This window comes from Chiloscyllium punctatum, chromosome 15 (assembly GCF_047496795.1).
Source record: "Chiloscyllium punctatum isolate Juve2018m chromosome 15, sChiPun1.3, whole genome shotgun sequence".
NCBI classification, from domain to species: domain Eukaryota; kingdom Metazoa; phylum Chordata; class Chondrichthyes; order Orectolobiformes; family Hemiscylliidae; genus Chiloscyllium; species Chiloscyllium punctatum.
This window is the reverse complement of record NC_092753.1, coordinates 55,302,197-55,374,285: the sequence shown is the minus strand read 5'-3', so window position 1 is coordinate 55,374,285 and position 72,089 is coordinate 55,302,197. Positions and strand designations below refer to the sequence as shown.

At 41.2% G+C, this 72,089-nt stretch overlaps 1 protein-coding gene across 1 annotated transcript; it reads left to right on the top strand.

The window, feature by feature from the left end:
* Positions 1-22,284: 22,284 nt before the first annotated feature.
* On the top strand, positions 22,285-64,821 carry dipk2b (divergent protein kinase domain 2B). Its single transcript, XM_072585173.1, has 5 exons — positions 22,285-22,601; positions 37,014-37,278; positions 40,696-40,869; positions 44,578-44,866; positions 62,892-64,821. Exons 1-5 carry the CDS (start codon positions 22,285-22,287, stop codon positions 63,236-63,238), a joined length of 1,392 nt encoding a protein of 463 aa, XP_072441274.1. The 3' UTR covers positions 63,239-64,821.
* Positions 64,822-72,089: the final 7,268 nt, after the last annotated feature.

The following is a 72,089-nucleotide window of genomic DNA, read 5'->3' as shown; positions in this document are numbered from 1 at the left end:
AATGTTAACACTGATTTCTCTCCACAGATGCTGCCAGATCTGCTGAGCTCTTCCAGCAACCTCTGTTTTTGTTTCTGATTTACAGCATCTGCAGTTTTTTTCAGTTTCAACTGTTGTTTTACCTGATGGTTTGGCACTCCAAAATGGTGGACAGCTGTATGAGATAGACTGGCACCAGACTGTAGCTACAGTGTCATCAGCAACTTTTTGGGCCAATGTAAATCAGATTTCCTCCCACCGATTCGGCAAATGCTGAATAGCATTAACAAGGACAATGATGGCAAAACTGAAAGGTTCAGTACACAAAAGGAGAAAGTGAGGACTGCAGATGCTGGAGATCAGAGCTGAAAATGTGTTGCTGGAAAAGCGCAGCAGGTCAGGAAGATGAGGCGCTCTTCCTCCAGCCGTCGTGTTGGAGGATCTTCCACCTAGGAACCCTCCAACCACAAGGGATGAACTCAGATTTCTCCAGTTTCCTCATTTCCCCTCCCCCCACCTTGTCTCAGTCAAATCCCTTGAACTCAGCACCGCTTTTCTAACCTGCAATCTTCTTCCTGACCTCTCCGCCCCCACCCCCACCCCCACTCTGGCCTATCACCCTCACCTTTACCTCCTTCCACCTATCGCATTTCCAACGCCCCTCCCCCAAGTCCCTCCTCTCTACATTTTATCTTAGCCTGCTGGACACACTTTCCTCATTCCTGAAGAAGGGCTCATGCCCGAAACGTCGATTCTCCTGCTCCTTGGATGCTGTCTGACCTGCTGCGCTTTTCCAGCAACACATTTTCAGCACAGGTTCAGTACACATACAAGTTTGGGCTGTTTCTCCGAGTTCAAACAATGAGTAGAAAGTGACACAAATATTAGGTACATTTATTAGGCACCATCAGGATGACTTAAAAAGACCCACTCTTTATAGAATAACGTTGGTTGTTTAACAATATTTCTGATTTGTAGATGGGGCAGTACAGTAACACAGTAATGATTAAACAAAAGTGATTGGAAAAGCAGAGTTTATTTTGTAGGTTACAAACAACTTTGCAGTTCTTTTAGGAACGAGGTCAGGAAGATGTTTTTGGTACATAAACAGCTTATTTTATTTCACTGGCTAGTTTGAGCTTTACTGATGATTATTTTGCATTTGAAGCAGTGATTATATGAATCAGAGGGTTAACATATGCATGCTCATTTACTTCTTCACATCGTCAGTCAACTGGTGCAAACTGCATTTGAAAGTGAGATGCAATTTCTGGTTTAAACTCATCTATATAATTGTTCATAATACATGCTGACCAAGTTAAAAGGATGGAGACCTGTAAAGGGAAGAAATCTTCAAAGCGTTTTTGACGTTCGATGATGAAGCCCCAAATTGCATGGTCTGATTTACTGGGAGAGATTTCTGCAAGAGGAAAAGGAGGAAAAGACAAAGTAAGACATTATTGATGTGAAGTGTCAGACTGAATTTCACAAACTAGACAAAGTTCTAATTCCCATATTCACCTGGATCATATAGATGGGTGGATGGCTTCACAGCTTCCTTACATGATTTAAACTCATTTACAAAATGGGATATTTGACATTCAAGAATTTTTTTCCCAATATTTTCCCATTAACGACATTTTGCTTAGGTTTTAGTTTTTTATGCAATACTCTCTGGCCATCTAGGTTATTTTTCCAAGCATTTCACATCACAGCTAACAGAATTAGCAGGATTACTTCCTATTATATTTGGCAAAATCTTCATCACTGCCATTACTTATGATATCATGTAGCTAAACTATCTGGAATGCCTTTCATAGATTTGCTGCCAGGAATCTTTCTTTTTGGTGTTAGTCTAAAGCAATCAAATGAAGGAGGATGCTAACATGAGTACTTCAGTAGAAGAATGCCTCAATTTAGTTAAACAGCTAAGGTTTATTATACTGTAGTACTTTCTATCTAGTTACACTACTCCAGGTTCTGTCCTGCAATAAAAAAATTCACACTTGGAACAGTGCAATATGAACTCATTAAAACAAATACATAATTCTGCAGTTGTTACAATTATAACACAATCCCTGATCTATCAGAAAATTGCCTGCAAATGATCACACACGTCACCGTGGGTGATGATGTTGCAATCTCAATGAAACACTATATAATTATTAGGCATGCTACTTATCATTTACACGCTAGTTCAAGAGGTATAGGAAACTGGTTGCTGTAACATCACTTAAAGGCAGCCAGCAATTCTTAAAGGAAGGTGTACTCTGACGGGAGGCATAAAAGCATTGTACCCAGATGTATAAGCTGATTAGGAGAACCCCAGGGAAATTCCTGACTGGAATACTGTTTTAAATGCAGCTAAGTGTTGGGAGAACAACAGGACACAAATCTCCAAATTGCAGAAGTGTAGAATTTAAACATCGCTAAAAAGAGACACAAATTCAAAGCTTTTTTTGTCTTGCACTCATCAGGTTGAGGATGTAAAAAAGAACAGACTTGATAAAAAGAACACCAATTTATGCAGCATGAGAACAGGATGCTGATAGGTCACACCATTATGGCAAAGAGATGCAGCAGGAACAGTAAACTGTTAATTTTCCTTCTCAAACCAGTCAGGTAGATTCTGATTGGTCAGGGTGTTGCCATGGGAAGGCAGTAGACACTGGCAGTCTCTGCAACCGCTTTCTTTCTAAATAAGAAAGATAAAATGTCTGCACAAGTTTGTTTTGCCAATATAAAGGCCTATACGAAACAGGGTCTTTTATTGTTTTAATATTGTCACAAATCTGACAAGAGACATCTGCTGGAAATCAAACCCCACTACTCCATGAGCTTTAATAAAAGTAAAAATGTCTCCGTTAATCACCAAAGTAGTCAATTTGTTTTTTAAATTTATTTGTAATCTAGAACAAAAGAGATTTTCACCAGGTTTCTCAAATAAACTTAAAATAACAGATTTATTAAAGGCAAAATGTATTCTTATAATGGGGTATCAACTAAGCTATTATGTAGGTTTAAAATATATCCCCTCTTATCCCAAACACAGACAGGAAATGACACAGCTCTGCAGGGCTATTATGGGTGGGTAAAAAAAGCAAATAAAGAACAATGCTCCTGTAGGTCAAGGGCTTGACTGTAGACAATAAAATGGGATGACTTCTCACAGTTGGTTTCTCGTCAGTGAGATCTGATTGCTGTCAGCCACAGAGTGAAGGACAATCTTCAGACCAGATTTCAGAACCACCTGGGAGACAGCTAGAAACCCAAGTGTATTGAATAAAGGAGCATGTTTGATTGTTCCATTTCAATAACAAATTTGAGCTCCAAATGGAGTTTATAACAGCAGAAAAATACATTTTTTGATGCAGTTACAGATTCGCATATTAGAAATGCAATGACTTACATATCAGATGTACGCAAGGAACGGGAGGTTAATGGTTATTCCACCAAAGACATGTCTCTCATGGTAACCATGATCTTGGCAAGGGCTGAACCTAGTTTAGATCCCAAAGCAACACCATCTGTTTGGGACATACACAGTGTCAATGAAACTGAACTCCACTCCGCAAGTAGCTAAATTCATGAGTTCAATATTTGATTTGATTTATTGTTGTCACATGTACCTAAGTACAGTGAAATTTTTTTGTTTTGCAAGCAGTACAGGCAGATCATAGCAAAGAAGGACATATCGATCATATGGTGCTTAGACAGATCAAGGCATACAAGGTTATGACTGTATATGAGGTGCACAAAAGCAAGGTCAACATTAGGTTTGAAGTTAGAGAGGTGCATTCAGCAGTTGAATAACGGCAGGGAAGAAGCTGTTCTTGAACCTGTTGGGGCTTGTTCAAGCTTCTGTACCTTCTGCCTGATGAAAGAGGTTAGAAAAGAGTAATACTGGGGTGGGAGGGATCTTTGATGATATTGGCAGCCTTTCTGTGGAAACAAATGAAAATGGATTCCATGATGGGAGGTTGGCTTTTATGATGATCTGGGCTGTGCACACAACCTTCTGTAGTTTCTTATGGTCCTGGGCTGAGCACTTGCCATACCAGGCCATTGTGCATCCAGATAGAATGCTTTCAATGGTGCATCTGTAGAAGTTGATGAGGATGCTTATGTACATGCTGAATTTCCTGAGCTGCCTGAGGAAGAAGAGGCGTTGTTGATGCTTTTTTGACTGTTGCACCTAAACACAGGTTCAGACACCAATGGCTCATCTAGGTAACTGTGATATAGTGCAAATGTCAATGGCTCCTTCTTCACATAAAGATCAATAATACATCGAATAAGCTCCCAGGTAAGATAGTGAAGGTAATAAAAACATAGAATCATTTCTGAAAAAAGTCATGAGGGGGCTGTAGGGGGTTGGAAAATAATCAGTTGTTACCAGACTCTGGTATTTTTATTTTATTTTGTCCAGAAACTGAATTAGACTAGCCATATAAATACTGTGACAATAAGAGCAGATCTGAGATTGGAAATTCTGCAGTGAGTAACTCATCCTCAAACTTCCCTAAACCTGCCCACCATGTACCTAGCACCAGGGAGCTGTGTGATTGAATGCACTCCATTTTCTTGGTTAAATGCAAATCCATTGGACTCAAGAAGCTTGACAACATCCAGGACACACTAGACCATCTGTTTAGCACCCAACCCATGATACTAACTGTTCATTCTCTCCACCACGAATGCTTAGTAGCAGCACTGTCCTTGTCTGTGACTCATTGTGTACAATCTATTGCAGCAACCCATCAAAGCTCCTTTGACAGAACCTTCTAAACCCACTACCATCTAGGCAACACAAAGGCAGAGGATGCATTGGAACACCATCAGCTGAATGTTCCCCTCCAAGCTACACTCTACTTGGAGTTGGAAATATATCACCATTCTTTCACTGTTGTTGGATTAAAATCCTGGAACTCACTTCCTGATAGCTCTATGGCTATATCTATACCCCAGGAACTGCAGTGGTTCAAAACTGACTTTCACTACCACCAGCTCAAAGGCAATTAAAGATGGACAATAAATGATGCCCAAGTGCTGCAGAAAAATTAAATAAATAAGTTAACAAAATTTATATTGCTGGACTTAAAGAATCTAACAAGAAAGAAAACTTACACTTAATCAAAGTCTCTAGATGTCCCAATGCACTTCTCAGCCAATGAAGTGGAGTCACAACTATAAATAAAAGTAATGAGGGAGTCAATTTCCACAACGCAAGCTAGAACAGATAATAAAGAGATAATTTTCACTGGGTGGCCTATCAGCCTGAAAGATTAAGTCTGTTTCTCTCTCTATAGATGTTGTCAGACCTGCTGAGTATTTCTTGCAGTTCAGATTTTATTTCAGATTTCCAGCAACTGCAATATTTTGCCCTTGTAAGAGGTTTCCGTACTTTGCTAGAATTCTGCCATTAGTTTATAGTATTCCATTAATTATCAACTATACACTTTGCCAAATACTGAGAGCAGCAGCCAAACTTCTCTGATGAATTTTAAGAAATCATCACTTTTTCACCGCAGAGAGAGGGGAATGGAAAATAGGAGTGACTCTATGGAAGTCTTAAGAACTTGCTCAACAATCTAAGGTCCGTATAACTGACAAAAACATCGGGTGGCATTTATTTCAATGCTCTCCCCTGATGAATTGAGAGGTGGAGAAGGTGTGGTTAGGTCAGTGCCTGTGGAGCAGAGACCCCAGCAATCATGCCCAGGGTTGGAAAGCCCCTTAAAGACACCATCCAATCACTATTAGCTTTTAACAAATGGCAACCTGGGAACTCATCACAGCGTCCAACTAAGTGCGAGTGGAATTGAAAATAAATAATCATTTCAATTTTTTTTGACATCTTCAGGCAAAATTTGGTAACTTTTGAGGAATAGAAATTGTATTATTGTTAAAGATTTTCTGTTTCAAATGATTTTCCAATGTCATCCAGAACCCATAGCTGAGAGAGCAGCTGGACAGCCAGTCTGTTTCCAGGTCTCAATCAAGTTCATCTGGAATCTAGTGTCTGGCGGATATGTGCTGGGACCACCTTCACATCAATTATCCACGGCCACCTATGTGTGGAACCACATGAGATGGGTGAAATACTAAAGCTATATTTCATATCAGTATTTACTGTGGAGAAGGAAATGGAAGTTAAGGGAACTTGGAAAAATAACTAGTGATGTCTTGAAAAGTGTCCATATTATAGAAGAGAAGGTACTGGAAGTCTTCAAATGCATAAAGGTAGATTAATCTCCGGGACCTGATCAGGTATATCCCATGATGTTGTGGGAAGCTAGTGTTGTGACATGGAGATGAAGCCCTCTGTTAATTAAACCTAACACCCAGAAAAGCTTACCTTGTTTCATAATCTGTTACAATATGAGTGACAGAGAACTCCAAAATTCCACTATTTAAAGAAAATAACATCAATTTATTTTTCACTCTAAAAGTGAATATTAAACAATAACTATTCATAACTTTAAGCCACTCTTTCTCTTAACTACTTACTAGCTGCCTTCAACTCTATAACAATATACTGTTCCAATAAAACACTTATTAAATTTGTATCAACTTAATTTCACTGTCTTCTTCTATGTCTTTCTTCTTCTGGCTAAGGATCTTTCTGAGTCATCTTCTTTCTTTTTACTGCCAGCATGTTTCCTATGAACAAGGTACCTTTGATAGAGAGCATTCCCTACTTTCTTTGAGAGCAAAATGTTACATGAGCAATTAGCTCTCCATGAGTTTCTCTATGGCAGTTGCTCCCTGACCAATTTTCAAAATGACAGCATTGTAATTCTCCCCCACCCAAAATCGGATCATCTCATTGGTTCGATATTGGCAAAACAATAAATTCAAACTCAATTAGGTTTTAGAATTCTGGGGCAGAGTTTAAACCAATTGGGTAAATTCAAATTGTAGTCAAAACAGCAACCAAAACTCAGGTAGGTATCCACTTCACAGCCAAATGTTACATATTTTCATTTTTTCAGTTCACTGTTGGGTTGCTATCTACTCATATACATAGGTGCTTGTAATCACTCAGTGCAGAACAGCATTCACTCTCTCTTAAAGGTACATTCCTTTAACTTCATAACACCTCTCCCTTTAAAAAAAAATGAACCATCATAATGAAAAGATGGCTTCTTTTTTTTCTAATTCTTAAATCCATTACTATGAAATACATAGGTCATTAATGTAAGTTATACTCTTCATATTAGTTTCTGCACACATATTATTTTTATAGAAAATCGGTCAAATCTTATCTACTCTTTTCCCTTTAAATCCGCTATAATGCACCTTCTGTCATATTTTTACGTCCTGCAACAGGTACAATTTGTAAATTAAGTCTGTAACATAAGACTCCAAGGAAATAGTCTCATATTTTTGTGTTTAAATTGTTCCAAGAATGGAAGATGATTTGTGGTCCATGTACACAAGTCTCCAACACATTGTTTGTCACATTAACATGTTGTAAGGTCAGTATCAAACTCAATAATTCTTTTCAATGGTAGCGTATTTTCTCTGGTGGGTGTTGAGTTTCTTTGAAAAGTAGCCAATTGGCTGTGCAATTCCATCACCATCTTCCTATAGCAGTGCAGCTCCATCTCTTATAGCGCTAGCATTGATTGCAACTTTGAAGTGCTTCAACAAATTTGGTGTAGCTAAAACTGGTGTGGTGGTTAATACACTTGTAAATTCCTAAATGCATCCTGGGATTGTTCTGTCCACAGAAATTTTGTGTTCTTCTTTAGTAAATCTGTCAGTGGTGCCACCAAGCTGCTGACGTTTGGAACAAACTTCCAGTAGAATCCGTTTAGTCCCAAAACATCAAAGCATCTCTTTCTTCAAGGATGGTCATGGCCTTCGTCTTCGCATTCCTTGGGGTCAACGTTCCATGACTGATGTTCTGTCCTAAGAACGTCACCTCTGCCTTCGCGAATAATGTATTTGTAAAGTTTATTACCAGTGTTGCTTCTCATATTATTCAAAGAGCTCTGCTAACTGTACCATGTGATTTTTCCATGACTTATTAAAGATCACTACATCATCCAGATAAACCACAGTTTGTTAACCCAGCCACAACTCTGACCATGAGTCTTTGAGTCATGAGAATGTGGCTCTTGCGTTCTTCATTTCAAAGGACATCACTTTGAATTGATAATTGCAGTTACAAATGCAGAAACTTCTTTCACTTCCTCTGATTAAGGTACCTGCCAATGACCATGCAGTAAGTCCAAATTTCTTCCAATAGTCTTCCAACCTTGGTTCTGGGTATGAGTCCAATTTTGTTTTGGCATTGACCTTCTGATAGCCCACACAGAATCGTTGAGTCCTTTCAGGTTTGGGAACTAACACGATCGGTGAACTCCACTCATGCTGATCCAGTTTGATGATATCTTCGTTGAGCTTCGCGTCCACTTCCTTCTGGACTTGTGTGGCTTTGAGAGGATTAAGCCTCTAGGGGTGTTGTTTTATCGGAACAGCAATCCCTACTTTCACCTCATGCACAATAGTATTAGTCCTCCCCATCTTATTCCTGCATATGTCCTCATACTGCTACAACAAACCTTTCACCTGGGTTCTTTGCTCCTGAGACAGATAGTTCATTAACTTATCCTACTCTTCAAGGACTTATTTATTATTTAATGTGACTTTCGGCACATCAAACTCCACAACATCTTGATTTGATTCCTCACTCTGAGGGACTAACACCTGTTTCTCCAGGTCCCTGTCACTCTATTACAGTAAGCTTTCAACATATTCACATGACATAACCGATACAGTTTTTTTCTATCTGGCATCTTGACCAGTTAGTTTACCTGATTCAACTTTTTCTCAATTGAAGAGGGATGGACTAAACATGGCTTTGAAGGGATCTCCTACCACTGGTTACAATACTAATATGTCATCTACATGGGGAAAAGGTCTGAGTTTTAGAGTTTTTATCTGTGACCTGTTTCATTCTATGTTATGCCCTCTTCAGGTGCTGTTTAGCTAGCTCACTTACCCGATTTAATCTCTCCATCATCTCAGATACATGATCCAAGTGTGGGATCTCCGACTTCAGTCCTTTCAATTTTTCTTAACTTATTTCAAAGGCCCTCTCACTTCATGTCCAAATATTAAATCAAAGTGAGTAAACTGAGTAGATTCATTTGGGCCATCTCTAATGGCAAACAACATGAATAGGATACCTTTATCCCAATCATTCGGATAATCCTGACAGTATGCTCTTAACATGGTCTTTAGGGTCTGGTGTCTCTTTTCCAAAATTCCCTGGGATTCCAGATGATATGCACTTGGTTTAAAGTGCTGTACACCTAAGCTATCCATGACTTCCTTAAACAGCCCAGCAGTAAAGTTAGACCCTCAGCCTGACTGAATCTCTCTGGGCAGTCCACACTGTGTGAAGAAAACAACTAACTCCTCGACCACACTTATTGCATTAATACTATGTAATGGAATTGCCTCCGGAAATCTGGCGGACACAATCATTATGGTTAGCAAGTACTGGTTCCCACTTTTAGTTTTAGGGAGGGGACCTACACAATCAATGATAACCCAAGTGAAAGGTTATTTGAATGCGGGAATTGGCAACAAAGAGGCTGGTTTTATTACTGCCTGTGGCTTACCTACCATTTGGCATATGACAAGTATGGCAAAAGTTAATCCCACCCTTGTGCAGTCCACGCTAATACCAGTGCTTTTGTACATTAGCCTGAGTCTTACCTAAACCTAGGTGACCTCCTACTGGTAATACCTCCTCTCTGTATGCTACTGGCATCTGGTGCACTTCTGTTCATTTCTCCTCTGCACTAACCTATCATGGTATCCATTTTCATCTTAGGATTCTATCTTTAAGACAATAACCCTCAGGAATACATTCTGATTCCTTTTCTGTATATATATATTATTGTCTCGTCTTTCTTTGTAAGTCCATTAGCATTTCAGAACTAAACACTTCCACCTGACCCTCTGCCTGTTCAGGTTTTTCCTGCACCATTACATCAAAAAGGGTATCCACTAAGTGAACCTCAACTCCTTCATCTTTCGCTTTAGTTTTTGCTTCTTGCTGTGACTTATGACAGTGGGGATTTCTCTTTTAACTCCTCAGTTCCCTAGTCTTCCTTTGGCTTCTCCACAACAAGGGGTGTCACTCCCACCTTGGATCCTGCTAAATCATTCCTTAGAACAAACTGTATTCCTGGAACTGATACTCTGTCAATCACTCCCACTGTTACTTCCCCAGTCTTGATTTGTCTTGACAACCAGATGTTACACATAATGTAGGGCTACGCTAAATTTTTGTCCATCTATTCCACAAATTACCACTCTCCTGGGTAAAATGTCAGAATGAGTGCAAATAAGTTCATCTCATAGTATTAGAGATGGATTAACTCCCATATCTCTCAAAATTGTGACTTCTTTCCCTTCTCCTCCTGTTATTCCTGAGTAAACTTTACCCACAGAGGTGAAATCTTTGTAGAGATCGGGTATTAATTCAATGCACAGCCCCTGCCAAGGCTGCACACTCTCCTGCAGCTCCTTGACCTTTCTTGAGGTTTCCTTTACTTCTTTCACTAATCCCATTGGCGTAGCCTCTTTTACCATATCTTTTCCCACAGTGCCTTTCTTCAACGACTAGCACTATGACCTTACATGTCCCACCTTACCACAGTGGAAACACCTGAGGCTTTTCACCTCCTTTTCACACTCTTGGGTTTCTTTCTTTACCTGTGACTAATTATTACCAGTGTGCTCTACACTTTATTTTGTAATGGAGGATCTCCTTTTCTCCCAATTTCTATCCTTCACAGGATAAAATTCCTGTCAGAAGCTAAATTTTGCCTTATGCATAAATACAATTTCATCTGTCATCTCTGCTGTTCTTCTCACTTTGTGAACTTTCTGTTCATCCACATGAATTCTTAACATCTCTGGAAGTGAGTTTTTAAACTTCTCCAGCAGAATCATCTCTCTTAGAGCCTCATATGTCTTATCTATTTGTAAGATCTGTACCCATCTATCAAAATTACTATGGTTAATCTTTTGAACTCAACCGAAATCTGACTTGGTTCTTTCATTATGTTTCTGAACCACTGTCTATACACTTCTGGTACCAATTCACAAGCACTCAAATCAGCGAGTTTGACATCTGCATAACCACTTGACCCCTTATCTGACAGTGCTGTAAATACCTCACTAACTCTGCTAATTAGCTTAGTCTGAACTAGCATTACCCAAAAGTTCTCTTTTGTGCTGAGAAAATTTTTCAAATGAAATAAAGAAGGTTTCAACATCTTTCTCATCAAAATGTGGCAATGGTTTAACATGCATCTTCATCCTTCTCTCTTCAACTTCATCGTGTTAACTTGACTTTCCTGACTAATTTGCAACTTCTGAACTTCAAGTTCTCTCTCCCTTTCTCTTTCTTCTCTCTCTTTACTCAGCTAAGAACCTTCTCTCCCTTTCTTTTTCCTCTAACATGGCTCTTCTCTCCCTTTCTTTACCTTCTAACTCCATTTGCCTCAATTGCAATGTATGTTTTTCTATACACCTAAGTGCTTGACCAACTCCATTACAATTTCAGTTTTCCTTTTGTCACTGGTTAAATCCAATTCTAACCTATTTGCTAATTCTAAAAGTATTTCCTTCCTCTGTCTTTCTAAACTTTCTTGGCAAATTTGGGAAGAATCTTCAAACCTCAGAACCTTTTTGGAAATCTTAAGAGCCATTTTCCTTATGTTTAACTTAACCAACTACAAGTAATTGAAATTATATAAATTGTCTCACATACATTTTATTTAAAGATTTAGGACATCAATTGGCAAGTGTTTAAATCTGCTGGGATTTTTTGTACTCAAAAATCAGTTCAAATCTGTCCAAATCCCTGACTGGATTGACCTAAACCTGTCCAAGTCCTGAATGAGCCCCTAGACTGCAACAGTATGGAGGTGAACCCCTATGTTAATTAAACTAAACACCCAGAAAAGCTCACCTTGCCTCGTAATCCGTTAAAACATGAGTGAGAGAGTACTCCCAAATTTCACTATTTAAAGAAAAAACATCAATTTATTCTTTAACTCTCAAAGTGAACATTAAACAACAATTATTCTCAACTCTAATTCCCTCTTCCTCTTAACTGCTGACTATCTGCATCCAACTCTATAATAATATGCTGTTCCAATAAGACACTTATTAAAATTACATCATTTAATTTCAAAATCACACAACCACTGTCTTCTTCTGAGTCTTTCTTCTTCCAGCTGAGGATCTCCATTGGTCATCTTCTTTCTTTTTACTGCCAAAATGTTTCATATGAAAAGGTACCTTTGATAGAGAGTGTTGTTTAATTTCTTTGTGAACAAGATGTTAGATGGGCAATTAGCTCTCCACGAGTTTTTCTCTCTATGGCAGTTGCTCTCTGACTAATTTTCAAAATGACAGTATTTTATACACACCCCAACATCAGATCATCTCAGTGGTTCGATGTTTGCAAAACAATAAATTCAAACTCGATTGGCTTTTAGTATTCTGGGGCAGAGTTTAAACTGATTGGTTAAATTTGAATAGTTGTCATAACAGCAACCAAAACTCAGGTATCCATTTCACAGCCAAATGTTACATATTTTCATTTTCCATCTAGTCATATACATAGGTGCTTGTAATCTCTCAGTTCAGAACAGCATTCACTCTCTCTTAAAGGTACATGCCTTCAACTTCATATCACTAGGGAAGAGACTGTTGGACACCTTGTTAATTTATGTATATCATCAATACCCACAGGTAAGGTGGTGGAATATTGAAAGATGGCTAATGTGGTGCCACTATTTAAGAAAGGCGATAAGGAAAAGCCAGGGAACTATAGACCAATGAGTCTGACATCAGCAGTGGGCCAGTTGTTGGAGGGAATTCTAAGGGACAGGATTTACATTTTTTTGGAAAGGCAAGGAATGATTAGGGGTAGTCAACATGGCTTTGTGCGTGGGCAGTCATGTCTCACAAACTTGATTGAGTTTTGTGAAGAAGTGACAAAGAAGATCGATGAAGACAGGGAAGTTGATGATGTATAAATGGACTTCAGTAAGGTGTTCAACAGGGTTCCGCATGGTAGACTGGTTAACAAGGTTAGACCACATTGAATCCAGGGGAACTAGCCAATTGGATATAAAATTGGCTTGAAGGTGGTGGTGGTGGGTTGCTTTTCAGACTGAAAGCTTGTGACCGGTGGAGTGCCACAAGGATCAGTGCTGAGTCCAGTACTTTTCATCATTTATATAAATGATTTGGATGTGAACATAGGAAGTACAGTTAGTAAGTTTGCAGATGACACCAAAATTGGAGGTGTAGTGGACAGCAAAGAAGGTTACCTCAGATTACAACAGGATCTTGACCAGATGGGCCAATGGCCTGAGGACTGGCAGATGGAGTTTAATTCAGATAAATGCGAGGTGCTGCATTTTGGGAAGGCAAACCAGTGCAGGATTTATACAGTTAATGGTCATGTCCTAGGGAGTGTTGCTGAACAAAGAGACCTAGAGGTGCAGGTGCATAGCTCCTTGAAAGTGGATTTGCAGATGTACAGTGAGGTGAAGAAGGCATTTGACATGTTAGCATTCATCAGTCAGTGCTCTGTGTGTAGGAATTGGGATGTCATGTTCCAACTGTACAGGACATTGATTAGACCCCTCTTGGAGAACTGCTTTCAATTCTGGGCTCCCAATATAGAAAGATATTGCTATACCTGAGAGGGTTCAGAAAAGATTTACAAGTGCATTGCCAGGATTGGAGGGTTTGAGCTATAGGAAGAAGCTGAATAGGCTGGGTATTTCTTTCCCTGGAGCATTGAGACTGAGGGGGTGACCTTATAGAAGTTTACAAAATCATGAAGTGCACGGGTAGGGTGAATAGCCAAGATCTTTTTTTCCCAGGCTAGGGCAGTCCAAAACTAGAGGGGTAAAGTTTAAAAAGGACCTAAAGGGCAACTGTTTCATGCAGAGGATGGTATGAGTATGGAATGAGCTGCCAGAGGAAATGATGGGTCTGCTACACTTAGAAGATTTAAAAGGCATCTGGATGGGTATATGAATAGGAAAGCTTGATGGATATGGGGCAAATGGTGGCAGATGGGAGTAATTACTTTAGAATTTGTGGTCAATGCAGACAATTGGACCAAAGGGTCTGTTTCCATGCTGTATAACTCAATGACCTGATGATTCTCCTTCTGTGTCTAGTCTTCACTTGTTGCACAGGTTCAATCAGGAGTTCCCTGTTGAAAAAACATTGTCACCAACTCTGTTCTACACCTCACTAGGTTCCAGCAAAAACAATGTATTTCCTAATTGTAATGTTTTACATATTCTCAGAGCCAACTTTGAGAAATTCACTTGATGAATGGAACCACCCCAACAACCTCTCAATCCTGTTGCTAACGATTGCGTTGCCAAGGGATATTGGTGCTCCAAAATTTAAAAATGTCAAATAAGAGGGAGATATATTAGAGACACAATGTAGTGCAAGTTAAATTCTTCATGCCTATGATTCAGTCACTGTGGGCTGGTACAGCAGTGTGACTGGAAGCTTGCTTGATGGGCTTCTGTACTCTTACACAGTAGCACCCAGTGCATAGTTGATCAAATTTGAAAACATCACATTGCTGGAGGTTGGCGGGTTGGGGATCCATTCAGTTCACTTAATGTTGCATCAGGAAAATCAGGGGTTATACTCAATACTTCCTGGTAAGTACTGCAAAAAATGAGGCCTCTTAGGGTAGATCTGGACAGACCTCAGAGCATGATGACAGAGCCAAGGTCAACTGGAGAAGACAAAATGAAAATAACACTGAGAAAGACATTGAATAGTAATTACTATTAAGGTCTGATTAAAATCAATGGAGAATGTTAAAGAGAGATTTCCTGGATTTGTGTTCTCAATTCGGGCAGGGGTTTTAATTTTGTTTGCTTCATCCAGGAGATCATATGCTTTCTCTCCACAGATGCTAGCAGGTATGCTGAGTATCTCCAGCAACTTCTGATTTTGTAACCTATGGCTGTTGGTGAGATGAGGAGTGTATTCTGATGCATGACGTCTCACAACCATGCAGTACAGACTGAGTGAACCATTACACCATTTCTAGTCCATCATGGGTCCATAACTCCCCACTAAAAGAACTGTCCTTAGAGAACAGTGAGTCATCTTCACTTCAGATATCAGGCAGTATAACTAAACCAATGTTCCATGGTTCTATTTAACACATGCTATGCTTCTACCCAAAAGCCTCCTTGGAAATTCCACCCCCAATATGTGTTCTGTAAAAGAGATTTTAAACGGGCATTTCTGTGAAATATTGTGGTAAAGGTTTTATTAAAAGAGATTTTGCAGCTATGATCGTTTTAAATAAAACTGCTGGAAATGTTGGAAACTAGTTGGGATGTCAGCGACATGTTTTGACTCAGTCCTTGTTGTCCAGCATAAAGCTGGTACACTCACACATTTGTGAAGTCCCCCACCACATGGCATTTTGGGATTTTGTTAGCGATGGTATCTTTCATTGATGAAATGTGGCAAGACAGAAACAGGAACCTGCTTTGAGATCACACTGACATCTGACTGCTGTGGTGCTATTTAAATCTACAATAGCAGCAGATAACTGAGACATCATTAATAACAGCTTTACATTAAGAAACATGACATTCATAGCACATTAATGACGCTTCCAATAAATTAAAACAAGAGAAGCAAGTGGTCCCAGATTTAGAGCTTTGGTATTGACTTTGCCACTCAGATTCAACACCAATTGGACTGCAGAAGGTCTGTTCAGATGTGGTGTACAGAAAGATTGGAATGAAATCTCTATCTCTTACTTACTTTGCTTCACAAGCTTACCACTAAAGTGTTCTGAGGTTTATTTCCAACACTCATAAGCAGCCAATCAGCTTATCTAAAATCTTGTTGCTATCCAAAATGCTTTCAGAATATATTCAAAGATCCTATGCCTAAACCTTCAGACTTAAAATATCTGGCAAATTAACCCTTAGACATTAAGAACTCTGTTAGTAATCAAAGCAAAGCATTGTACTAAGAGAAAATCTCTACAGCCCCATCTGCAAAATGGAACTTACATTGTGTCTGTCATCATACAAAAACTTTAACATCTGGTTACAAAGGCCCAACAATGTCTCTTCTTCCTCAGGCAGCTGAGGAAATTTGGCATGATGGCGAATACCCCTGCCAACTTTTATAGGTGCGCCGTCGAGAGCATTCTGTCTGGATGTATCGCTACCTGGTATGGCAACTGTACTATTCAAGATTGGAGAGTTACAAAGAATGGGTGAATTCAGCCCGGACAATCACAAAGGCCAACCTCCCATCTATAGAATCCATCTACCAGGCCTGCTGTGAAGGAAAGGCCTCCAGCAGTCTCAAAGATCCAGCCAACTCTGGCAATGTTTTTCTACAACCTCTACCACTGGGGAGAAGTTACATAAGCCTGAAAACATGCGCCAATTGGTTTCAAAACAGTTTCTACCCTACTATTGTTAGAATACTGAATGGACTCACAAACTCTTAACATTTGCCTGTACCTGTGTTTTTGTTTTTGCCACTGTTTACCTATTATTTACTATCTATGCGACCTAACTATGTGATCTGCCTGAATTGCTCGCAAGACAAAGCTTTTCACTGTGCCTCGGTACACGGGACAATAAATTCAATTCAATTCGATTTAGTATTCAGGTGAACTTGGTCTATTTGAGTAGATAAATTGTTTAAAACAATCAAATTTAACAGCCAGAAAAGTGTTTTGGTGAAAATAGTTCCAATATTTAAGGTGAGTACTTTTAATCACACACTCCAACACTAATGTTCTTCCATCACTGAAACTAGGATTTTCACTGGAACATAACAAATTCCTTAAAAATAATTTAATCATCACATTGTTGTTCAGAGAGGAATCAATTAGAGCATAATTTCAACAGTGCCAACTTTTATGAAAAAAATGAAAAGAAAGGAGAACTCAGGAGAGGTTATCAAAGTCTCTAGATCACAAAATAGGACAGAATGTTTGGAAAGGGTTAGGAATCTAACTTCAAGCACATCAGATAGAGGAATGTCAATGAGAAAAGGGATGGTCAATACAGGACTGAAGGTGTTGTATTCTGAATGCGTGCGCTATATGAAATAAGGTAAATGAGCTTGTGGCGCAGATTGGAATTGGCAGGTATGATGTGGTGGGCATCATGGAGATGTGGCTGCAAGTGGGTCAGGACTGGGAGCTAATGCCAAGGAAATACATCCTATTGAAAAGACAGGCGGGTAGGCAGAGGGAGTAGGGTTGCCTTATGAGTATGAAATGAAATTAAATCAATAGCAAGAAATGCTGTGGGGTTAGATGATGTAGAATCTGTGTGGCTAGAATTGAGGAACTGCAAAGGTAAAAAAATCAGTAACGGGAGTTATGTACAGGCCTCCAAACATTAGTCAGGATGTGGGGCACAAGGTGCACCAGGAGATAGAAAAGGTGCGTGAGAAAGACAAGGTTACCAGTGATCATGGGGGACTTCAATATGCAGGTGGACGAGCAAAATCAGGTTGGCAGTGGATTGCAAGAAAAGGAATTTGTGGAATGTCTACAAGATGACTTTTTGGAGCAACTTGTGGTTAAAGCCCACTAGGGAACAGGCAGTTCTGGATTTAGTATTGTGCAGTGAAGCAAACTTGATAAGGGAACTTAAGGTGAAGGAACCCTGAGGAGGCAGTGATCATAATATAATTGAATTTACTCTGCAATTTGAGAGGAATAAGCTGAAATCAGATGTAATGGTATTTACTGTTGAATAAAGGCAACAACAGAAGCATGAGGGAGGAGCTGGGCAAAATTGACTGGGAGAGGAGCCTAGCAGGAAGGACAGTTGAACAGCAATGGCAGGAGTTTCCAGGAGTAATTCAGGAGACAGCAAAAGAGAAAGCATATAATGCAGTGAAGGGCAGTGTGAAGCCAGGGCCTTGGGAAGCCCACAAAGACCAACAGAGGACAACTAAAAAGGAAATAAGGAGGGAGAAGATTAAATATGAGGGTAAGCTAGCCGGCAATGTGAAAAAAGATTGCAAGAGTTTCTTTAGATACATAAAGGGCAAAAGAGGACATTGAGACATTGGAAAATGACGCTGGAGAAGTAGTAATCGGGAACAAAGAAATAGTGGAAGAACTGAACAAGTACTTTACATCAGTCTTCATGATGGAAGGCTCGCGTAACATCCCAAAAATTCAAAAGAGTTGGGGGGCGGAGGTGGCCATCACCAAGGAGAAAGTGCTAGAAAAACTGAAAGGTTTGAAGGTAGATAAATCACCTGGACCAGATGGACTGCACTCCAGAGTTCTGAAGGAGATCGCTGAGGAGGTAGTGGAGATGTTAGCTGTGATCTTTCAGGAATCATTGGTCTCAGGGACAGTCCCAAAGACTGGGAAATCAGTAATGCGACTCCCTCTCCCCCGTTCAAGAAGGAAGTAAGGCAAATGACAGGAAATTATAGGCTGATAAGCCTGACCTCAGTTGTTGGTAAGATTTTGAGTCCATTGTGAAGGATGAGATTTCTGAATACTCATTTCTGAAGTCAGCATGGTTTCATGAAGAGGAGGTCATGCCTGACAAATCTGTAAGCAGTCTTTGAGGAGGTAATTAGCAGGTTAGACTAAAGAGAGCCAATGGATGTTATCTATTTGGAAGTCCAGAAGGCCTTTGACAAGGTGCCTCACAGGAGGCTGCTGAGTAAAATAAGGACACATGGTGTTAGAGGCAAGGTACTAGAATGGATAGAAGCTTGGCTGTCTGGCAGAAAGCAGAGAGTGGGGATAAAAGGGTCCTTCTCAGGCTGGAAGCCGGTGATAAGTGGTGTTCCGCAAGGATCAGTGTTGGGACCACAACCTTTCACCTTATACATTAATGATCTAGATGAAGGAACTGAGAGCATTCTGGCTAAGTTTGCAGATGTTACAAAGATAACTTGACAGGGTTCAGAAAAGATTTACAAGCATGTTGCCAGGGTGGAGGGTTTGAGCTATAGGGAGAGGCTAATTAGGCTGGGGCTGTTTTCCCTGGAGCATCGGAGGCTGAGGGGTGACCTTTATAAAGGTTTATAAAATCATGAGAGTCATGGATAGGATAAATAGACAAAGTCTTTTCCCTGGGGTGGGGGAGTCTGGAACCAGAGGGCATAGGTTTAGGGTGAGAGGGGAAAGATATAAAAGAGATCTAAGGGGCATCTTTTCCACACAGAATGTGATGTGTGTATGGAATGAGCTGCCAGAGGATGTGGTGGAGGCTAGTACAATTGCAACATTTAAAAGGCATCTGGATGGGTATATGAATAGGAAGGGTTTGGAGGGATATGGGCCAGGCGCTGGCAGGTGGGACTAGATTGGGTTGGGATATCTGGTCGGCATGGATGGGTTGGACCAAAAGGTCTTTTTCCATGCTGTACATCTCTATGACTCTAATGTTGTGCCTGAGTCCCAGATATACAATGACCATTGTTGCAACTAAGTTAGCAAGGCAAATGTTTCTTCCTGATCTTCACTAATGTTCAGGCTATCAGAGTCTTTTTATTAGCAACCTGGATGAAGGGAGGTTCTATTTCAATAATGAAAGGAGTCTTCTGCACACATCCACAGCCCACAATGCAAAAGTTACATATTGAATGGCCTAAACAGAAGTCTGTAAAAGAAGCACTGGATGCCACTCAAAAAATGTCCCAAAATTTGGAAAATGTCCCTATTTGTTCCACCAGAAGAAATGTCAGTGACCTTCCTGATTTCACCAAATGACTGCCTGGCCACATTTGCTGTTCTCCCACTAATCTCCTCCCATGACAAACATATACATTGGCCTTGGTGCGGCCCATTGTCAGTTATAATCCACCCTTCAAGCTGTTTCAACACTTTATTGATAACCAAAGCTGACCAGAATAATGGGCTGAATCTCACCATATTTTGACAAAGTGTCAATGTAGATTTCACTAGTTTTCTCATTTCCCCTCCACCCATGCAATCCCATCCCAAGCCTCCAATTTGGCACCATCCTCTTGACCTGTCCATCATCTTTCCCATCTATCCGGTCCACCCTCCTCTCTGACCTATCACCCTTACCCCCCCACCTTCATCTACCTAACACATTCCTAACCAGCTTCCCCCCAGCCCCACAACCCTCCCATCTATCTCTCTGCATCCCTCAGTTCACAATTCTCATTCCTGTTGAAGGGCTTATGCCCAGACATCGATTCTCCTGCTCCTCAGATGCTGCCTGACCTGCTGCGCTTTTCCAGCACCACACTCTTGCTATCATGTCCTGCATCTGCAGTCCTCACTTTCTCCTAAAGTGTCATTTTATCATATTTGACAAAGGGTTTCTCCCTGTGAGCCCCAGTGAGTTTTCTCACATGACCATCCTAAACTTGTTTTCTTAACTAATTATCATGCCCCTATGGAGACCCTCACCCCCAATGCGACCCTGCTTCTTTCACTTACTGTGGTCAGACGTACATACCACTGCCAGGATACCCATGAATTTCCAGTGAAGCCTGCTGATGGCCAGGTTTTGAACAGACCATCTTACACCCAGCCAAGTACTGTCAGTCCCTAGCTGCCGTGTATAGTTCATTCACCTTACTTTGTGGACAGGGACCAATTGCTCCTGGTGGACTAGCTGGTGCACTGAAGGGATATCCTCCTCTCACAGGATCAACAGGAGGGACCACAACACACCGATCCTGCCAGGCTGGAGTGGGGGCAGTACTACAGGCACCATGGGCCCAAGAGACAGCCAAGCAGTGAAGGAAGAAGGTCAATCATCATCACCGTTCCACCAGAGTCAGTGTCAAACATAGTCTTTGCCACAGTACCCACCTCCACCCAAGGTTCATGCTCTATTACGCTGAAGTTTGCCTGCAGCAGCTTCCCCTCTCACTCTAACCCACACATTACTAACTCTGTAGACAGGCTCACTCACTCATCTCACTACCTTTTGCCCCATGCCACCACCTACATAGCACTGCGTCTGTTCCTTTCTCTCATTCCAATCCCTTATAGGGCAGAAAGGGCCAGGATGGCTGTGGGCTGTTCGACATTTGGCTCCTCACGCCCAATGAGGAGAGAATCTGGGACCTTGGCGTCTAAGACCAAACCTGCCCAGTGTGGTGGGGAAACTGCTCAGTCCCAGTAACAAAGACAGGAATTTCACAGGAAATTCAGGCAAATCCTCGCAGTGGTGAGTACATCTGGCTATCTTACATGGAAAAATCACCACTTCCTGCCCAACACATTCCTCGGCCTCCCCCATTGAGCCTCCCCCATTCACCCCGTGATTTACATATCCATCCCACTCCCGATTTCAAAGTTGCCTACCCACATCCCCACCCCCTTTCCCATTCATAGTTACACACCCTCCCCCTCTCCCCTTCATAGTCACAACCCCTTACCCTTGCTCTTCTCACAGTCACAAATACCCCTTCCTATTCACAGTTAGACCACCTCCTCAGTTCACACCAATTTAAAGATAGAGCTGGTTAAACATGCCTGTGTGAGTTGAAACAGTATGTAATATGCATGTGTGTGGTGTCAATAGGCACAGCCTTAGGTCTACCAGCCAGGCCCTCCTCCTAGTGTCTGTAACATTGTCTATCACATCAGAGTAATTTGTAGTTCATTGTACCACAGACAGCCCTGCTGATCCCTCCCGAAAAGTATATGGTGACATAAAACCTCCCAGAAGGTGAGCAATGGTATAGTCTGCCTCATACACATGGTGTTCAATGGTGAGGATTGCTCAGACAATATTTTCTTGATTCATTCCCTTGAGAAGGAAAAATGCTAGCATCCATTAAGTGTTTAATTTTCCTAGTTATGACAAGGAAGCTGAAATTTTGTTGAATACTAAAACAGCAATCAGAAGGTCAACCATTAGAACCTTCCCTTCCAGAGTCCCGAAATCCATTGGCACTTAACTTAGAAATAATCATAGAGAGGTATCATTGCCCTGTTGGAAAAGCTTCCGGATAAAATCAGGATATCCTACCATTATGTGTAGCAGAGCAGATGAGTATGTTGAAGTTATTGTGCAGCATAGAGATAGCAGGAAAACAGATGCCATGTCCCAACACATTCCTGCACTGGAGTCGATGAGGAAGTGTCGCCATAGCAACTAAATTATCAGCATGCTCCATACTTCCTTTAAGAACAATCAACTAGAGGCTGATGGACTGACCAAAACGTCACACCTATTGTTGGGTTTACCTCAAAAATACTTCATGAACCATTCGCAAAAGTTGCACTTAACTTTCTGGAGAACGGTTGCTGCACACACAGTGAAGGGATATGAAGCAGTTTTAATGAAATATGAAAAGATGTGCGTGCAGAGCTTAGTAAATTTGTGGAGCTGTGCCATCTTGATCTTGATATCTCTGGAACCCTTGTCCCTAAGACTGAAAACAAGAGCTAAAGCGAGTGCTAATGTAACAAAGCTGAAACCAGTCTACAACTTTGGCAGGAACTTTCTGGGTTTGGACAAATGCAATGCCTGTATAGGAACATCGCTGTGCAGGAAGTTCTTCAAAGAAGAAATCAGGTGAGATTAGAGATAACACTGATTGCAGAACAATACTGACTGACTATAAACTCCTTATGGTATGAGAGCTAATTGTGTTCCAAATACTGTAAAATGCAATAAATTGTCTGAAGAAAAAAGCCTGGACCTTTCAAATTATGTATTCACATTGAAAATGAAATGTATGACACTAGCAATGTTCATGACTTTTCTGCGATAATGTATGGGATAAGTATTGGGAAATGCTACAATGCTCTCAACAATTTGATTTAATCCTGCCATTAGAGTTTCAGCCTAGTGTACAAATCTGACATTCATTGTCTTCAGCTAATGTTGCGCTTGTTTTGTAAAATGTTGAACATCACAGTATTGACAACTGAGAATTCACCCTTTTGGGTTTTCTAGCTCAACAGTTCAGGACTGAACTCCTCAAGAGCAGGGAATTGTTACAGGAGTTGGAGGTGCGATGGTGACAGAACTGGACAAGTCCAAGGGCAAAGCAGAGACCTCCTTTTATACAATGCTTTATTCAGAAACTATTCCAAGGATAGATATCAGTTCACTACTGCTGGTTTCTCTTTCTGATTTAAGGGAAATAAGTGAAACTGAAAATTTATTCATCCAAAAAAAAAAGAACCATTCCATAAAAATATGAGCATGACCTAAAATCCATTTTCTCCTATTGCTGTACACCTTCAGTAAGTGGCAGAATATTTGTTCCTGATCCCCTCAGAATGAGCATTGTTTCTGGATAATAGTGCTTTTGTTTTAACACCTCCTCAATCTATTTACTTGATTACAGTTCCTTGACCAATAGCCCACAATAATCATGAGATTAGCCCAAGTATGCTGCTGGAAATCTGATAATTAGTCAAAAGAAATGGGGTGAAATGGTCTATACCAGCAGCAAAAATGAGTCAGATATTTTCCAGTGTGAAGCAACTGCTGATTGGCTACAAACCCATTTCACAGTCCAGGTATTGACCATTTCAACCTCCCCAGAGAACGTTTCCTTCAGTAGATTCAGTTCGAGAACAGCAGGCAATCTATTGCAGGAGCAGTTGGAGGATTTTAACGTAAAATAAAGTTTCCATGAGAATTGATTTGTAATCCAAGATGGAGGGTGGGAAAAATTTCTGGCTGTAACAGCTGCTCCTTTTTTGAGGTATTTTAGGTGCTCGAGGTGATTTCCACGAATTCCAGGAGCAGCAATTACTGTTTTATACGCTGTTGCATTGTTTTGGAACATTGAAGAGAAAAAAAAAGTCAAAACAACAGCAGTTTTAAAAGGGAAAGGTACAGACAAAGACAGCACATAGTGAGGTCAGTGCAGGAGAGAGAGAGACAGACAGACGGAGAAACCCACAGTGCTAACTGACAGACCAGTGAACCTGTGGAGTTATTGCCTTTGCTGTTTGAATTCATGTATCGCTGGACATCGGAGTGCGTCTGGGAAAATCAACAAACAGTGAAATTCACAACTGATTGGGAGAGGTCACTGGACAGAGACAGATAAGCGGATGTTTTAAGTGTGGCCTTACAATAAATCTGCAGTAGTGAGTAGAATGAGTTATTTTTTGATTATATGTTTTATTGAAATATGTCTCCTGATTAAACTTAAAATATAAGCCATAACGATTAATTTAACATGGAGCAGTGTTTGTAGAGGAGTAAGACGGTGTTATTTTCTGGATCTGTAGATTGAAAGAAGCAAAAATGGCCTTTCATAGAGTGACATGCTCTTCTTGTCGGATGTGGGAGTTTAGGGAGAGTTTATGGGTTACTGAGGATTAAGCTGCAATAAATGCCGCTCATTGCGAATCCTATCAAATCAAATGGATCGTTTGGAGAGACAGTTAGAGGCAATGAGGAATTTACAAGAGCAAGGGGATGTGATGGATTGCAGTTATAGGAAGGGAGAAAAGTTGCAGATACAGTCACATAGATGGGTTAACTCCAGGAAAGGTAAGAGAGGTAGGCAGTTAGTACAGGAGTCTTTTGTGGCTATCCCCATCTCAAACAAGCATGCTGTTTTGGAAAATGTAGGGGGTGATGGATTCTCAGGGGAATGTAACGTGAACAGCCAAGTTTCTGGTATTGAGACTGGCTTGAATGCAATGAGGGGTACATCGGGTTCCAAGAGATCAATTGTGTTAGGGGACTCCCTAGTGCATGGCCAGCAATGAAGAATCAGAATAGTGTGTTGCTTCCCTGGTGCCAGGATCAAGGATGTCTCAGAGAGGGTGCAGAATGTTCTCACGGGGGAGAGGAGCCAGCAAGAGGTCATTGTCCATATTAGTCATCATAGGAAGGGAAAAGGTAGAGATTCTGAAGGGAGATAACGGAGAGTTCAGCAGGAATTTAAGAAGGAGGTCCTCGAGAATAGTAATATCTGGATTACTCTCAGTGCTACGAGCTAGTGAGAGCAGGAATAGGAGGATAGAGCAGATGAATGCATGGCTGAGGAGCTGGTGTATGGGAGAAGGATTCACATTTTTGAATCATTGAAATCTCTTCTGGGGTAGAAGTGATATGTACAAGAAGGATGAATTGCACCTAAATTGGAAGGGGATTAATATACTGGCAGGGAGATATGCTCGAACTGCTTGGGAGGATCTAAACTAGTAAGGTGGGGTGGGGGGATGGGACCCAGGGAGATAGAGAGGAAAGAGATCAATCCGAGACTGGTACAGTTGAGAACAGAAGCGAGTCAAACAGTCAGGGCAGGCAGGGACGAGGTAGGACTAATAAATTAAACTGCATTTATTTCAATGCAAGAGGCCTAACAGGGAGGGCAGCTGAACTCATGGCATGATTAGGAACATGGGACTGGGATATCAAAGCAATTACAGAAACATGGCTCAGGGATGGGCAGGACTGGCAGCTTAATGTTCCAGGATACAAATGCTACAGGAAGGATAGAAAGGGAGGCAAGAGAGGAGGGGAAGTGGCATTTTTGATAAGGGATAGCATTACAGCTGTGCTGAGGGAGGATGTTCCTGGAAATACATCCAGAGAAGTTATTTGGGTGGAACTGAGAAATAAGAAAGGGATGATCACCTTATTGGGATTGTATTATAGACCCCCTAATAATCAAAGGGAAATTGAGAAACAAATTTATAAGGAGATCTCAGTTATCTGTAAGTATAATAGGATGGTTATGGTAGGGGAATTTAACTTTCCAACATAGACTGGGATTGCCATAGTGTTAAGGGTTTTGATGGAGAGGAATTTCTTAAATACGTACAAGACAATTTTCTGATTCAGTATGTAGATGTACCTATGAGAGAAGGTGCAAAACTTGACCTACTCTTGGGAAATAAGGCAGGGCAGGTGACTGAGGTGTCAGCGAGGGAACACTTTGGGGCCAGCGACCATAATTCTATTCGTTTTAAAATAGTGATGGAAAAGGATAGACCAGATCTAAAAGTTGAAGTTCTAAATTGGAAAAAGGCCAATTTTGACCTGATGAGGCAAGAACTTTCAAAAGCTGATTGAAGGCAGATGTTCGTAGGTAAAGGATGGCTGGAAAATGGGAAGCCTTCAGAAATGAGATAAAGAAAGTCCAGAGAAAGTTTATTCCTGTTAGGGTGAAAGGGAAGACTGCTAGGTATAGGGAATGCTGGATGATTAAAGAAATTGAGGGTTTGATTAAGAAAAAGAAGGAAGCATATGTCAGGTACAGACAGGATAGTGAATCCTTAGAAGAGTATAAAGGAAGTAGGTGTATACATAAGAGAGAAATCAGGAGGGCAAAAAGGGGACAGGAGATAGCTTTGGCAAATAGAGTTAGGAAAATCCAAAGGGTTTTTACAAATACATCAAGGACAAAAGGGTAATGAGTGAGAGGGCCCCTCAAAGATCAGCAAGGCGGCCTTTGTTGTGAGCTGCAGGAGATGGGGGAGATACTAAACGAGTATTTTACATCGGTGTTTACTGTGGAGACGGACATGGAAGATAAAGAATGTTGGGAAATAGATGGTGACATCTTGAAAATGTCCATATTACAGAGGAGGAAGCACTGGATGTGTTGAAACTCATAAAAGTGGATAAATCCCCAGGACCGGATCAGGCTCTTCGGCCCAACAAGTCCACACCGACCCTCCAAAGAGCAACCCACCCAGACCCATTCCGCTACAATTACCCCTGACTAATGCACCTAACACTACTGGCAATTTAGCATGGCTAATTCACCTAACCTGCACATCTTTGGACGGCGGGAAGAAACCAAAGTACCCGGAGGAAACCCATGCAGACATGGGGAGAATGTGCAAACTCCATACAGACAGTCGCCCGAGGCAGGAATTGAACCCGGGTCCCTGGCACTGTGAGGCAGCAGTGCTAACGACTGAGCCACTGTGCCACCTTTATGCGGTGTATGCTAGAACTCTGTTGGAAGCCAGGGAAGTGATTGCTGGGCCTCTTGCTGAGATATTTGTGTCATCGATAGTCACAGGTGAGATGCTGGAAGACTGGAGGTTGGCTAACGCGGTGCCACTGTTTAAGAAGGGCAGTAAAGACAAGCCAGGGATCTATAGGCCAGTGAGCCTGACATGGGTGGTAGGTAAGTTGTTGGAGGGAATCCTGAGGGACAGGATATACATGCATTTGGAAAGGCAAGGACTGATTAGGGATAGTCAACATGGCTTTGTGCATGGGAAATCATGTCTCACAAACTTGATTGAGTTTTTTGAAGAAGTAGCAAAGAGGATTGATGAGGGCAGAGCAGTAGATGTGATCTATATGGACTTCAGTAAGGCATTCCACAAAGTTTCCCATGGGAGACTGATCAGAAAGGTTAGACCTCGTGGAATACAGGGAAAACTAGCCATTTGGTTACAGGACTGGCTCAAAGGTAGAAGACAGAGGGTGGTGTTGGAAGGTTGTTTTTCAGACTGGAGGCCTGTGAACAGTGGAGTGCCACAAGGATCGGTGCTGGGTCCACTATTTTTCATCATTTATATAAATGATTTGGATGCAAGCATAAGAGGTACAGTTAGCAAGTTTGCTGAAGACACCAAAATTGGAGGTGTAGTGAACAGCAAAGAGGGTTACCTCAGATTACAACAGGATCTGGACCAGATGGGCCAATGGGCTGAGAAGTGGCAGATGGAGTTTAATTCAGATAAATGTGAGGTGCTGCATTTTGGGAAAGCAAATCTAAGCAGTACTTATACACTTAATGGTAAGGTCCTAGGGAGTGTTGCTGAACAAAGAGACCTTGGAATGCAGGTTCATAGCTCCTTGAAAGTGGAGTCGCAGGTAGATAGGATAGTGAAGAAGGCATTTAGTATGCTTTCCTTTATTGGTCAGTGTATTGAGTAGAGGAGTTGGGACTGTACAGGATATTGGTTAGGCCATTGTTGGAATATTGCGTGCAGTCCTGGTCGCTTTCCTATCAGAAAGATGTTGTGAAATTCAAAAGGGTTCAGAAAGATTTACAAGGATGTTGCCAGGGTTGGAGGATTTGAGTTATAGGGAGAGGTTGAATAGGCTGGGGCTGTTTTCCCTGGAACGTCGGAGGCTGAGGGGCAACCTTGTAGAGGTTTATAAAATCATGAGGGGCATGGACAGGATAAATAGACAAAGTCTTTTCCCATGGGGTGGGCAAGTCCAGAACTAGAAGGCATAGGTTTAGGGTGAGAGGGGAAAGGTATAAGAGAGACCTACGGGGCAATTCTTTGACTCAGAGGTTGGTACATGTATGGAATGAGCTGCCAGGGGAAGTGGTGGAGGCTGGTACAATTGCAACATTTAAAAGGCATCTGGATGAGTATATGAATAGGAAGGGTTTGGAGGGATATGGACTGGGTGCTGGCAGATGGGACTAGATTGGGTTGGGATATCTGGTCAGCATGGACGGTTGGACCAAATGGTCTGTTTCCATGCTGTACATCTCTATGACTCTATGCTTGTACACAATAGTGGGGTCTGTTTTGAACAACTGTCACCTGGTATTTGGAGGAATGATGTATAGACCCCCTAATAGTAGCTGTATGGTAGGTAAGACAATAAATCAGGGGAGAATGGGAGCATGTCAAAAGGTAGTACATTTATCTTGGGTGACTTTAATCTTCATGTAGATTGGAAAAGTCAGAACGGCAGATATCACTACAAGGTAAAATGCAGAGAATGTATCTGGGATAGTTCCTGGGAACAATATGTTGTGGATTCAACCACGGATCAGCCTATTTTAGATCTTGTAATTTGTAATAAGGCAGGTTTAGGAAATGATTTACGACATAAATATCCCTTGGCAAACAGTGACCATTACATCTGGAATCTAGCATTTCATTTGAGAGAGAAACTTGTCTCGGAAACAGCTATGTAAAATTAAATTAGGATAATTTTAAAGGGATGAGGACAAACTGGTAGAGTTGCCTCAGAAGAAAGTTTGGCAGCAAAGATGGTTGAGCAACAATGGCAGACGTTTGAGAAAATAGTTTATACCTCACAACTAAGAACTATTCCAGTGCCAACCAAGGATTCTAGGGATGAGACAATCCAACCATTGTTAAGCAGAGAAATTAAGAATAACATCAAATTGAAAAAAAAAAGAAATACAATGTGGAAAAGATCGGCCATTGACCCAAATAAAGAAGAAAATAGCTACAGATAAATTTCCAAGTAATATCAAGGCAGATAGCAAGAGTTTCTCTAAAATATAAAAAGGAGGAAAGAGGCCAAAGTGGATGTAAATCCCCTTAGGGGAAATAATAATGAGAATTAGGAAATGGCAGAGGTGTTAACTAAATTATTTATAGTAGCCTTCATGGTAGAAGACGCTAATAACATTCCAAAACATTAAATTATCAAGGGGAATATGGGGGTTGAGGTCGATAAAATAACTGTCACCAGTGAGCAAGTACGAGGGAAACTAAAGATCAATAAGTCCACTGAATCTGATGGGATGCATGCAAGGATATGAACTGAAGTAGCTGTGGAGATAATGGTAATAATCTTCCAATAATCCTTAGATTCTAGAAAAGTGCTCGAAGTTTGGAAAATTGCCAATGTAACACTTCTATTCAACAGGGGAAGGAGACAAAAATAGATAACTGTAGGCCAGTTAGGCTAACATCTGTTATTAGGGAAATGTTAGAGTCTGTTATAAAAGATGAATATTGAGAAATACATAATATAACCAAACATTATCAGCATGGCTTACTGAGAGGGAAATCATGCCTGAGAAATGTATAGAATTCTTTGATGGTAACAAACCAGATAGATAAAGCAGAAGAAATGGATGTAATATATTTGCATTTTAAGTAAGCATTTGATAAGGTACCATTTGTGAGGTTACTTAATAAGATTAGAGCCTACAGTATTGGGGGTAATATGGATGGAGCATTGGCTAAGTAATAGAAAGCAGAGATTTGGGATAAGGAGGGAATTTTCAGGATGGGCAACCTGTAACTAGTGGAGTCATAGAAGGATCAGTGATGGGAACACAGTTATTTACAATATATATCTATGAATGAATTGCGTAAGGAAAGTGAATGCACTATACTCAAATTTGAGATGACACAAAAATAAACGGTATGCAAGTGGTGAGGATAATATTGTTATGGATCAGGTCAGAGCCCCTCACAACATTTTGAGAAGGTAGCTCAGACCCTTTTTAAATTTTTTTTTAGGTTGATGTAGAGTGGATATTCCAGGAGTGATGCAGCTGATCACATCACTCAGCTTTAAACAAAACAGAATTTAGTTAACACAACAGATGAAACACAAACAAAATAAAACAGAATTTAGAATAACTTCACTTATTTGATACCCAACTGACACCATATTGCAACTTAATGAAGCTATTCCAATCTTGCAACACCCCATAAACACACCCCTTGGCTAAAGGTAAATTCAAACACAAGTTCTTACAGGCAGGAGAGTCTTGAGAGAGAAAGTTCAAGTAAGATTCCTGTTGAAGCATGGAACCTCTTTTTACTGTCGCTGCTTCTCTGTTAAAGGTAGCTTCTGCCTCCCTGCTAAAACTAAACCAAACTGGGAAAAAAAACCTGACTGGGAGAACTGGCCACACCCCTGTCATTGTTCAAAGTAATAATTTCCAGTCAAATTGGCACCTCTGCCTTTACAACCTCTCAGAAAATAAACCAAGGACAACATAACCTTGTTAAAGTGGCAGCCATCATCACAATATAAAGAGCCTGCAGAAGGATATCGAAAGGTTAAGAAAATGGACAAAAGCTTGGAAAATGGAATATAATGTGGGACAACATGAATTTGTGTACTTGGCAAAAAGAACAATGAAACTGTACTTTTTTTAAATGGAGAAAGACTGCAGAAAGCTGCAGCACAGAAGAACTTGGGAGTTTTTGTGCATAAATAAGTCTGTGCACAAAAGGCCAGCATCCAAGTGCAGCAGGTAATACGACAGGAAAATGGAATGTTGGTCTTTTGTTCAAAGGGCATGCTGTATAAAGATAGTGTGAAGTCTTGCTAGAACTATAACAGTCACTAATTAGAAGACATCCAGAATGCTGTGAACAGTTTTGGCTTGCTCATGTGGGGAATGATACGCTGGCATTGAGATAGACCAGAGAACGTTTATGAGGTTGATCCAGGGTATGGAGGGATGACTTATGTGCAGAGGTTGAGTAAGTTGGACCTGTACTCAGTCTAAAGGAATGTTTGACAATGTTACCTCTCTTTACAATCATAGAGGTTTACAGGGCCCTTTGCTGTGCTGTAAACTGTCTATGAGTGGCAACTTTATTGAAACATACAAGTTTTTAAAGAATTTGACAGGGTTGATGAGGAGATGTTCTTTCCCCTTGTGGGAGAGTCTAGAAACAACATCATAATTCCACATGGTAGTCTGTTCCTGTAACTGTGTAATTTCCTTAACTATGTTCATTTATTCACATACATGCAGAGTATTTAGACTTCATTACTCTCTCCTTTATCCCCATCCCACTATTAACTTGCTCTTCTCTATAGGTCTCTTCCAGCATTTCATGCAACCTGGTATTGCTTTGTAATACTCTCTCCTGGTACTCAGATTCCTGCTGGTTTAAGCCTTTACCAGCAGCACCAGTAAAATGCCCCACCAGCAACTCAGTTCTGTTCCATTCCATTCATATGTAGCCATCTGGTTTGAACAGGTGTCATCTACCCCAGAGGCAGCCCAGTCCCACCTTTATACACCATCTTTCTGGAGACACATTCATTTGGCTTATCTCCCTAATTCTGTACACAGTTGCACATGGCACTGAGAGTGATTGAGAGATCACTGATGTAGATATCCTGCTTGCTAATTTTCCACCAGGCTTTCTAAATTCTGATTGCAGGACCCCATTCACATTCCTACCCATGTTGTTAGTACAATATGGGCCACAGACTCTAACTGTTTTCTCTCCCCAAGAAGAATCTCCTGCAGCTGTTCAATGACACCCTTGCCCAAGCACCAGGGAGGCAACAAACCATTCTGGCATCATATCAATGGCTGGAGAAGTTCTTATCTGGTTCCCCATCTAAAGAATTCCCCATCAGTCCTGCCCTTCCATTGTCCTCCTCCTCCTACTGTACAGCTCAGCCACCCATTATGCCATGGGCTTAGCTCTTGCTGTACTCTGCTGAGGGAGATTTCTGTAGACTCCTGTATGACCTGCCTGTTTCTCTCAGACCGTCTGGCAGTCACCCATTCCCTTTCTGTCTGCTTGCCCCAAATTGTAGTTGAACCATATCTCTGAATACACCATTCAAACTGTTCTCTGCCTCACAGATGCATCTTAATGACTCTAGCTGCTGAAATTGAGAGCTGAAACTTTCACAGTCAGTTATACTTGGTGTAAATGGGTTAGTCTGGATCATGAGAAATGCCACCTTTCTCTCCACACGCCAAAGGACTAGCATTCTCCTTAGCTGTCCTGCTGTACCTCAAGCTTGTACATTTTAATGAAGTAATTTAACTTTAGTTGCTTTCGCTTACTTAAACCTTATTCTAGGACTATTAATTATAAACTGGAGATTAGAAATAAATTGCAAAATTCCTCACCCTTACCACAAATCAGCTCCTTCTCCAGTGTCTAGAAATTCTTACTTCAACTGTATTCATCGAAAAGTTTAGGTTTTTCAAAATGACTGGAGTTCAAACCCAATCACTAACAGCAGCAGCTGGGCAACAACCAATCAATCATGACTTTGTTATGTCATTGTTATATTTGTTTTCCCCCAAACTCAGCAACTCGCTGAGCATAAAAACACAGGCAGGAGTGTGTTTTGGTTAATCTCAAGTTCCCTAAGGGTAGAACATGGGAGACAAAGCAAGAGTGAACAGAAATAGTCAAATTGAGGGATAACACAGGAATAGATGTGCATTTCAATTGCAGCAACTGAGGCAGGACTAGCATGAAGTGAAATTACAGAGCCAGGAATTAGCTGTCTGAGTAATAGTGCAGATATCTAGTTGGAGCTCATCTCAGCTCAAATATGGCATCAGAGTTGCAAACAGTCTGACTCAGCTGTAGACTTTTGAGAGCAGAGGGTTGGAGTTCCTCAGGGTAGTGTCATTGGTCCAACCATCTTCAGCTGCTTCACTGATGACCTTCCCTCCATCATAAGGTCAGAAGTGGGGACGTTTGCTAATGATTACACAATGTTCAGCAACATTCACGTCTCTCAGATACTGCAGTAGTCAATATTCAAATGTAGCAAGACCTGGACAAAATCCAGACTTGGTTTGACAAGTGTGAAGTAACATTCATGCTATATAAATGCTAGGCAATGAGCGTCTCAAATAAGAGATAATCTAATCTTGACATCCAATGGTGTTACCATCACTGAATCGCCCACTATCAACATCCTTGCGGTTATCATTGTCCAGAAACTCAGCTGGACTCACCATATTAACACAATGGCTACAAGGTATAAGTCAGGGGTGTGATGGAATACTCCCCACTTGCTTGGATGTTACCATCCAGGACACTAGATTGCCACAGATATCCACTCCCTCCACCATCAACGCTTAGTAGCAGCAGTGTGTTTTATTTACAGGGTGCACTGCAGAAATTCACCAAAGATCCTTCCAAATCCATAACCACTTCTATCCAGGAGGACAAGGGCAGCAGGTACTTGGGAACACCACCTGCAAGTTCCCCTCCAAGCCACTCACCACCCTGACTTGGGAAGATATTGCTGTTTCCTTCACTGTCACAGGGTCAAAATACTGGAATTCCATCCCTAATCGCATTGTGGGTCAACCAACGACACTTGGACTGGAACACCACCACCTTCTCAAGGACAACTAGGACAGGCTAATATATATTGGCCAGCATTCCACAAATAGTAAGAAATGAAGTAAGGTCAGATGACGTAAAATCTGTGTAGGTAGAATTGAGGAATCGCAAAGGTTTAAAAAAAACATAGTTGGGGGTTATATATAGGCCTCCAAATAGTAGTTAGAAGCTGAGGCAGAGAATACACCAGGAGTTAGAAAAGATGTGTAGGAAAGGCAAAGTTATCATGGGGGATATCAACATACAGGTGGACTGGTAGTGGAGTGCAAGAAAAGGAATTTGTGGAATATCTATGAAATGGCTTTTTGGAACAGCTTATGGTGGAGCCCACGAGGGAACAGGCAATATGGGATTTTGTGTTGTGCAATGACGAGACTTGATAAGGGAGCTGAAGCTGAAGGAACCCTTCAGAGATAGTGACCACAATATGGTTGAATATACTCTGCAGTTTGAGAGGGAGAAGATAGAATCAGAGGTAACTGTATTACAGCTGAATAAAGACAACAATAGAAGTATGAGGGAGGAGTTGGGTAGAATAGACTGGGAGAGAAGCCTAGCAGGGAAGACAATGGAACAGTAAGGGCAGGAGTTTCTGGGAGTAATTTAGGAGACACGCACAGATTCATCCCGAGGAAAAAGAAGCATGGTACAGGGAAGATGAAGCAATCATGGCTGACTAAGGAAGTCAGGGATAGCAAAAGAGCCAGTGAGAAAGAATACAATTTGGCAAAAGGCAGTGAGAAACCATAGGATTCGGAAGCTTACAAAGACCAACGGAGGGCAACAAAAGAATAAGGAAGGAAAGAGGAGATTAAATAGGAGGGTAAACTAGTCAGTAATATAAAGGAAGACTGTAAGAGATTCTTTAGATATAGAAAAGGCAAAAGAGAGGCAAAAGTGGACATTGGGCCATTGGAAATTGATGATGGAGAGATAGTAGTGGGGAACAAGGAAATGGCTGAATCTTCCATCAGTCTTCATGGTGGAAGATGCAAATAATATCCCAACAATCAAGAGAGTGAGGGGGCAGAGCTGGGTAAGGCGGTCATCACCAAGGAGAAGTGCTAGAAAAACTGAATGGCCTTTAGGTGGATAAATAACCTGGACCAGATGGACTACACCTCAGAGTTCTAAGGGAGGTAGCTGAAGAGAGAGTGAAAGCGTTAGTGGTGATCTTTCAGGAATTGCTAGATACAGGGAGGGTCCCAGAGGACTGGAAAATCTCTAAAGTGACACACCTGTTTAAACAAGGAGTAAGGCAAAAATGGAAAATTATAGGATGATTAGCCTAATCTTGATTCTGGAATCCATTGTGAAGGATGAGATTTCTGAATACTTGGAAGTGTATAGTAAAATAGGGCAGAGCCGGCATGGTTTCACCAAGGGGAGGTCATGTCTGACAAATCGGCTAGAATTCTTTGAGGAAGTAACGAGCAGGTCAAACCAAGGAGAGCCAATGGATGTTATCTACCTGGACTTTAAGAAGGCCTTTGACAAGGTTCCACACAGGAGGCTACTGAGTAAGATAAGGGCCCTTGGTGTTAGAGGCAAGGTGCTAACATGGACAGAAGCCTGGCTGTCTGGCAGAAAGCAGAGACTGAGGATAAAAGGGTCTTTTTCAAGATGGCAGCCGGTGACAAATGATGTTCCGCAAGGCTCAGTGTCAGGACCACAACTTTTCACTTTATACATTAATGATCTAGATGAAGGAACTGAGGGCAATCTGGCGAAGTTTGCGGATGATACAAAGATAGGTAAAGGGGCAGGTAGCCTTGAGGAGGCGGGGAGGCTGCAGAAGGATTTGGACAGATTAGGAGAATTGGGAAAGAAGTGACAGATGGGGTACAAGATAGGAAAATGTGAGGCTGTGCACTTTGGTAGGAAGAATAGATGCATGGACTGTTTTCTAAATGGGGAGAAAATTCAGAAGTCTAAAGTGCAAAGAGACTTGGGAGTTCTTGTCCAGGATTTGCTCAAGATAAGCTTGCGGGTTGTGCAGCAGTTAGGAAATCAAATGGCATTTATTTTGAGAGGACTTGAATATAAAAGCAGGAATGTACCTCTGAGGCCTTATATAATCTTGGTCAGACCACATTTGGAGTACTGTGCACAGTTTTGGGCCCCATATCTCAGGAAGAATGCACTGGCCCTGGAGTGTGTTCAGAGGAGTTCACAGGAATAGTCCCAGCAATGAAATGCTTAACATAGAGGAACGTTTAAGGACTCTGGGTTTATACTTGATTGAATTCAGAAAGATGAGGGGGAATGTAATTGAAACTTACAGAATACTGAATAGTCTGGACAGAGTGGATGATGGGAAGATGTTTTCATTGGTAGGAGAGAATAGGACCCGAGGGCACAGCTTTGGAGTAAAGGGAAGACCTTTTAGAACAGAGATAAGGAGAAACATCTTCAGCCAGAGAGTGGTGAATCCATGAAATTCATTGCCATTGAAGGCTGTGGAGGCCAGGTTATTGAGTATATTTAAGACGGAGATAGATAGGTTCTTGATTGTCAAAGGGACCAAGGCTTACAGGGAGAAAGCAGGAGAATGGGGTTGAGAAACTTATCAGTGATGATTGAATGGTGGAGCAGACTCAATGGGCTGAATGGCCTGGTATCTGCTCCTATGTCTTATGATGTTATGGTCTTATATAAAAATACTTTGGCTACTACTGGATATTTTAAAATGGAACACGCCAAGTGCAGTCCCTCCTAACTGGATAATGGTGGAAAGGCATTGGGCAGGGATAGTGTGTCCAACTGTGACAGATGCTGCAGAGAGGTCAAGAACAATGAGAATGCTTAGCTAACCTTTGTCAAAGTCACATTGGACGTCATTTGTGAGATTGACAAGAGTTGTTTCATGTAATGGTAGAGGCCTGATTTCAAGAATTCAAAATGCAGTTCAATTCAAAGTCAATTTGACTTCTGTCAACAGCTCAAAGAACGCCATACATTGAAGAACTAAACTTCATTTTTGTCATGACCAATTGAATTCTGCAACAAGGTCTGTGAATTTGTTTGACGTCATAAATAAACAGATTTATGGTGAAAGAACAAAGATGTATAAGATGTTCGTGAATTATACAATAGTAAGGTATAACGTTCTACTCCATTCATAAACCCAGCTCTCATGTCTCAACATCTGTAACACAAATAACATGACTGTTTGCAGGTTTGAAAACTGGCTATCTGCAGGTTTAAAACTCCCTCCTAGCCACAAGACAACGTACTTTGCGAATTACACTGCTGATACGGAGAACTGGAAGCCAGTCATCATCTCTCGGTTACAAAGCAAGTTTCAAGATGAACTTTCTGATTGGAAAATTTGCACCTCAGCTTCAAAGAAAGCCACATGCAGCATTGAGAATGTTCTGAGAAACACTCAACGATTCCAGAAGTGGCTGGCAGCTGATCGGCTGACTGCTGATTTAGTTCAGGTACCTTTCTGGATCAGTAGGTCTGGAATATATGACCAAATTTATTCAATTATATTAAACTAAGATGATCAAGTGTCTGTTTTATATCAGGCAAGAAACAAGTAATCATCAGTCAAGTTTGAGAGCTGTAGAAGTGAGCTGCCACAACTTAAAAAATCAAATTAAATAAACCATGTTTTGTAACTGTGTGCAGTGGACAGTATGAAATTGTTAGGTAACAACAGGATAGACAATGAAGGGAGATGTACAGACATTATAAGAACATTGTTGAATCCTACTGAATCATGTAGGAGTGAAACATTCCTGAAGATGCTGCTCATCACTGAATGATGAGAGGTAGCAGGCTCACTGGTTAGCACTGTTGCCTCATAGCACCAGGGACCCCAGTTCGATTCCTGCCTCCGGTGACTGTCTGTGTGGAGTTTGCACATTCTCCCCGTGTCTGTGTGTATTTCCTCCGGGTGCTCCGGTTTTCTCCCAGAGTCCAAAGATGTGCAGGCCAGGTGAATTGCCTATGCTAAATTGCTTGTAGTGCAATGTATTAGTCAGAGGGAAATAGGTCTGGGTGGGTTACTCTTCAGAAGGTTGGTGTGGACTTGTTGGGCCGAATGGCCTGTTTCCACACTATGGATAATCTAATCTAATCACTGATCCAAAGTTCTTAACTACAATACCCTCATAAAAGTAACCATTATCACAGATTCCTTGGGGCAAATTGGCTAGAGACCTGGTGTGGATTAGATTAGTGCCGATAGCATGGAGTTTGATTCCTGTACCATCTGGGCTGGATTCAGGGTCTGCTTCCATGCCCTACCGAGGGGGAGGATCCTGGTGCATGGGGTCAGCAAACAGAACCAAGGAAGATGTCCCAGTTACACAGTCACAGAGTCAGAGAGATGTACAGCAGGGAATCGGATCCTTCAGTCCAACCCGTCCATGCTGACCAGATATCCCAACCCAATCTAGTCCCATTTACCAGCACTTGGCCCTTCCAACTCTAAACTCTTCCTATTCATATACCCAACCAGATGCTATTTAAATGTTGCAATTGTCCGAGCCTCCACCACTTCCGCTGGCAGTTGATTCCATACACATACCACTCTCTGCATGAAAAAGTTGCCCCTTAGGTCCCTTGTATATCTTTTTCCTCTCACCCTAAACCTTATGATCTCTAGTTCTGGACTCCCCCCACCCCAGGGAAAATACTTTGTCTATTTACTCTATCCACGCCCCTGATGATTTTATAAATCTCTCTAAGGTCACCCCTCAGCCTCTAGCGCTCCAGTGAAAATAGCACTAGCCTATTCAACCTCTCAAACTCTCCAATCCTGGCAATATCCTTATAAATCTTTCCCGAACCCTTTCAAGTTTCACAAAATCTTTCCGATAGGAGGGAGACCAGAATTGTACACAATATTCCCAAAGTGGTCTAACCAATGTCCTGTACAGCCACATGACCTCCCAATTCCTGTACTCAATACTCCGACCAATTAAAGGAAAGCATACCAAATGTTTTCTTCACTATCCTATCTATCTATGACGGCACTTTCAAAGAACTATGAACCTGCACTCCAAGGTCTCTTTGTTCAGCAACACTCCTCAGGACCTTACCATTAAGCATATTAGTCCTACCTGATTTGCCTTTCCAAACTGCAACACCTCACATTTATCTAAATTAACCTGCATCTACCACACCTCAGCCCTTTGGCTCATCCAATCAAGATCCTCTTGCCACTCTGAGGTAATCTTCTTTGCTGTCCACTACACCTCCAATTAGATTAGATTAGATTACATTACATGACAGTGTGGAAACAGGCCCTTCAGCCCAACAAGTCCACACCGACCCACCGAAGCGCAACCCGGAGGAAACCCATGCAGACACGGGGAGAAAGTGCAAACTCCACACAGTCAGTCGCCGGAGGCGGGAATTGAATTCGGGTCTCTGGCGCTGTGGGGCAGCAGTGCTAACCACTGTGCCACCGTGCCGCCCATTCTGGTGTCATCTGCAAACTTGACCTATTCTTGGGAAATAGGGCAGGGCAGGTAACTGAGGTGTCAGTGGGGGAGAACTTTAGGGCTAGTGACCATAGTTCTATTTGTTTTAAAATAGTGATGGAAAAGGATAGACCACATCTTAATGTTAAATTTCTAAATCGGAGGAAGGCCAATTTTGACAGCATTAGGCAAGAACTTTCAAAAAGTTGATTAGGGGTTGATGTTCACAGGTAAATGGATGGCTGGAAAATTAGAAGCCTTCAAAAATGAGATAATGAGAGTCCAGAGACAATATGTTCCTGTTAGGGTGAAAGGCAAGGCTGGTAGGTGCAGAGAATACTGGATGACTAAAGAAATTGAGGTTTTGAAGAAGGAAGCATTTGTCAGGTATAGGCAGGAGAGATCAAGTGAATCCTCACAATAGGTGTACACTTAAGCGGTAAATCAGGAGGGCAAAAAGGGGAATGAGATAGCTTTGGCAAAGAGAGTTATAAAAACCCTTTGGATTCTCCTTAAGGACAAAAAGGTAACTAGGCAGAGAATAGAGCCCCTCAAACATCAGCAAGGCGGCCTTTGTGTGGAGCCACAGGAGTTGGGGGAAGAATCTAAATGAATATTTTGCATCAGTGATTACAGTGGAAAAGGACATGAAAGATATAGAAAGTGGGGAAATAGATGGTGACATTTTGAAAAATGTCCATATTACAGAAGAGGAAGTGCTGGATGTCTTGAAATGCATAAAGGTGGATAAATGCCCAGGACCTGATCAGGTGTACCCTAGAACTCTGGGAAGCTAGGGAAGTGACTGCTGGACCCTTGCTGAGATATTTGTATCATCAATAGTCACAGGTGAGGTGACGGAAGATTGAAGGTTGGCTAATATAGTGCCACTATTTAAGAAGGGTGGTAAGGACAAGCCAGGTAACTATAGACCAGTGAACCTGTTATAAATTGTTTTCAGCTTTGTAAAACTTAAATAAATTTAAATGAATATATTTTATTTGGCTTGCTGTCAATTAGAATTCTTCAACATTCAAAACTGTTTGATGGTAACATAGTTCCTGGATACCTGGAGATCCATTTGACTTATGCCTAATTCAGTCTAATGTTGGGATATCCATGCTGCAGAGATCAATAGCTATTTGTCGGCAGCTTTCCTCAAGGTATGCAGCAAGTCGTTTCATTGCTGCCTGATAAATCTGAGCCAAAACGGTCTCATCTGATGTCTGTCAAAATACAGGACAGGACTCACCCAGCTATTGATTATCCAGGATAAGGAGGAAAGAAGAGCACGAACAACACTGAAATCAGAATAATTTACTATCAGCAGAGTGCTTCTAGTTTTAGTTAATATTTCTGAATTCCGGTGTATAACCTTTGTTGGGTTTTTTGTCTACTGCCACATATTGTTTTGAACTACAGAATCTCCCTAGCCCTTTGTTGAGATGTCCATCCCAACGACTGTTGGACCGGATTGTTCGGCGTTACGCTGAAGTGAGGGACTCGGGCAGTGTCCTGATGCGCCAGTTCACTGATCGGGATAAACTCCGTCTGCTCTACACCTTGTCTGTCAACACCCACCCCATCGTACTGCAGGTACAACTCTTTACTGCTACTGGTCACTTTTAATATCAACCCTCTCTCACTGAATAAGCTACAAATTCAATGCTGGAATCAAATCTAATGATAAAAAGACTTAAAATATTTGTTTATGATATGTGCTTTGTCTTTGAGATGAATCAGATTAGATCCCCTACAATATGAAACAGGCCCTTCAGCCCAACAAGTCCACACCAACCCTTCAAAGAGTAACCCACCTATACCCATTCGCCATATTTACCCCTGGCTAATGCACTGAACACTATGGGCGATTTAGCACGGCCAATTCACCTGGCCCGCACATTTTTGGACAGTGGGAGGAAACTTACGCAGAGACAGGGAGAATATGCAAACTCCACACAGTCACCCAAAGTGGGAATCGAACCCGGGTCCCTGGCACTGTGAGACAGCAGTGCTAACCATGGGGCCACTGTACCACCCTAATTAGAAATAATAAATTATCAAGCAAATTCAATAATACCAAATATTCAAGTGGACTATCAAGAATTTACAAAGCGATGTCTCCTGGGTAAACCTAAGAATGCATTTAATAATGAAATTCAAAGCTGCCCATTCTGTCTTAAGAAATTGTTAAAGCTCCCTGGAATTGAGTTTAATGAAACAAAGAATAATGGAGAACTGAGAATCTTATTAGAATACATTCACAAAGCAAAATATCAATGAAATTAAAAGGAGTAGAAGTTGACAAAATCGCTGAACCTGATGGCTCATATCCTAGAGTGTTAAAGAAGCTTGTTGCAGAGAAAGTGGATGTATTAAACATCTCCTGTGTCAGCTCTTCTGCAGCTAAAATCCTCACCCATGATTTCACTGCCTCCAGATTCAACAACTCTTCTGTCTGTCCTCACATTCTGCTCTCAGTAAATGTGAAGTGATTTAAAACTCTGCTGCCAGTGTTCTTACTCATTGTCCTTAGTTCCACCACCCCCTCCACCCCAATTCACCCACCATCCCGCTCCTCCCAGGCTAACGTTATCTCCTGGTCAAACAACATCTCAATTTTCATTTCGCATGCTTCTTTTCAAATTTTTTTAAATAGTTCGTGTCCTCACTCAGGAAGCAAGGAACTCATACCCATTGGTTAAGGGCAATGGTGGAGGCTCCTCTATCTTTGCTCCATGTTCTATTACCAGAATGAGTTTTATTTACGTGCTCTTGTTCCAAAGCATTATCGAGAACCATATCAATTCTTCATTAGTGTTCAGGTTATATTTGCCCCTCTGTGATGCCCCACAACATGTGCACCTCAGGATTTAGTACAACAACAATGAATGGAAGCTCCTGGAGTTGTAAGTGTGTCCTGTGGGGATTACAATGCAGCCCATTAAACATTACATGCTGCAGGCTACACCATCTGCAAATGCTCACCCTAACCATCTTGATGCATAGGGGTGAAGTCCCTTCCACTCAGCCAGGAGGCCCAGCTACAAGTCCCACACCACATTAGTGATTTATAATAGCATCTCTGAACAGCTTGATCAGAAATAAGTCTCCCTAATTAGCATTGCTTATTTGATTATAATCTATGCTTCATCAAGTTGGTTTATTTTGGTTTTTTTAAAATAAATTGTCTGAACTTATTTAAATTTAATCGTCTCATTTATCTTATTTTAGGTTTAAGGTTTACGTGTAAACGTGTGCACTGACCAACTTGTTTTCAGTTGTTGTATCACTCTTGTGTTGATTACCTCTCTCTCTCTCTCTGCTGCGAAGCCATGCTGCTGTTTAAATGCTTATCTATGTCCCACACCCTCCCGATACCCTGAATGTAATTGGGTAATGATCATCATGAATTACCTTGATTCCAGAAGGGATTCCCACATTGGAACACTGTAAATATAACGCTGTTGTTCAAAAGGAGGAGGAAATGTAAAACAATGAATTATTAGCCAGTTATTTTGGCACCAGCAGTTGGGATAATGTTAGAATACGTTAAGGGAGTGATGATAGGGCACTTGTAAAATCATAAAACAATTAGGTAGAGTCAGTACAGTGTTTTGAATGGAAATTTCTGGTTGACAGATATATTAGGTTTTTGAGGTTGCAACTAATGGGGTAGTTGAATGGAAACCTGCCAATGTAATATATTTTGATCGACAGAAGACATTCAATAAGATGTCACACAAGCAATCCTTACATAAAAATAATACACATGAAATTATTGGTAAAACAGTAGCATGGGTTGGGGAATAGTTAACGAACAGGAAGCAGTGTAAGAGTGAAAAGGCACAATGGATATAACTAGTGGAGCATTGAAAGAATCAAAACTGAGATCGTTGCTATTTATAATCTGTATGCATGAATTATATGTGGGACTTGAGACTAGCAAATCCAAGTTTGCTGATGTTATAAAGTGTGGTGGGAAATGAACTATGAGGAGGATGCAAGTAAACATAGACCACTTAGTGAGTGTGTAAGGCGGCAGCAGATGGAGTATTACTTAGGGGCAGTGCAAAAGTGTACACTTTGGAAGGACAAGTGAAAAGCAGAGTACTTTTTAAATGCTGGGAGATTATTAAATGTTGATGTGCAGGAGTTTAGGTCCAGTTTAGATCCTTTCTGAAGTGCTGCATCAGAAAGGATGCAGGAAAGATTCATGACGATGGCTTCAGGAATGAGGAACTTCACCTATGTGGATAGATTGGAGAAACTGGGGGTTTTCACCCTGGAAAAGTGGACTTGATATAACTGTTCAACATCATGATCAGTAGGAAGTCAGAAACTGCTCCCCTTGGCAGAATGATCCTGAACCAGAGGATACAGCTTCAAGGTGGTTGGTAAAGAAGTGAAACTTTTTATGCAGCAAGTGATTAGGATCTGGAAAACAAAGTCTGCAAGTATGATGAAAACAGGGTCAATTAAAATTTTCAAAAGACAATTGGATAATTATCTGAAAAGAGAAAAACTGCAGGGAAAATGGATAGTGGGAGAAGATGACTAGTTTTTGTGAAAAACTGTGAACACCTCGGGGTAAATAGACTCCTTTAGTGCTGAAGCCATTATATGATTTTGGTGTTCCTTACCAAAAAGATAACAAAGTTTCTGCAAGCAGTTGGGAAGATAAATTGTACCTTAATTTTTCTTGTGAGGAATTTGGAATGTGGAATGTGGAATGTAACAGCAAGAATGTTTGCTGCAATCATATATAGTTTGGGTGAGACCACACCTGGAGTAGTGTGCATAGTTTTGCTTTCATTAAGGAAGGATTTGTCAAATTCAATTTATCTTTTAAGTAACACAGTTGACAGTTAACTCAAAGCCTAAATGTAACATGCCAGCAGAAATGATTTATAATTACACAATAACAATTCTTCTGCAAGATACACATTCCACACTATGCCAGTTCCTAAACTGGCAGGAGATTTCCACCAAATCCTTCCCCCTGCCTGATCCACATTCATGTTATCTCCTTAGAAATGCAGACCAATAGCAACGGAAATTTTCTTTCTCCAGGGATTAAAATCAGCCCAACCAATCATCATGATCTGATCCCTGATCCAGTGAAGAACACATTCAATTCTCCTTTCAAGGCAGAGGCTGTGTCGGCCTCCTCAGTCAGCGTTACATGATTAACCTTCTATAATTACCTTCAAAAGAAACAGACACGCTTACTAATGCTTTAAATTGATTAGAACTGTGAAAATCCATTACTGTCCTACAAAATTGACAGAGGTTCTCTTTCAGCTTTTTCCAGGGATAGAAGGATGGCCATTTCTGCGCTATTTTGGATCTTGTGGTCGAGTAATTGTGACCCCATGGACTAATCCCATCAGAGAATTTTATAATTCATCTCTGGAGGTCATTGTAGACATAGCTTACCAGCTTCTGCAAATTACTCACTCCATGAAAAACAATGACTTGAATTATTTCTTCTACTACACCAGTGTCCATGACAACATGTTTGGTACTTTTGAGGATGGACGTCTTTATATTACAGACACCAGCACTATAGGCATCATCGATAAACAGGAAGGTGAGCATTTGTTGTGGCTTCTTTATTTAGCAGCTCATATTATCACAGAATACCATTTAATGCTGTCAAAACGATGCAAGGTTGTTGTAGTTCTCTCCTGTGAACCCATCTCCCTCCCCAGCAACTTTTGAGATTGAACTGGCCTGTCAGTAATGGTAGGACAATATTTGATCAAGAGATGGGCTTCCAAGCATGCACACTAAGATCTCTTACTTCTGCTTGTGTAACATTGAACAACTGCACTTTCTCAGTGCAACCACTGCTGAAACCCTTGTCGGTGCCTTTGTTATCTAAAGACTTCATTTTGAGTCTCCTTCTTCTTCTGCTTTAGTTGTGTTGGCATTACAGACTAACTCCAACATTTATGTAGGCAGTGCTAGTTAAATCAGGCCCGACTCTCAGACTGGGTAAAAACAAATGACTGCAGATGCTGGAAACCAGATTCTGGATTAGTGGTGCTGGAAGAGCACAGCAGTTCAGGCAGCATCCAAGTAGCTTCGAAATCAACGTTTCGGGCAAAAGCCCTTCATCAGAAGGGCTTTTGCCCGAAACGTCGATTTCGAAGCTACTTGGATGCTGCCTGAACTGCTGTGCTCTTCCAGCATTACTAATCCAGAATCCCGACTCTCAGACTGTCCTGTCTTCTAATTTCTTCACAAACAAAATCATGTTTCGCCAATGTATTGGAGTTATTTGAAGAAATAAGTTGTGCTATGGATAACAGGGAACTAGTGCACATTCCGTACTTATATTTCCAGAGGGGATTTGTTACATGACAGGGGTTATTGTGGAATGTAAAACTCATAGTATAAAGAGTAACACATTAGCATTAATAGAAGATTGGTTAGCTAAGAAGAAACTCAGAACAGGCATGAAAATGGTTATTTTCTGGTTGATGAGTAGAGTGCTACAGGGATCAGTGTTGGGCTCTCAACTATATGCAATTGATATAAATGATTTGGATGAAGACACCAAAGGAATGGTTGCCACATTTGCTGATGGCACAAAGATAGTCAGGAAGATAAGTTGCAAAGAAGGTATAAAGAGGCTACAAAGGGACACAGATAGGTTAAATGGATAGACAAAGATCTGGCTAATAATGGGAGAAATGTGAAAATGCCCATTTTGGCAGGAAGCATGTAGAAGAAGTATATTATCTAAAGGAGGAGAGGTTACAGAGCTGTGAGATGCAGAGAAATTGGAGGTCAGTTTGCAGATCCAACAGGTAATCAGGAAAGCCAATAGGATGTTATTGAGAGGGGCATTGAATACAAAAATAAGGAGGTTAAGATTCAGTTACACAGAGCATTGATGAGAGCGTACCTGGGGTATTATGGACAGTATTGGTCACCTTCTAGAAGGAAGGATGAAAATGTGCTGCAAGTAATTGAGAGTAGGTTTACCAGGTTTATACCTGGAATGAGTGGGTCATCGAAGGAGGAAAGGTTGAGGAGACTAGGCTGGAGTTTATAAGAGGAGGAAGAGATTTGATCAAAAGACGCAAGATCCTGAGAGGTTGCTATATATTTGGTTAGACAGCCACTTTAAGAGTCCAAGCACCTAACAACTTCATGACAATGTCATTGGCCATTTTGAGTGGGAAACAGTTATAACTTAGCTGCCTGCAGAGGGTACACCTCCTTCAGAAATGTCCTGCTGTTGGTAAATGTTCCTGGTTCTTCTTAAACCATAATAGGCGTCTTGTCAGAGTTGATGTGGACAAGATGTTTTCTCTTGGAGAATCCAGAACTAGAGGACACTGTTTAAGAATAAGGGGTCGCCCATTTAAGGCAAGAGATAAAGAGAATTTTTTTTTCTCACTGAGGGTTGTAAGTCTTTGGAACCTATGATCCTGTAAAGCATTGGAAGAAGAGGATTTGAGTATTTTTTAAGGTGGAGGTGGTATAGATTGTTGGTAGCTGGAGGGTTAAAAGTTATTCGGGATAGGCAGGAATATGGAGCAATTAGATTAGCCATGATTTCATTGAATGTCAAAGTGGGATCAGGGGTCAGATCAGGGGTCAGAGCTCTGCTCCTAATTCAGATGTTCAAATGTAACCACTATCAATTCAACCAAAACTCTGCTAGCTCTCCCCTACCTCACATCAAATCCTGTTCACAAACGATCCATTTGCTTGCTGATGATACATTCAGAATGTTTCAACGTTCCAATTCTAATTCTTATTCTCAAATCCCTCCATGGTCTCTATTTCTCTATCTCTGTAATCTGTTCCAGCTCTACCATCCTCGAAGATTCCTAGCATCCTCTCATTTAGACCATTGCACATCCCAGATTGTCTATCCTCCAGCCTGTGATGGTCACACTTTCAGACACTGGGGCCAAAATCTCTTTGCTTCTGTACCTCTCTTTCCTCCTTAAACGTACCCTTCCAAATGTTTCTCTTTGACGTAATCTCGCGATTATTGTTATCATATATCCTCATCTGGCTCAGTATTTTGTCAAATTTTGTCTGATTATGCCAATGTGGAGCACCTTGGATGTTTTGATGTTAAAAGCATGACATAACACCACAGATTGTTATTATATCAATTGATTTTAAACCAGCTTACAGTAGTTAATATATACCAGGTTATTTGAATACATTTCCATGAGTTGCTTTTACCATTCATCATTCTCAGAGGAGAAACTGACTTGCAACTTGTCCCTGTCCGACACCCTCCTGGGGCTTTCCATTCTTTAATTTCCTTACTTCTACTTGAATGGAGCCTTGCTCATTAAATGACTCTTATTAGATATAATGTCTGGCTAAAGTTATGTTATTTATAAAATTCAATTTAAGGTGATAATTCATTATCTAACCTCATTAGCTATCCAGCTTTATGTGATATCATTCAATAATGGTTAAACCTAGACTTATTTGAAAGTTGATGCTTCAAACCAGATAATTTAGTTGGGGCAACAAGATACATTAAATTCTGGAATACAAATATTCTATTGCAATTCACCACTTTTTAATGCCTTTATGAGTTCCAAATCATGGATCAAAATGCTCCCATAATGCATGTCGTTCTCTAACTAATATATAGATATAAGTAGAACCTGTGAGCAAACCATTGATTGACGTGGTTCAGTAACTTTATCTCCTACAGCTATTTCTTTGTAAAGTCACTGAGTTAAGTCCCACTCCATATGATCTGTAGGTTCTTTGATATTTGGAAAAATGAGCATAAGGTCTTAACTTTTCTTGAAGCCTGACTTTTGCACATTAATTGGAACATTAAGATACATTTTAAATTACATCTTAATCTGTTTCTTACCTATGTCTTCGAACCTGATCATCAATCCAAATACACAGTCAACTTGAATAAATAAATAGTTTAAAATGAAAGAGGGTAATGACACATGCAGCAGACAAATGTACAGTGATATCCACTTGTAACTCAAACCGTAACATTAAAATGCCTGCTGAGGGATGATGGCAGGTATGTGAATGAAGCCATTAAATCAAAGTCAGTAAACCTTTAAGGCTTACAGAGAAGTTGGTGTATTAATTCCCCAGCAGCATAACAACATGCTCTGTTTTCTGGCTATCAAATAAAACCTGGTAGAGGAGAATTAGTAGTGGGACCATGTGATAGAACTGGACGAGAAACAACATTTTCCTCTCTAAATTCAAATATCCAGTGGGAGCAAACATATCCCCAGGTGGTTCAATGGTAGTACTTATACAATCTGGGAAAGTATGAGGTTATGCACTTTGGGAGGAAGAATAGAGGTGTAGACTACTTGAATATGAGTAAAGGCTACAGAAATCTGAAACACAAAGGGACTTGGGAGTCCTAGTTCAAGACTCCCTGAAGGTTAACATACCGGTTCAGTTGGCAGTTGGGAAGGCAAATGCAATGTTAGCATTCATTTCAAGAGGGCTAGAATACAAGATCACAGATGTACTGCTGGGGCTGCATAACATTCTGGTCAGGCTGCATTTGGAGTATTGAGAACAGTTTTGGGCCACGTATCTAAGAAAGAATGTGTTCGTGTTGGAGGGGTCCAGAGGAGATTTATAAGGATGTTCCTGGGGATGAAGAGCTTGTCATATGAGAAGTGGTTGAGGTCTTTGGGTCTGTAGTTGAAGAAGTTTAGAAGGATGAGGGTGGATCGTATAGAACACAGGATAGAGTGGATGTGGAGAAGATGTTTCCAATAATAGGAGTTTCTCGGGCCCAGCTTCAGAGTGAAGGGACAATCTTCGAGAAGGCAGGAAAATGGGATGAGAAACATATCAACCCTGATGGAATAATGGAACACATTTGATGAGCTGAATGGCCTAATTCTGCTCCTACGTCTTATCGTCTGAGTAAGAGGCTGTGGTTCAAATCCCCCACCAGGAGATTGAGCCCAACAAGGGCAGGCTGGCACAGTAGAGAGCAGTACTGAGGGAGTGCTGTACACTTGCAGGTGCTGCCTTTTGGGTCAGATGTTAAATTGAGTCACTGTCTGCTTTTTAAATTGGATGCTAAAAATTCCATGGCACTATTTTGAAGGGACAAGGCAGTTATCCCAGTTGTCTAACCATCAGTCAAACAACATCTCAAGATCAGATTATCTGATCATTATAATATTGCTGCTTTGGGAACTTGCTATATCCAAATGCAGCATTTCCTGTATTATTCAAGTGGAGTCTAAGGGAATAGCAAGGAAGGATGATTGGGGAATGGTTCAAGAGCCAGGAGATTAGAGACCTAAAATGTCATGGCACAAAAGGCAAAGGGAGAGGTAGTGATGGTGGGGAGGAGAAAAGGCATCAGTCCAGAATAAGTGGTAATAAGAAAATAAAGGCCAGCTCTGACTGAAAGCAAAACCATGAAAACAAGTAATAGGCACTGGGGAGCAATATATCCAGGTGGAAGTCATTCAGGCCTGAAGTTATAGAATTCGAAGTTGAGAGCAGAGGCCTATAAACTGTCAAACTGGAAAGTGAGTCAGTATTCATTCAGCTTTCCCAGACCTTCCCTTCAGTACCTCTTGCCCCTCCTCCAGCTTCCAACATTTCCACATCTCTGTTCTGAAGAAACATCACTAGACATGAAATGTTAACTTAGCAGGTCTGGCAGCATCTGTGGAGAGAAAGCAAAGTTACTCCTGCACTTCCTGTTTATATGTCAGGTCTCCAGCATCCATAGTATTTCCTTTTGTTTCTCATGCAGTACATACAAAAGTACAACACAGAACAGGCCCTTCGGCCCACGATGTTGTGTCGAGGATTATTCCTAATCTAAAGTAAAATAACTTCACCTATGCACACCTCAACTCACTGCTATCCATGTGCATGTCCAGCAGTCGCTTCAATGTCCCCAATGACTCTGCTTCCACCACCGCTAGCAATATGCATTCACAACTCTTTGCAGGAAGAACCTTCCTCTGATGTCTCCTCTATACCTTCCTCCTAATATCTTAAAACTATGACCCCTTGTGCCAGTCAATCCTGCCCTGGGGAAAAGTCTCTGGCTATTGACTCTATCCATGCCTCTCATTACCTTGTACACCTCGATCAGGTCACCTCTCTTTCTCCTTCCCTCCAGAGAGAAAAGTCCGAGCTTAGCCAATCTCTCTTCATAAGACAAGTCCTCCAGTCCAGGCAGCATCTGAGTAAACCTTCTTTGCACCCTCTCCAAAGCCTCTGTGTATCTTTCCTATAGTAGAGCGATCAGAACTGGACACAATATTCCAAGTGTGGTCTCACCAGGATCTTGTAGAGCTGCAGCAAAACCTCACGGCTCTTAAACTCTATCTCCCTGTTAATGAAAGCCAAAACACCAAATGTTTTCTTAACAATCCTATCCACTTGGGTGGCAACTTTGAGGGATCTATGCACTAGAACACCAAGATCCCTCTGTTCCTCCACACCGCCAAGAATCCTGTCTTTAACCCTTTATTCAGCATTTGAGTTCGACCTTCCAAAGTGCATCACTTCACATTTATCCAGGTTGAACTCCATCTGTCATTTCTTAGCCCACCTCTGCATCCTGTCTATGTCACGCTGCAGCCTGCAGTAGCCCTCTATACTATCGACGACACCTCCAACCTTTGTGTCATCTGCAAATTTACTAACCCACCCCTCAACCTCCTCATCCAAGTCACTTATAAAAGCTACAAAGAGCAGAGGCCCAAGAACAGAGCCCTGCGGGACTCCACTCATCACTGACCTCCAGGCAGAATACTTTCCATCTACAACTACTCTCTGTCTTCTGTCAGCCAACCAATTCTGAATCCAGACAGCTAAATCCCCCTGTATCCCATACCTCCTGACTTTATGAATGAGCCTACCATGGGGAACCTTATCAAGTGCCTTGCTGAAGTCCATGTACACTACAGCCACTGCTCAACCTACCTCATCACCTCCTCAAAGAACTCAATAAGATTTGTGGGGCATGACTTGCTGTTCACAAAGCCATGCTGACTGCCTTTAATCACACTAGGCTTTTTCAAATAGTCATAAATCCTATCCCTCAGAATTCTTTCCAGAACCTTGCTGACCACAGATGTAAGACTGACTGGTCTGTAATTGCCAGGGATTTCCCTATTCCCCTTCTTGAAAAGGCGAATAACATTCACCTCCCTCCAAGCCTCTGGTACAACTCCAGTGGAGACTGAGGAAGCAAAGATCTTCGCCAATGGCTTAGTAACCTCCTTACTCTCTTCCTGAACAACCTAGGATAAATCTGGTCTGGCCCTGGGGACTTATCAATCTTAATATTTTCCAAATTTCCAGCACATCAACTTCGTCAATTTTGAACTATTCAAGCCGGTTTCCCAGCTCCTCAAAGTTCTCATTCACAACAAGGTCCCTTTCCTTAGTGAAAACCAAAGCAAAAAAATCATTTAAGGCTTCCCTTAGATGCTCAGACTCCATGCACAAGTTCCCTTCGCTATCCCTGATCACTCTCTTATTCCTCATGTATGAGTAAAATGCCTTTGTGTTCTCCCTAATCCTTCCTGCCAAACCTTTTTCAAGCCCCCTCCTGGCTCTCCTCAATCCATTTCGGAGCTCCTTTCTAGTAAGCCTGTAATCTTCTAAAGCAGTGCTCGATTCTTGCTTCCTCCATCTTACATAAGCTGCCTTGTTCCCTTTGATGAGAAGCTCTCTGTTCTAGTCATCCAAGGCTCCTTATTCTTATCTGTCTCAGAGGAACAAATTTGTGCATCACTCGCAACAACTGCTCCTTAAACAGTCTCCACATGTCTGCTGCGCTCTGTGGAACAATTGCTCCCAGTCTGTACTTCCCAACTCCTGTCTGATAGCATCACAATTTCCTTTTCTCCAATTGAATATCTTCCCTTGGTAACTGCTCCTTTCCCTTTCCAAGGCTATGGTAAATGTGAGCTGAAAAATGTGCTGCTGGAAAAGCACAGCAGGTCAGGCAGCATCCAAGGAGCAGGAGAATCCACGTTTCGGGCATAAGCCCTTGTTCAGGAATAAGGAGAGTGTGCCAAGCAGGCTAAGATAAAAGGTAGGGAGGAGGGACTTGGGGGAGGGTCGTTGGGAATGCGATAGGTGGAAGGAGGTTAAGGTGAGGGTGATAGGCCAGAGAGGGGGTGGAGGTGGAGAGGTCAGGAAGATGATTGCAGGTCAAGAAGACGGTGCTGAGTCCGAGAGTTGGGACTGAAATAAGGTGGGGGGGGAGGGGAAATGAGAAAGCTGGAGAAATCTGCATTTCATCCCTTGTGGTTGGAGAGTTCCTAGGCGGAAGATGAGGCAGTCTTCCTCCAGGCGTTGTGTTGCCATGGTCTGGCGATGGAGGAGGCCAAGGACCTGCATGTCCTTGGAGGAGTGGGAGGGGGAGTTAAAGTGTTCAGCCATGGGATGGTTGGGTTGGTTGGTGCGGGTGTCCCAGAGGTGTTCTCTGAAACGTTCTGCAAGTAGGCGGCCCGTCTCCCCAATGTAGAGGAGGCCACATCGGGTGCAGCGGATGCAGTAAATGTCTCCACACACATCATTTACTGCATCCGCTGCACCTAATGTGGCCTCCTCTACATTGGGGAGAGGGGCCACCTACTTGCAGAACGTTTCAGAGAACATCTCTGGGACACCCGCACCAACCAACCCAACCGCCCCATGGCTGAACACTTTAACTCCTCCTCCCACTCCACCAAGGACATGCAGGTCCTTGGCCTCCTCCATCGCCAGACCATGGCAACATGACGCCTGGAGGAAGAGCACCTCATCTTCCGCCTAGGAACCCTCCAACCAGAAGGGATGAATGCAGATTTCTCCAGCTTCCTCGTTTCCCCTCTCCCACCTTATCTCAGTCCCAACTCTCGGACTCAGCACCGCCCTCTTGACCTGCAATCTTCTTCCCAACCTCTCCACCCCTCCCCCCACCCCACCCCACCTTCTCTCCGGCCTATCACCCTCACCTTAACCTCCTTCCACCTATCGCATTCCCAACGCCCCTCCCCCAAGTCCCTCCGACCTACCTTTTATCTTAGCATGCTTGGCACACCCTCCTCATTCCTGAAGAAGGGCTTATGCCCGAAAAGTCGATTCTCCTGCTCCTTGGATGCTGCCTGACCTGCTGCGCTTTTCCAGCAACACATTTTTCAGCTCTGATCTCCAGCATCTGCAGTCCTCACTTTCTCCTGTGGTAAATGTGAGGCAGTTGTGGTCACTGTCACCAAAGTGTTCTCCCACCGTGAGATCTGACACCTGTCCTGGCTCATTGCCGAGCACCAAATCTAAAATGGCCTCTCCCTCAGTCTGTCTACATACTGATTAAGGAAACCCTCCTGAACACACCTGACAAAAATGGTTCCATCCAAACCATCTACACTAAGGAGATTCCAGTCAATATTGGGAAAGTTGACGTTACCCATAACAACAATCCTGCTACATCTGCATTTTTCCATCTTTCATCTTCATCCACTCTAACCACTCTTTATCCCTCTCTCTGCTTATTGTACTTGTTTAGTTTTCCCTTAAACACTACTATACCATTTGTCTCAACCACACCCTTTGGTAATGAAATCCACATTCTCACTTGTTATTGGTTAATGAAGTTTCTTCTAAATACCCTGTCAGATTTCTTGGTGACTATATCTCATATTGCTGATCTCTAGTAATGTTTTTCCCCTGAAGAGGAAACATCGTTTCTGTAGCAATTCTATCAAAATCTTTCAAAAAGGTAAAGTCGTCTGTGTTCGGTTACTTTCAGCCACCTTTTCCAGTTGAAAAGAACACTCGGATGGTTTATCCTTTACTGATGCATAGATCACATGATTAATCACCTCATTGTAAATCTCTCTCCAGCCCTGCACTATTCTATATCTTTTCATTAATATGACAACCATGACCACAAGTTACCCTTAGGTATGGTCTAACCAAGATTCATCATGGGTTTAGAATAATTTTCCTGTTTCTCAATTCGAACCATTTAGAATAAATACCGACTGCGTGGTTTGCTATTTTGAAGTTTTGCTAATAGTTGTACCACAAACCTGGACTATTGCCTCTTCCAGATCCTGGCTTTATTCTGCAAACAGAACAAGCAAGTGGCATAATTCAGTTTCTTTAGTGAGAATATATAGATATACACATATATATTGCTACTATAAGTATATTCAGCTGACATTTAGGTTTTTCATGTGATAAGAACCCATCTTCACATGGTCAAACTTCCAAACGAGACCTTTTCATGACTTTCATAACTGACCACACCACTCTCCCAGATAATGGGCAGACCCCATCAAACTCCTGATGATTATGGTGTGATGCATGTCACTCAGGCCAGTGGTCATATTCATTTTGGAATGACAGAAAATATGGCAGCATATTGATTTATCCAATCCCCTTGTATTTATATTTGCTTCTGCCTCCTGCAATTTTGTGGTTTTCTCCCACCTAAAGCCAGTCTTCACAAGGTTCATAAGAGTTAAATCTTTGACTAGAATGATACTACTTTAGCTGTTATTATCATCCAAGTCCTTCTGATAGGTGCATAATCTTTGTTCTTCTCTTATCAGACCCCAAACCAACAGGATATTGAAGATGTTTGAAGCAGGGTAATCAATAATGTTAACCCTTGTCCAGCTAAGCAATAATTACAGGGCTATCCATTGCATGTGTTTTCAGTTATTGTTGCCTTCTTCTCTTCGAAAACCACTTCGAATCCATTCCCACACACAGGATTCACATGAACCATCTACAATTGAGTATAGAATTACAAAAGCCACAACAAGTACACAAGTACTCAGACTACAAGTCCCTAAGACTAAAAGTGACTAATTCCCATCTTCATCCACTCTGCCTGACCATTCTTTATCCCTCTTTCTGCTTCCTGCCTTGAATCCATCCAGTAATTGTCCACTGGAGTAATGCCAGATGACTGGAGGGTCGCAAATGTTATTCCCTTGTTCACGAAAGGGAATAGGGACAACCCTGGGAATTATAGACCAGTCAGTCTTATGTCTGTGGTGAGTAAATTATTGGAGAGGATTCTGAGAGACAGGATTTATGATTACTTGGAAAAAGTATAGTTTGATTAGAGATAGTCAGTATGATCTTGTGAGGGGCAGATCATGCCCCATAAGCCTTATTGAAGTCTTTGAGGATGTGACAAAACACATTGATGAAGGTAGAGCAGTAGATGTGGTGTACATGGATTTTCATAATTTTTATAAATGTTTTGGATGAGGAAGTGGAAGGTGGGTTAGTAGGTTTGTAGATGACATGAACATTGGTGGAATGGTGGATGGTATGGAAGGCTGCTGTAGGTAGCAATGGGACATTGACAGGATGCAGAATTGGGCAAAGAAGTGGCAGATGGAGTTCAACCTGGAAAAGTGTAAAGTGATTAATTTTGGAAGATTGAATTTGAATACAGAATACACAGTTAAAGACAGAATTCTTGACAGTGTAGAGGAATGGAGGGATCTTGGGGTCCATGTCCACAGACCCCTCAAAGTTGTTAAGGCACATAGTGTTTGGCTTTCATTAGCAGGTGGATTGAGTTTAAGAGCCTTGAGGTTATGTTGTAGCTCTGTAGACCCCTGGTTATACCACACTTGGGATAGTGTTCAGTTCTAGTCGTCTCATTATAGGAAGGATGTGGAAGCTTTAGAGAGGGTGCAGAGGAGATTTACCACAATGCTGCCTGTACTGAGGGCATGGTTTGAGTAGAAAAGTTGAGGGAGCCAGGGCTTTTCTCATTGGAGCAAAGAAGGAAGAGAGGTGACTTGATAGAGATGTACATGATAATGAGAAGCATAGAGAGAGTGAATATAAAGAGACTTTTTCCCAGGGCAAAAATGGCTATCACATGGGGGGCATTATTTTAAGGGCATAGGAAGGTTTGGGGAGATTTCAGAGGTCAGTTCTTTACACACAGTGTGTGGTGGGTGCATGGAATGCACTGCCAGTAATGGTTATAGAGTCAGATACATTAGGGACATTTAGGTGGCTCTTGGATAGGCACATAGGTGATAGTAAAAGGAAGGGTATGTAGGTCAGTTTGATCTTAGACTAGGATAAAAGGTCGGCACAACATCGAGGGCTGAAGGACCTGTACTGTTACATGTTCTATGTTCTACGTTCTAATTCTTTCTTCAGCTTGACCCCTGACCTCACATCTTCTGACCTATTCATTAATTTATTCTGGAGCACAGTACTGAAAGTCTGTGAAAAGCCAAATAAATTACATCCACTATATGACTAATATCTACTCTGTTACCACCTCAAACAATAAACAGGATTGGTTAGGAAGTATTTCCTCTTTTGGAATTCATGCTGACTATACAATATTTTAGGTTTACTTTCTAAAACATCCTTCTGTTCTCTTCTGTTGGAAGGATTCTACTATTTTCCTACCACCAATGTTAAGCAAAATGGTTTATCGAGTTTTCAGAAGATTTGTAGCTCAGGTTGAGGTACTGGAGGTAGGTTTGCTCACTGAGCTGGAAGGTTCATTTTCCGGTGTTTCATCACCATACTAGCTAACATCTTCAGTGAGCCTCTGGATGAAACATTGGTGGTGTAGCCTGCTTTCTATTTATGTGTTTGGGTTTCCTGGGGCTGGTGATGTCATTTCCTGTGGTGACATCATTTCCTGTTATTTTTCCTCAGGGGGTGGTAAATGGGATCCAAGTCAATGTGTTTGTTGATAGAGTTCTGGTTGGAATGCCATGCTTCAAGGAATTCTCATGCAGGTCTCGGTTTGGCTTGTCCTAGGATGGATGTGTTGTCTCAGTCAAAGTGGTGTCCTTCTTCATCGTGTGTAAGGATACTAGTGAGAGAGGGTCATGTCTTTTTGTGGCTAGTTGATGTTCATGTATCCTGGGGGCTAGTTTTCTGCCTGTTTATCCAATGTAGTGTTTGTTACGGTTTTTGCAAGGTATTTTGTAAATGACATTAGTTTTGTTTGTTGTCTGTATAGGTACTTTCAAGTTCATTAGCTGCTGTTTTAGTGTGTTGGTGGGCTTGTGGGCTACCATGATCCATGGGATCTGAGTAGTCTGGCAGTCATTTCAGAGATGTCTTTGACATAGGGTAGAGTGGCTAGGGTTTCTGGATGTGTTTTGTCTGCTTATTTGGGTTTGCTGCTGAGAAATTGGCAAGCTGTGTTCATTGGGTCCCCATTCTTTTGAATATACTGTATTGGTGATTTTTCTCTGTTTTGCGTAGTTCCTCTGCTGCAGTGTGTGTTGGCTCGTTGAAATAATGTTCTAATGCATCTTCGTTGATGGATGTTGGGATGATTGCTTCTGTAGTTCAGTATTTGGTCTGTATGTGTTGTTTTCCTGTAGACGCTGGTTTGAAGTTCCCCATTGGCTTGTTGGCTCCACTGTGACATCTAAGAAAGGCAGTAGTGTAGAGACTTGAACAAACAGCTCTGCAACCATCCAACCTAAACTTTGGGTCCGCTAGGTTAATGACACCTTTGTCATCAGTATAGAGGAAACCTTCAATAACATCAATAATACTCTTACTGGTATAAAATTCACTAAAGAGGAGGAACAAACAATGAACTGCCATTACTCACTAATGCAACAGACCGTGAATGGACAGACACAGTACAACAAGCCATAGATTTTAGACAGCGACAAACACAGAAAATGAAAATACTAGACCTGCAGAAAAAAAACTCGACAAACTTACACAAAATAACAGCTGACACCACAGAAGCATGGATTTAAAAAAAAACTTATCTGACCGATCCTTAACAGATACTGAAAAAGCCATCTTAGTAAGAGGATTAAATTACTTCTTCCAGGATGCAGACAAGAAAGATTTCTTAGCAGCATTAGAAACAACACTGAAAGATAACCAACTCACAGAAGAAACCCAGCAAACCATCAGACAGTCACACCAACATCAAGCAGGAAAAAGGCAAGAAACATACTCAATACACAAGAAGGGAAAGTGCTAGAAAGACTTTTAAAAAATTGTTATTCTACCTGCAAAAGACACTTGACAGTCATTCTAAATCAAAGAGACTACATTGAGAAAGTGAACACACTACTTGCAGATACCAACACTTAACAACAAGTGGCGATAGATCTGACCCCATAGCTAGAGAACTGAATCACAGCCCGGCTCACAAAAACTTCAGAAATCTGAAGTAGTAAATAATAGACTTCCAAAAAAAGAAAACAGATGGATCCAACATACCTCGCTTCTATGAATTATCCAAAATCCACAAACAAGGAGCCCCCTTTGACCCATTGTCTCACTACCTGGAACACCCACTTACAGATTGGCCAAGGAGCTACACTAAAGACTTAGCTACACTTAGTAGAAGGCTCACACCACTCCATCTACCCCACCCAAGAATTCCTGAAGACCAAAGACACCAAGATAGAAGATGATGAAATAATGGTCTCCTTTGATGTAACAGCCCTGTTCACATCCATCAACATTAAACTGGCCAAGGAAACACTGACTACACTATTAAAAGAACCAAAGACACATACACCAAACACCACCAACTTCATTAGCAAGGACAATATCATCAAGCTAGTGGACCTTACCACCCACTTCACTTTCAACAACAAAACTTGCAGACAAATCAATGCAACACCCATGGGATCTCTGATATCAGGGTTCTTAGCAGAGGCAGTAATGCAGAGAATCTAACAAACAGCTCTGCCAACCATCCAACCCAAACTTCGGGTACGTTACATGGATGACATCTTTGCCATCATTAAAAACAAATTAGAGGAAACCTTCAAGGCCATCAGTAATACGCTTACTGGCATAAAATTCACTAAAGAGGAGGAAAACAACAACAAACTGCCATTCCTAGATGTCACTGTAGAGCAAACAGCCAATAGGGAACTTCAAACCAGTGTCTACAGGAAAACAACACATACGGACCAAATAGTGAACTACAGAAGCACTCATCCCAACATCCACAAATGAAGCTGCATTAAAACATTATTTCAATGAGCCACCACCCACTGCAGCACAGAGGAAATATAAAGAGCAATGGAAAATCACCTATACAGTATATTCAAAAAGAATGGATACCCAATGAACACAGTTCGCTGATTTCTCAGCAATAAACCCAAACAGACAAAACACATCCAGAAACCCTAGCCACTCTCCCTTACATCAAAGACGTCTTGGAAATGACTGCCAGACTACTCATACCCCTTGACATCATGATATCCCACAAACCCACCAACACACTAAAACAGCAGCTAATGAACTTAAAAGACCCTCTACAGACAACAAGCAAAACTAATGTCATTTATAAAATACCGTGCAAGGATTGTAACAAACATTACATTGGACAAATAGGCAGAAAACTAGCCACCAGCATATATGAACATCACCTAGCCCCAAAAAGACATGACCCACTCTCACTAGTATCCTCACATATGGGTGAAGAAGGACACCACTTTGACTGGGACAACCATCCATTCTAGGACAAGCCAAACAGAGACCTGTATGAGAATTCCTAGAAGCTTGGCATTCAAACTGGAAATCTATCAACAATCACATTGACTTGGATCCCATTTACCACCCCTGAGAAAAAGAACAAAATGACACCACCATAGGAAATGATGGCATCACAGGAAATGACATCACCAACCCAAGGAAAGCCAAACACGTAAATAGTAAATCGGGCTACACCACCAGTGCTTCATCCAGAGGCTCACTGATGGTGTTACCTAGTATGGTGATGAAATGTCTGAAAATGAACCTTTCAGCTCTGCGAGCAAACCTACATCCAGAAAATGGTTTATAATTCCTTGGAAATGTGCTTATCATTCTTAAATATAGGAATTATATGACCAATCCATCAATCCTCTGACATTGTACCTTTCTCTAATCTCTTATCTAGATTATTTTAAAATGCATAACTGCAATTCATCCAAATATGTTCTCTTATTATCCAATACATTTGTTCATTACATCCTCTTAAGATCTTCAATATATTTCTCAACATTCAGCTCATCATTCAATATCAGTTGATCTGACTGGCAAACACAAAAGATTCTCCATCATTACAGTTATACGATCTTGTCTGTCCCTTAAAGCCTGAAACATTTATAAATTTCTTCCTTTTTAAATTTCTCTTTGCACCCAAGTTGCTTTGATTTTTCTCTTAAACGCTTTGTGTTATCTCATAGTGTGCATTCCTCTACAGTCTATATACTTATCTTCACCTTGTTCCTCAATTGTCCTTTATGCCTTTACCATAGGATCAACCATGTAGGGGCTGTAGTAGGCCCTTCAGCCCATCAACTTTGCTGTAGCACTCAATGAGATCATGGCTGATCTGATCATTCTCAATTGCACTTCCCTGGCTTTTCCCTGTAATCTTTGATCCCTTTACAAATTAAAAAAAAACTAGTCATCTCAACCTTGAATAAACCCATCAACAAAATCCATGACCTTCCACAGTAAACAATTCTACAGATTCAGTATTCTCTGAGAAAAGAAATTCCTCCTCACCTCGTTTTAAATGATCTGAGATTATTTCCTCTGGTTGTAGACTCTCACACAAGGGAAACAACCTCTCCACATCTCCCCTGTCGTGCTCCTGAAAAAATTGTGTGTTTCAATTAGGTCACTTCTAGGTTTTTCTAAACTCCAATGAGCACAGGCTCAACTTACTCAACCCCTCATCTTCAGAAAATCCCTCCAACATTTGAACTTCTCTGCTTCCAATGCCAGGATATCTTTGTTGAGATAAGGGATCCAAAACTATATACAATATTCAAGGTGTTATCTAACTAGTGCTTTACATAGTTTCAGAAATATTTCTTTCTTTATACTCCATCCCCTTTGAAATAAAAGTCAACAGTCAATTTGCCTTCTCTATTATCTGCTGAACTTGTTTGCCAACTCTTTGTGATTTGTACGTGAGGACTCCCAAATTTCTCTTCTTTACAGCTTTCTAGTCTTTAAAATTTAAATAACATTCAGCTCTTCTATTCTTGCTGTCAAAGTGCATAATCTCACATTTTCCCACATACATGCAAGTGACGTGATTCATTTTTGTAGGAAGAATGCGGAGAGACAAAACAAATAAAGGGCACAATTCTAAAGTCAGTCCAGGAGCAGAGGCACTTGGAAAATTTCTCTGCACATTTCTTGTGTGCAAAAGTCATTAAGGTGACCAGACAAGCTAGGATAGCAGTTAATAAACCATACAGTACCCTGGGCTTTATCACTAATGGCTAAGACAATAAGAGCAAGGCAGTTTATGTTGAACTTGTATAAAGCACTAATTCAGCCTCAGCAGGAGTATCGTGCCCAGACCTGGCTGCTACAATTTAGGGAGACGTGCAGGCATTGGAGATAGCGCAGGAAAATAGTGACAAGAATAAGGAACTTCAGTTGCGAAGATTAATTAGAAACTTTGGAGTTGTTCTCCTTGGAGTAGAGAAACCTGAGGGGATATTTTATAGAAATATTCAAAACCATGAGGGGCCAAGACAGAGTCAAAAGGGAGAAACTGTTCCCACCAGGAGAAGAATCAAGAATAAGAGAGCACAGACTTAAAGTAATTCACAAACGGAGCAGAAATGACAGAAGGAAAAGCATTTCTGCACAATGAATGGTTAAGGTCAGAACATGCATTCTGTGAATGTGTGGTGGAGGCAGGTCAACTGAGACCTATGACAGGGAATTAGACAATTAATTGAATTGAGATTATGAGCAGAGCTCTGGGAAGAAAGCAGGGGAACGACCATAAGTGAAAAGTTCATTTGGAGAGCCAGTGCAAACATGAGGGGCAGAATGGCTCCTTCTGCTCCATAAACATTTGGTGATTTTATAATAAACAAAGCATTCCCACCTCCTCTTTTACTCTATTTTCTAAACATATTATACTTTGCAATGTTTAATTCCAAGTTCCAATTATTTTTCTGCACCCATGTCTCTGTAATTCCTAATTTAGATGGTCCCACCCATTGTGTAATGCCTCTAGCTCCCCTGTTATTTCCTGGCACACTGCCCAGGGATGGTAGAGCCTGTGGGTGAGATCTCCAAGGTCAGGAATAAGTGTTGCGGTCAGGTGCTTAGTGCGTTCCCACTGCAGAGTTTTGCCAGTGGCAAGGCAAGGGGAGGATAGTGTCGAGCTCTCACCTCACCAAGGGAGGGCCCAGTGACAATGTTCTGTTCTGGTTGCAATCCCAGCAATGGTTACTGAAGAGCTGCCAGCCCTCCGACAGCCTGCCAGATCTTGGTGCTGAGCTCTCCCTCTGTAAAATGTTGGGAATCCAGCCAGGGTTCCAGCAAACAGTCCAGGCAGAGTTATCCTCACCTTTCTGAGCTTGCAGTTAGGCCAGCACTACTCTGACAATATCCCAGCAACTGTGTGCAATGCTGTGCAGACATTATAAACCATTGTGAATGCACAATCTGTGTTCATAGAAATGCTGGTTTTGTGGAACTAAAGATTCTTGACTCATGGAAGAGTTGCTTCTAACTTTGTTCCAAACCGTGTTCATTCAAACCATTAAACACAAGCTCAACAGATTTGAACTGGCAATTATTTTACTGCAAATTTTATCAAGCATTATGATTTCTTCACATGTTATGCAATGTTCCTGCAGATAAAGGATTTGTCCATGAAATAAATTGGAAAAGAGATGTGTTCTCTTGTTTGGCTTCCAACTGTGAAATGGAACTTACACCTTGTGGGAAGATCAGTGAGGCACAGAACTTCATCAAGGTGTGCAAAGACCTACTCCCGAACCTACTGACAGACAAATTCAGGTCTTCTCCAGCTCTCCAGAAGCAAATCAACACATTTCTGAAGCTCTGCAGTGATGAGTTGCTCTCAACCAATGTTACCCTGCAGGCAGCTGATCAGCTTATGGAATTACTAAAATCCCATCAATCCTGCGATCCTCATTTTGAATACAGGTATCCAGAATGTAAATATATTAAAGGCTACTGAGACCCAATTTGCTTTCATAGGCATTTTGTTTCTTCAGGTCAGAGTGATTCTGGTTGAAGGGTTTACTTGAGCTAGAACAAATGATCGGTGTTGGTTATAATTGTGTTTCAATATGAATGTCATTTAAACAATTTACTGTGTCTGTGGTTACTTTACTGGACTGATAATCCAAAAGTCTAGAATAATAATCCAGGGAACATCAATGGAATTCAATTTCCACCATACCAGTTGGAAAATGTGTATTGTTTGTGGAATGGCTGGATGTTATAAAAGCACATGTCAATAAAACTGACCATGAAGTTGTTCGGTCATCAGTGAAGCTCAGTTGGTTACAGAGGAATGTTTTATAGAGACAGAGCCATGGCATCTTGATGTTTGGCCTGTCTGCAATGCCAGTCCCATATCAATGGCTTGATTTTTAACTGCAAGCAAACTGATCAGCCTTATTCAAGGTGATCGATCCCAGTCTTACTGGCATAGCATATATCCTGAGTATGAGTTCAGGAAATGTCAGCTCAACTCAGTCAGAAGTATTGTCCCAGATATTCCAAGGAGCAGCAATTGCAGACAGATTGCCACTCTGCTTCTACTTGCTTACGTTAGGACTGAGCTCCAAATTTCTCATGTCCAGTTCCCACCCGGTTCCTTCAGGAGTGTGGATTATACCTGATATCCAACAGTTAGCTCACGAGTGCAGGGTACTGAAGGGACATCAAACCTCTTCCACTTACACACTGCAGTACCTGCTGTTATGACATGGGGTTAAACCAACCCTCCCAGCTCATTTAAACCAGCAACACAGAAAAGATTCACCCTGTGCGATAATGTTAAAATTTAAGAAGTTAAGAACCATCCCAAAGCTCACCATTTAAAGTTAAAATTAACAACTTTTTTTAAAAAGTCTAACAGAGAATAATTAACTAACAACTATTCACAACTACTTTCTCTAACCTATTTTTTTACTTTCCCTTCTATAACAATAGTCCAATAAAACCCCCCAATTAAGATTTACCAAAAATTCAAATTCTACAGCCGGCTGTCAAATCTTCTTTGTATCTTCCTCTGTTTTCTTCTTCTTAGGGATTTAAGTTTCACAGGTCATTGATAGATAAAGGTACCTTTAAGAGACCTATTCTGTGGACAGTCTGTAGATGTTGGTGGCTTGACAGTTCTCCTCCCCACTGTTCAATTGTTCTCAGTCTTATACCCCCCCCAAAGAATCAGATTGTTTCATTGGTTTTCAATATATCAATATCCTAAATTCAAACTTGATTGGAGACTGGTATTTTGGAGTATAATTTAAACTGATTGGCCAAATTCGAATTTGATTTTGTCTCCAGACAACCCGGCTAGTACTAGCTGTTCTGAACCAAAAGTACATCGTAAGTTCTCCAGCACTCTGTGTGCTTCTCTAAGTCTTTGCGAGCTTTCAACTTTCTTACAGGTACAGTACCCCTTACACCTTCATAACACACTGCCATTTTCTGTCATTTAAATGCCCAACAGCACAGACAGCCAATGATGGCAGCTTCTGTGAAAAGTCAGGTATAGGAGGTTTGAGTGCCAGGTAGGGAAGGTGGCAAGTTGGGGGGGGGGGGGGGTCACTAGTCAGATGGAATAGCTAGGGGTGAATGGTGAATCAGGGAAGTCAGTTTATGGTTACTCTGGAATTACATTACATTTCTAATTCATTAACTTTCCCATCCAACTAATACACTTAAGTGAAATACTTTGAATGGTCTGCATTTAATACATTACTTTGGTGGTGGGATTCGTGATGCAGGGGGTTTGCTGATAAGAATCTACAATTTCCCGGGCAGTTTCCTTGCAGTTTTCCATGTCTGGGATTCCACCTTCCTCTTTGTGGGTTATAGCTGATATCCTTTCCAACGCAAAAACACAATCAATGCATCCTAATAGTAACTTACTGCCCGAAAAACAGGTTTGAAAACAGTGACATATAAATTAAAAATATACTTTCAATATTATCATGGAATCACCTCTGTCAACATTCTTGATAATGGATTCAATCAGCCAGGAAATAAATTAACATCACAAATCAAAAGACCTTGAAATATATACAAAGACCCTTAGCCTGGACAAATCACTATTTAGTTTTTCACACTGTACATTTCTAACTGCGGATTGCTCAGACGTTTGAAAAGATGTACATTGTGCTAGTGAGTACATTGCGCTCTTATTTCTCAGTTCCACCCAAATAATTTCCCTAGATGTATTTCTAGGAATATCCTCCCTCAGTACAGCCGTAATGCTATCCCTTATCCTACCTTGTTCGCTGCTTTGTTCCTGCCTGACCTGACTTTTCCCATCTGTACCAGTCTCAGACTGATGTCTTTCCTATCTCCATGGTCTCTTAAATCCTCCTGAGCCAGCTCCAGCAAATCTTCTTGCCAGTATATTAGCCCTCTTCCAATTCAGGTGCAATCCAACCTTCTTATATGGATCATATCAACCTCAGAAAAATCTCCAATGATCCAAAAATGCGAACCCTTCTCCCCTGCACCAGCTCCTCAGCGCAAATACATCTGCTCTATCCTTCTATTTCTACCCTCACTAGTTCGTAGCACCGGGAGTAATCCAGGTACTATTACTCTCGAGGACCTCCTTTTTAAATTCCTGCTTAAATCTCTATATCCTCCCTTCAGAATCTCATCATTTTCCCTTCCTATGTTGTTAGTTCCAGTGGGCACAGCAACCTCCTGCTGGTTCCACTCCTTTTTGAGAAATTCTGCACTCTCTCAGAGATATCCTTGATCATGGCCTCAGGAAGACAACACACTATTCTGATTTTTCATTGCCGGCTGCAGAAATATCTGTCTGTGCCTCTGACTAGGGAGTCCTCTATTATAATTGATTGCTTAGAACCTGACGTATCCCTCATTTCATTAAAGCCAGTCTCAGTATCAGAAACTTGGCTGTTCATGCTACATTCCCCTGAGAGTCCGTCGCCCCCTACATTTTCCAAAAAGGCATACTTAGAGTCATACTGACAGATGTACAGCACAGAAACAGACCCTTCTGTCCATTATCAATTCTGTCCTTCATCTATCAAATCAAATAGGCTACACTCATTGAAGATTTCATCTGATAGGATCGGGATTGGAGGTGAATTTAGCAAATGACAATCACTTCCATTACAATGTAACTTACTGACCCTCATTTGCCTGTAATGGGTGATATTTCCAATAAATTAGGTGTAAGTGCTCCCCCTTGTGGGGATGTGGTCTTTGTTTGCTGGTTATGATCTTGGAGACCTCACTGGGTTCTCCTAAAGCCTATTGGTTCTCATGTCTGGAACGTGCTGGTTTATGTGCTTTGAATCTGTAAAACAATCTTACAATAAAAACAGATCCATTTGAAAGATTGCAATATTACATATGTTCATTAATAAAATACTAAATTCCAAAGCTGAACATATGGTTTCATATGACTTACTCTGCTGGTGGTTTAAAGTGCAAAGAGATGGAAAAGGGGGAAATCACTTTGGAAAATACATGTAAATGGAATGAAGGCATGTTCAATTTTCCAAAAAGATATTTTTCAAAAATAGGAGGGAAATTACAAACCAATGAATTTACTGTGAGTGATTGGCTGGGAGTGAATCAGTGACAGACATGATCTGACCATTTAGTGTTGAAAACTGCACAACTGACAGCCAGTGTAAAGATCACAGCATGGCCTAGCTGGTAACATAGTTACCTCTGAGACTCTGGGTTCAGGACCCCTGCAGAATTGAGCATCCAAAAAGAATAAGGCCTGTAGCCTGTAAATATTTATCCTATTTACCTTCAATCTGAAAATAATGTAAATTTTAGTCAAATTAGTAGCTATCACCAACCAATGAATTTACAGTTTACCTGCAATGTCACTCTTTTATGCTGAGGCCCTAACTTGAGGGGGGGGGGGGTTCAATTTATCCATGAGGAGACAAGCAGAAAAACACTTCTTCCTCCCTGCACCGAATTCCCACACTGCCTCCAAATTGTCTGAACTATATATTCACTTGGGCTGTGTTGCACTCTGGATGTGATCTCTTCTTCCTGACCATACAACGCTTTTTGTTCTCTGGTAGCAGCAACTTGTTTGGCCACTCATGCTCACAATTTCTGAGTATGAAAACGTCAATAGGATAAATGTGCTCTATTCAATTCATAAAATACAGAAGCTTTGGCAATATCCACCAATTGCTTACAAATAGATCCAAACACAAGCGTTAGAGGTTAACTCCTGAATCATTTGAGCAAAGTTGTGACAGAAAAAACATTTTTAGACGTTTTTGTCACAAGAACAGAATGAATAAATTTTTAAAAAGCAAAAGAATGTTATACCTTTTCTGAAGTAAAATTGAATTAGATTGATCGTAAAGACAAAGTTTTCATCTTTTGAAAAAATAGACTTGACATTATTTAACACTATGCGATACTATGAACAATTTGCTTAAACAATTAGTTGTTCGGTCAAACGGATAGAGAAAGCACAATGCCTTCTCTTCTTCAGGCAGCTCAGGAAATTTGGCATGAGCATAAGAACCTCAGTGATTTCTACAGATGTACCATTGACAGCATACTGTCTGGGTGCACAATGGCCTGGTATGGTAACTGCTCTGCCCAGGACCATAAGAAATGACAGAAGGTGGTGCGCACAGCCCAGACCATCATGGAAGCTAACCTTCTATCCATGCACTCGATTTACACAACTCGCTGGCACAGAAAGGCTGCTAACATCAAAGATCCATCACACTCCAGTAATGATCTCCTACAACCTCTGCCATCAGGGAGAGGATACAGAAGCCTGCACACACACAAGTAGGTTCAGGGACAGCATCTGCCTGGCCATTATTAAACTAATGAATTGACTCTCTCGCCTCAAATAATGCTGATCTTGTTAATGCTGACCTCGCCTAGCACACGCCATGGACAACGTAACCTATATGCCTCTAAGCTTTTTTGATCTGTGCATCCTTGTTTGCTATGATCTGCTTGTTATGCTGGTAAACAAAGCTTTTCACTGGAATATGGTACACATGACAATAAATCAATCATCAGATGAGTGCCCCGGTGACTCAGTGCAAGTGATCAGAATTTGATTCCACGCTTGGGAGACTGCCTGGAGTTCGCATTTTTTTCCCCCTTGTCTATGTGCGTTTCTGCCCACAGTGGAAAGATATGCAGAATTGGTAGATGCAGGTGGTGGTAGTGGGTGGTATGTGCTTTGAAAGATCAGTGTGCCGAATGGCCTGCTTCCATACTGTAAGGATTCTATGATGAACATGAGTCAAAAGAGTGTGGCGCTGGAAAAAGCACAGCAGGTCGGACAGCATCGGAAGAGCGTGTGTCGACTTTTCTGACTTGACCCTTTCAGGATGTGCCATGCAAAGACATTGCAAACAGAAACGGACTCAAAAGAATGAACGAAATTATTTTGCTTCAAAGCTTCTAGGTTCATTACTGTACGTTTCATCTGTTGTAAAATTTTGCGCGACCTCTTTCATAATCAAAAAAAAACCCGCTTTTATACCGCCGCTATTTCTATTTTAAGGTTAGTAACGCATGATGGGTGCCGTTGTTGCATAGCTCCTGTAAGCGGGGCAGGGGAAGGCCAGTTGTGTCCTTTCGACATCTCATATTTTCCGCAGAATCATATTATTGCTCGATTTGTTTTTCCTAATGAATATGGTTTGCGCACTTTTTGCAATATATATTTTTTAAAAAGACAGTGATCTTAAATAAGCATATTATAGTCCAAAACATGTTTGCTGGTTGCACCATTTCTTGAACAAACAAGTTAGAATCTTTTTCTGTTAAGTTGAATGGACACATTATTTTATGATAACTATCACACAACTGAAGCGTGTTGATTCCAGGTCTGCACTGTCATCCGATCTTAAGTGTCAACGAGAAATGACATGTACGGATTTTGACTTAAGTTTGCGGAGATCTCTTCCACAATTCACTTGCCAACAATTAGCAACTTCGACTCAAATACAAAGTTTTATCACGAGTGTGCAACTTGTCAGCACACACGCCGTCACACGACAAAAATATTAAGCATTGGGTCGATGCAAAAGATATTTACAAGAAGCGGACTTGATTTGCCTTGTAGACTTTGGTCGATGCAGTACGTTGTGTTGTGAAACGTTCATTAATTGAAAAGACAGAGGTGTAGTTATTACAGAACTCCAGTAGATGGAAGTAGTGTAGAACTTTATAGTACAGCTCGATTCACAGCACATTTTCACGCAGGTGATTTTATGTAACTGGAATCTGCAGCCTCATTGGCCTTAGGCTTCCATTGAGATTTACTAAAGAGCATGGACAAGGGTAGTTAAATACAAATAGGTGAAAACTACTTGCCAAAGATGTAAAGACAACAAAGAATAACGCCATTAGTGTATTTTGTACGATCTTTGAATGCAAACACTCTAGGCCACTTCAAAATGGGTAGAAAGTTTTTGCTTTACTTGTTAATACTGTGAAGACTGTAGTCAAATGCAATTGTATCAAATCACCAGTGACCTTAGGCAGATCATGTAATAGAAAATGAAGTCTTTCATAGCAACAGAACACGACCTTGTTACCTACACACATATAAAGTAATGCAGCGTACTACACATTATTTGCCAATGTGACTATATTTTAGTTCACGGTCACCTTCAAGGACAATTCAGGATAGACAATAACCAGTCTTGTCAGCAATGCCCACATCCCATGAGAGCTTCACAAAATCTCGGAAAATCATCATCCCCAATGTCCCTAAAGGCCCCAACAGCAAAAAAAAGCAAGAATGTGATTATCATTAGTCAACATAATTTAAAATTGATTTTCATATTTACTAATTGTACATTTTTACGTTTTCTATGCAGATAAAGCTCATTAGACCTTTATGTCTCCTAGTGACAGATTTATTGAAGACCATTTTTTCCCTGCACTTTGCTATACATGCCCCTCTTCTCAACAACCCCTACCCCTCACCTTCCAAACTCCCCATATTCTTGTGCTTTGATGCTTCCCTAATATTGGACACTGAACAGCTTTGCAAGTATGGCCTACTTTTTTTTAAAGATTAGATTACAGTATGGAAACAGGCCCTTCGGCCCAACAAGTCCACACCGACCCGCCGAAGCACAACCCACCCAGACCCATTCCCCTACATTTAGCCCTTCACCTAACACTACGGGCAATTTAGCATGGCCGATTGTGGGAGGAAACCGGAGCACCCGTAGGAAACCCACGCAGACACGGGGAGAATGTGCAAACTCCACACAGACAGTCGCCTGAAGCAGGAATTGAACCCGGGTCTCTGGCGCTGTGAGGCAGCAGTGCTAACCACTGTGCCACCCAACTTGTTTAGTTGTGAACAGCTGTGATCGGATAACAATTGCAAAATAATTGATTGAGTGAAGAAATACAGTAACAACCAATTTAGGATGCTGTGCACTTGCATGTATTAGAATCTAAATTTATTAATGCATAGGGCCTGATTCCTTGCAACAGAATATTTATATACACACTGCAGCTGTTATAACTCACCAAAATACGTGAAAATTCTCTGGTTTGTTAGTTAAGGCTTTGGCCTGATAAATCAGTCAACTTGCCTGGTTTAAAATTTAAACAAAGTTTAGCAAGAAGCAGCTATCAACAACTAGTGTATTCCCCATTGAAACATTTCCATGAGTTCCACTTGCCAAACAATCTGAACAATGTATAAGTGCTGTCCTCCTTTACTTTGGTACTTATGAGTTACCCTCATAGAATAAGAGATATACAGCTTGGAAACAGACCCTTCGGTCCAACGTGTCCATGCTGATCAGATATCCTAATGTCCTGTTGAGCACAAAACGCTGCAATAAAATCTCTTGTCTTTCCAACTATACTTATATATTACCAAACAACTTGCAGTCCTCCAGAACCAGCCTCTTATTTGAGAATGTGCAGCATCCTTGGATTTACCCCACCCCCCAAAGTCCTGGTGGCTGTTCAACTACAGGTTAGCCAACCTACCACGTCCATTCATTTTCAGCTCATTTCATTTCAGCGGCTGCTATGGTTTTTTGGAAAACTCGCCAGAACAGGTGTGGGATCACAAGAACAAAGATGTTTGTATTGCTGGCTCTCTTATATGATTTCCAAATACTAAGGGTATAGGAAGTCAGCTAAAGCCAAAACTTTATGCCCGGTCTTACTTCAAACCAAGTTTCAATCTGTTATCCAAATTCTCCAAGTCTGGGAAGTAAGTAAAAGTGGGAATAAAGAATAGAACTGTGGAACTAAAGAATGGAAAACAAGAAAAATGATACAGAATTCAAGTGCAAGAATTAAATGAGGCCAAAATGCAAAGTAACATGAATGGAACTGAGAATGCTAAACAGACCAATCTAAAGGTCTTGTGCCTTAATGCACACAGCATTCACAATAAAGTGGATGTATTAACCATACAAATAGATGCAAACAGCATTCACAATAAAGTGGATGTATTAACCATGCAAATTAAACAAATCAAAGTTTGGATTATGTAGACATGACTGCAAGGTGACCAGGGATGGGAACTAAATATTCAGGGTTTGTCAGTTTTTAGGAAGGACAGACAAAATACAAAAGGCATTGGTACAGTTGGTTACAGAGGAAACTAACACAATAGTGAAGGAGAATATTAACTTTGCTGAAGTAGAATCTGGAATCTGCAAAGCTTAGAACACGAAGGAGCAGGAAACACTAATGGGGGTGGGGCACAAAGAGTGTACAGACACTGAAGTGATATTTGAAGGTATTAAACAGGAAATTTGAGATACAAGCAATGAAGTACAGATGTAATTTTGGGTGATTTTAATCTG

Bases quoted from the DNA above. Each gene is read 5' to 3' on its own strand.
- dipk2b (XM_072585173.1), top strand. From the start codon at position 22,285: ATGAACCATTCGCAAAAGTTGCACTTAACTTTCTGGAGAACGGTTGCT. The intron at 40,870-44,577 runs GTACAACTCTTT...GTTCTCTTTCAG, and splicing joins CCCACCCCATCGTACTGCAG to CTTTTTCCAGGGATAGAAGG. The intron at 44,867-62,891 runs GTGAGCATTTGT...ATGTTCCTGCAG, and splicing joins CATCATCGATAAACAGGAAG to ATAAAGGATTTGTCCATGAA.